A 72,089-nucleotide genomic window follows, 5' to 3' on the forward strand; every position below is an offset into this window, starting at 1 on the left:
TCACCTAGTAAACCGATTTTGATGATTGTTTTTTTAATGGATAAGGGATGACTCAACTTAGGTCCCATTACTTTGTTTGACCATATTTCTTCTTTAGAAAAAAAGTTATGGGCAAAAAACCGTAAATTTAATGCAATTTCCCTATTAAATGATTAAAATGATATGAAACCCATTGTTATAAAAGTTTGATGCCATATAACAATAACATTAATAGTAATTCTAATGATAATTTTGAATAAAGGTTTCTCTGAAGCAAGCATCAAATTTCATCAGTGTCATTGCTCCATAGTCATGGTAAAGTTAACCTGGAAACGAGGTGATGCAGTGTTCAGGATCTGCTTAGCCTTCACAATACTAACAGGTTATGTTTGCCTCAACTATACAGGATTGTATCACAAGCAACTGGTATGCTGTGAAATGCAAATAGTTCGGGATATTTAAATGTTTATAATTAAATTAACACACAAATGAATTCCAGAGAGGAACAAAGATAAATTTTTAGTGCCAATCACTTAAAGTTTAAAGCGTGTTTATATATTTTTTTTTAGTATGGAGCATTTTTTTGAAAAAAATAAGGTAAAGTTTCGTGATGGTAACTTCTTACTTTTACTGAAATATCTACATTTACACCAAAAAGAATGAAATAAAAAAATTTTGAAAAAAAAAAAAAGAATTGACTTCAAAATTGCTCTAAAAAGGGAAAAATAATTTTATTCTTTAAACACCATCGATAATACTTTTAAACATTATTTTTGAAGTTGGCGCAAAAACAAAAAGTAAAATCTATTATAACCATGCTTCATTCATATTTTTTTTTCAGAAAATCATCCCAAGTTAGGAACGAAACATTTATGTTGTTACTCAAATATGCTGTCATCAATGCATAATGTATGTGGTAGTGAAGAAACTAGGCCTGGTTAAATTTATAGTTGTAGTTGAGTTATGACTGTGAATGATCTTATCTATCGTTTTTGTTCAAAAATTATGTTTAAAAGTATTATCGATGTTGTTTAAAGAATAAAATTATTTTTACCTTTTTAGAGCAATTTTGAAGTCGGTTCTATTTTTCGTTCAAAATTTTTTTATTTATAATCTTTTTATAAATTAACTTGGGGGGTCATCCACCAAATGAGTATCACTCGAAGGAACAAGACGGGACCACCACCCTCAAAAAGAGTTTTTTTTTCTCTCTCTCAAGTTACAGCTTTAAAAAATTGAAAGCACATGATTTGATCAAAATTTATTTGTTTAACATTAAAGAGGAGCAAAAACTAATCCTTTTCATTTTTTTCAAAATTTGGATTTTTAAGTAATCTCACATTTAAAATCTTAACATGCAAAATTTTCACAAAAAGGAATTATATTTTAATCTCTGTTAATAGGTTTTTCTCCCTTTCCTTGAGTGGAGGAGGGGGATTGGAAAAAATACATTAAATAAAAAAAGTCACAGTCTGACATTTTAAAATCAAGGAGTCTTAGTCGCGCATTTCCCTTCCGACACCGCAGCCCCGCATAAAATAAAGGTAATAGTTTTCTAGTAAGCAGTTTTGTTTTTATTTTTTCTTCCCTCTCCCTTCTTTTTATCTTCTGTTTCCCCTTTTCTTTTTTTCTCCTCTTTTTTTCTTCTTTTCCCCTTTTCTTTTTTTGGGAGGGGCCCAGCGACGTAATGCCTGCCTTGGTTCTCTGCGGCCCTGGTTACGATTAAAACAATATAAAAATCACACTTCCCTTCCCATAAAGAGTTTCAGAAAAAAGTTCATTAAATTTAGAAACTATTAAAATCCCATTCCAACCCTAAGACAAAAAAAAAACTTGACAAAAATATGTATAACAAAATAAAAATGCTTTAAAGAGCACCCTTCCCCTAGGGTCCAAACAAACTTATACCAAATTTTACAGCTTAATGGCCTTTTTGTACATAGCAAAACGGCCGTTTTGTAAGTTAAAAAAAGTAGTTTTCAAACTTGTGGCCTCTTATATTTTGCTCTTTAGCTCTTGACTTGAATTAAGTTGAGCCAAGGACTTTCACTAAATTAGAAATGCTGATATCTGTTGTTTTAATTAATTCAGAAAATTGGATTAAGTTCAGTCTAATTCAGAAGAACAAGCACTTTCAAATGACATAGGATGTTAAGGGGTATAAGAAAATTTTCATCCCTTCAAAAGGCAATTTACGTGAAATTTTTGCTTAAAAAATTAATTGCTCAAAAACTAATTCAAAATCTAAAAAAAACTAGTATGTTGTGGCCATCACGAAACTTTCTTCTATATATATATATATATTTTTTTTTCTGATCCCTCCCCATGCTTGACGAGGAAGCAATATTCCCAACAAAAACAAAATTACACATGCAAAAACTTGACGACCATCCCAATGTCTGAATTATTGCAAAAGCAAAGCAAAGAGCGAAAATTGAAAGTTATTTTAAAAGCCTTGCTTGAATTAATTACAAATACTTTATTTTTTAACAAACATAAGATGGCAACAGTTAAAAATTTTAAATCATTGAGATAATATTTCCGATCATTTCCATTCAATTAAAATCACGAGAAATACGCAGACGACAATCTATTACGATTTATCTTTCTTATTGTTGCATTAATAAAGCTATTTTTTTTCGCAAAAAAAAAAAAAAAAAAAAAAAAAATCAACACCTCTTGGAGCGATTGGCGTCAAAATTGAACCAATGCCTGTTTACGTATGGATTCACATATATTCCAAATTTCAACCAGAACGCAGCATTACTTCTTGAGATAGGGCACTCACAATGGAAAAAAAGAACGGGCGATTGCGCTACCCCCCCCTTTTTAGCTGTTGACACCAAAATAAAATCAGCTCTTATACCCACTAAGGACTACTTGCCGATAAGCCGATAAATTTTTCTTTCATTCTGTTCATTATTTCTTGAGATACAGCAGTCACAATCGACGACAAAAAACGTTCTATAGCTCAACCCCCGTTTGAGTTATTGACACCAAAATTGAATCAGCACCTGTTCCTGTTAATGACAACATATGGACCAAATTTTGTCTGATTCCGCCAGTTATTTCCTGAGGAATAGCAAGCACGCGTACCTCAAAAAACGTCCCATTGCTTCACCCCCCTTGGAGGAATTCGCGCCAAAAACCAATGGGCACAAGTTCACATAGGGGCACATATGTGTACCAAATTTCGTTCGATTTCATGCGGTAGTTTTTGCTGTAGAGCGGCCACAAAAAACTGGTCACACACAGACGTGACACACACACATACACACATACATACACACACACATACATACACACACAGACAGACAGACATTTTCCAAAAATAGTCGAAATGGACTCAGCACACCTCAAAACGTTCGAATCCGTCAAAATTCGAAATTCGAAAATTTGCACGAATCCAATACTTTCTTCTATGTATTAGATATAGAAGAAAGTAAAAAAGAAACCCCAAGGACTTGAAGTAATTTTGTGCACAATTTCAAGGCTGCAGGTACTACATCGTCTCCTGGACGCAGGCCTGCCACAAACAGAATATCCCAATTTCTTTGATGTCACCTTTTTTTTAATACATAGAGATTATTGTTAGAATTTAAGGGATTCAAGAGTAAGAGATTTAAGAACTGCTATTTTAACTGACGTGCAATCATTATCATTGCAAACAATAAATACTTTGAGTGCTTATTGAAATATTGGCTGTTTAGAACAGCTGACCATATGCCAAAATAAAATGAGAAAATTATTTGCAGCTTGTCTACAGTAGATGTAGCAAAACAGAATGAAGCAAGAGTTTAAAGCTACTACATGTAATGGAAAAGTTACAAATAACTTTTCATTTTATTTTGGCATAAATGCAGTATAGTCCTACTGTCCTATTCCTTCATACTTTCTCCCTATACTGTATGTTTTCCAAAACATCCATTTTTACTGTTTTTTTTTTTTTTTCATCTCTTTCTTGCTTATTTCTGCATTTTCTTGAGTGTGTAGTTTTGTTAGATAGCAATTACTGGTTATACATTCTATCTTATTCTCAACTGTCATGTTTTCCTCATACACATATTTTTTAAAAGTAGGTTCAATGAGGTTACAAGTTGACAATAACTTAGACAAATTTAGCAGAAAACATTTAATAATTACGCAATTTCTAAAGTTTTCATAAAGCCACATCAATTACATTGTTATGATTGTTTAATTAATTAATAATGTAAAAAAAAGCACAATTGAGCATGCTTAAACAATTTTAAAGTAAGTTTTTAAGAATACATTTATTTACAAAATTTAATGAATAATATTGCACATGATTTGAATACAGCTGAACATAAACAACACCTTATAGATTTCCGAACAGTGTTAAGGTACAAAACTAAGAAGTCAAGATTGAAACAAGGTCTGCAAGGGTCTACAATTTGTTAAGTTGTTAATGAAAGACTTTTGCCATAACCAAATATTAATGTAATTTTAAAAACAAGCATATTTAGTATGCATGAAATGAATTAGACAGTTAAATTAATCTAAAATTGTAAAATATATAAACCAGTTTCACATAATACTACACTGCTGGGGCATGCCCGGTATTTGAATATTACCATGTTCATCTAAAGGCACTCCTTGGTTCATATCAGAAACTAACTCCTTCGGAGGGTTACCACAACCCTGTATTTTTTGCATTAACTGGAGAACAGTCTCGAAAGATTTCTTCTTAGACTCTTCATTATCATCTTTATCCTCTTCGAATTCCTCACACACTTTTTTCATTAACTGAAACTGGTTAGTGTATGTTTCATATTCTTCCTCTTTCAAAGAAGGTTTATTATCTGTCAGCCATTGTGGATATTTGTCCACAATTTCTTTTAGAGATGGATAAAGTAACTCCTTTGACATTAGCTTCTGCATTACATTCTGCATGAGAGGCATGAATTCTGGTACTTCGTCTGTATCTGATGGATCATTAAGACCAAATCCACTGAAGAGATTAGCAAGTTCTTCTGGAGTTGGTTCTGGAATATTTTGAGCTCCTGCCGTAAGACCACGGATAGTTTCTGCAAAAGATTCGGCAAAGTTTTCGTCTGTGATGGGACCACCTTGATTCAGAGTTCCCATTAAATTTTTAAATTCATTAAGCTCTGATTCATTTTCTAAAAAGTTCTCCATAACTTCACTGAACTGTTGAAATTCTTCACTCCATGAAGCATTGTCAGCAACTGCAGATGATGCAGTACTTGTTGCTTTAGCTTCAATAGAACCACAAGATGAAGTCTCTTGGTTGCCAGACGAGGATTTTTTAGGAAGAGGTCTATCAAAGTCATTTATACAGCTGTCTAGTAAATCATCAAGATTTTCGTCAGCAGAAGCCTTTGCTTCCTTGTCTTTTTGCTCCATTACATCAAAAATCTGAAATACAATTAAATTTTACCATCACAGAATAAATATTTTAATTTCACGACTTGGAAGTATTACCTGCTTATATTAATTCTCACATAAATAATAGCCATTAAATAATTAATTAAGTAACCCGCGCGTTTAAACTTTAATGAAACTCGCACCACGTCATGATAATTTGATGTTTAACATGCTAGAAAAAGCTTTATTGTGACAAGGCTGAACTCGATCCAGTAACTTAACGGTTTTACTGGTAAGACTGTAATTTCAGGAGAATGAAGAAACGAAAACAATTAACACTATCAACTGGAGTTGAGGGTGAATCCATTGGTGTAAGGGTTAAAATTTCAACTATCAAAATATCATTAAACAGGCAATTGCTTTGCTCAAATGTAGAAGAGTAGAAGCAATTTTCACCTGTCATACATTGACAGGAGACTTTCTAGTATTAACATTTAATAGCGTTAAATTAAAAAAAAAAAAAAAAAAACATTTTTTCTACCCCTCCTTTCCAAAAGTAAAAATTTCATTGTTAGATCATTTTTGCACAAAAAATTATTTTATTTTTATCAGTTTTATTCCATCAGCAGTAAATTACAGTGGAAGTTTATCAGAATCTTTCAATCAGAAATAGCCAGATATGGGTGAAAATAAACCTGTTGATGCTACTGTACTACAATTTGTCATTTAATTCTCATATCCATTAAGTTATATTAAAACTTTTAAAAAATAAATAATATTAAATTTTTTCAAATATAACTATAGATTTTTACTTAAAACAATTTTAAAGCAAATATTGGCAAAATAAGAGTCAACAGGATTCTGTTTGATATCTGCAACTATAAGTACTATACCTTCACTCTACATTCACATCAATTATGTATCAATACATTTTGCACCAAATTCAATAATATATTCATTCTAAATCATGTTTAGTGAATATTGATGGAAATCAATTAAAATTGAAGGTAATGAATCAGGAATATTCTGGCATGGGAATGAATTGGGGGCAAAAGACGAGGATTACTGAAAATTTTGAACTCTTGCTTGATTGAGTATATAGAAATAGTAGGTATTTCTACATGTGGTTGTACAGTTGAACTTGCATGTAACGAGCCCTGATGAACTTTTATGACTTTTTCCATAAACATGTTTGACTGTATAATGTATAACCCTTATCATTGCAGCAAAAATGTTATTGTTGAAAAATGTTCTTCTGTTTCAAGTTTTTAGGAAATTAAGAAAAACATTCTAGCCTAGATTTGATTCCAGATAATTTCTTAAAGTCGACTTTTCAAAATCTTATAATTATTGAACTATTACCAGGTAAACAATGTTGTTCGCACAAAAATGCTCAGCGACACAGGGTGATTTTTGTTTATAATGAAAAAAAAAAGTTACATTTTGACTAAAATGCATTGCTAGTGTAAGTATAGAAATACAATCTACTCATGTGGGTCAATCCATTTTAAATAGTTCAAAAAGAATAAAAAATTTTTGTTCAACATTTTTGATTTTCCTAATTTTTTTTAACCATTTTATAAAAATTGGAGCCGAAATTGAACCACGCCTGTTTTATATACACGGGTCATAGCGCATTTTGACGGTCAAAAAGTAGGAAAAGTAGGATATTTTTGCAAAAAAGTAGGAAAAGTAGGACACTTTTACCAAAAAGTAGGAAAATGTAGAACCAGTATTTTAATGCAAAAATAGGAAATTTTCAAAACAATTAAAAAGTAATTGAACAACATTTTTCATGAAAAACTTCCTTTCATGTTTTTAACTTGTTAGTACATATCTTACATGCAAAATATATAAATAAAAAACAAACAAAATACAAACATAATTATACTTAACTGGAGTACGATATACACTTTTTTTAGGTCAACTCAACTTCTTATTCGAGTTGTTAAAAATTACATTTCTTTGAAGTTTTTTTTTTTTTTTTTTCAAAATATCATTCGTAAGCATGAAATCAAAAAATGTGTACAATACTGATGTAGAAGCAATATTAGATGGTTGACTGCAGAAACTTCAAACTATAAGTAAAACTTACAACTTTTTAGAGCTGTTGGTGCATAAAGCTTTGTTATTTTAATTTTACCATTTTTTAAAATTCTAATAAAACATCATTCATAAGCATTGAATCAAAAGACATGTACAATACGTATGTCGAAGCAATATTAGATTGTTGACCCCGGAAACTTGTAACGTTTCAGAACTGTTAGTACATAAGGCTTTGCTAAGCAACAAAATATTTTAGGTCAGAAATAACATGAAATTTCTAATTCAAAACTTTTTGACATAAAAAGAAAGTTTTTTTTTCTCTGATTTAACTGAACTTCATTCTTCCATACTGAAAATTATATCTATTTTACAAAACTGTTGAATTTTACGAAAATGTGATAGAAACAAAAAAAAAAAAGGTGGGGGAGGATTCAGTTTTTTTGACTATAGTTCAAACTGAAATTCAAATATAATAACTAACATTACATGCCATCAAAAAAAAAAAAAAAAAAAAGAAAGAATAACATACATAATCAAGTATAATTATCAAAAGTTTGTACTTATATAGATGGATTTTTTTTTACTATATACCTTTTAAAAACCAAAGTTTTTTCTTAACATAAACAGTAGAATTCAGAAGAAATTGCAAGCATGTATAACTTTGAAATAAAATCAATATTATATACAGTCGAGTCCCGACTTACGCGAGGGATGCGTTCCAAGACACCTCGCGTAAGTTGGAATTTCGCGTAGTGGAACAAGGTATGTTTAGTAATTTTTTATAAGCATACCCAATTGTTTCAGACGTTTGTACACACCCCTCATATTGTTTCAAACTATTTATTAACTATATATTGCAGTATCTTTTACAGAGAACCGACTTTTTCTGTATTTTAGAAAAAGCATTATTATTTGGCATAAGATTCTGTAATTTAGCACAAGATCAATGATTAATGGGGGAGAGAAACTTAAAATAAAGCAGTATGGTACTTACAGTATGTACACTATAGCATTATTACAGCCCTCAACAGTATAGATGTAGTAAATATATTTATAATTTAAAAGATGAAGAAGGTTTATGCAGCGCGATCAGAATGTTATCAGAATGTATTTTGTCAACGTTCATAGTAAAATGAAAAAAAAAAGGTTAATCGGAGCGGTTATTTGTATAAACTAAAGCAAAGCGTTGTTTAGACTAATACAGTGGGTGAACTTCCGCTTTCAGTGATGTTTATGGGGTGTAAGTCCATTCACAAAATCAATATTTAGCGCCAACGAGGCCCATTCTAACTCTCCGCCGCTCTTTTCCGAAAAATTTCATGTTGCATGCGGTAATTTGTGTCTGCACTAAAAAATTTATTACTCACGAAAAACTCGCGTTATAGCCATTTCGCGTAAGTCGGATCGCGTTGTAGTGGTATCCGACTGTATACCTAAACAATTTACAATTAACGAATTCTCATTTTCTGAATGAAACTTTTTGAAATAACATCAATTTCAAAGTTTTTTGAAGAAATTTCAAGTAAAATTCTAAAGGAAAATCATGCTAAAAAATAGGAGAAGAATTTTTTGCTGAAAAGTAGGAATTTTTGCTGAAAAATAGGACAATTCCTACTTAAGTAGGAAAAGTAGGAGGAAAACGGTTCATATTGGTTCATATGGTTTATATAGGTTCATATTGATACCACATTTCATCCAGAATATAGCATTATTTCTTGAGATATAGCACTCACAACAAAAAAGAAAGAATGTTCGATTGCATTCCTCTTTTTCAGCTGTTGCCCCTAAAATAAACAGCTCTTGTACCGTAAGGGCTTCTTGTCAATAAATTTTTGTTTGATTCTGTTCATCATTTCTTAAGATATGGCAGTCACAAGTGACAACAAAAAATGTTCGACAGCTCAGAGCCCGTTTGAGCTATTTACAAAAAAATTGAATCAGTACCTGTTATGAGCAACTTATGGACCAAATTTTATTTGATTCTGCCAGGTTCTTCTTGAGTAGGCATATATATAACTCAAGAAATGTTCTATTGCTCCACCTCCCTTGGAGCAATGGAACATTCCACTTTCACTTGGAGGAATTTGGGTCAAAAACTAGCGGGCACATATGTGTACCAAACTTTGTTCGATTAGCGGCCACAAAAACTGGTCACACACATACAGATACACATTTTTCAAAAATGGTCGAAATGGACTCAGCACACCTCAAAGAGGTTCAAATCTGTCAAAATTTTCACGAAACCAATACGTTCTTCTACATATATTAGATACAGAAAAAAATTAAAATTAAAGCCATTTGTTGCAATTATCCCCCAACTCCTTCTCCAAAAGAGATGGCCAGAGCAACGTATCACTTCTAAAAATCCTACAAAATGAATCCCCCTAAAACTTCAATACTGCAGTCTGGGGGTCAGAATCAGGGAGGACTAGTAGTTCTGCTACCCTAGGTGATATTGACAAAGACCCCTCCCCTTCCCATTGAATAATAATAATACATTTTTTTTAAAGTTAAGTGCTTAAAATTAAAGTTAGCTTCTAGTTGAATTCCAAACTGGGCTTTACATATCCAAGCACTGCTACACACTTTGTTATCTTTATTTTAACATTAAAATAATGTATCTTATGGCACTGAAACAGGCATTAATATTTTCAAAAGACTTTTCAATCATGCAAAAATTTAATTGAAATTCTTGTTGAATTCTGATCTATGTTTTGCATATCCAAGCACTGGTACACACTCTTAAATAATTGTTTTTAACATCAGGGACGTAACTAGAGGGAGGCAGACGGGGCTTGTGCCCCGGGCACCAGATTTCAGGGGCGCTAAACTGACTAAGTAAATGCTCAAATTTACTTTTGTAAAAGAAAAAAAAGGAAACATTTTTTAAAAGTTCAAAAAAGACCCCCTCAGTGCGGGCGCATGCAGAAAGCTTGCATGGTTTAATGTGGATAAACGATAAAATGTGGTAAAGATGACGGAAAGAGAGTGAGGCGGGCACAGTAAACAGCATGAATGTATTTTCTTAGAGTTATTAGTACTTATTATATTTTATCTAAATAACCTCCCTCTCGGAGGAGGAATATAGGAGCAAAGCCTATGGGGAGTACACACCAATACAAAACAGCGGAAATGCTCAAATGTCATTTTTCTACAATTAAACGTCATAAAAAGCTGCCAACATGATGTCTTCCTTTCATTTACAATGGCGAGAGCTTGTCTACCCCACATGTTACACTGCTCCCTTGCCCTAGTTTAGTTTACAATTTTCCCATTCTTGGAGAAAAATCTCGCACTATAACAATGGAGATTCAATTTAAAGTCTAGAGGCTGCCTATTTTTCTTTAGAAAATACTTAGGTTTTTTAGAGATAAATTGAGCTAAAATGAGAAATTTTAGACTTAGTTTCGATATATTTTTGCCACCCACACAATATTTTACATATAATCATCTACTTCAAATTCAATTAATGTGTCAGAAATAAACTATTTGTTCACCTCTGAAACTTCAATTTTGCTTTGGTACTTTTGATGAATATTTATATTTACAGCAGAATCTCGTTTATGTGGCTCCCGTTTATCCAGATCTCTGGCTTATCCAAATCAAATTTGTAGAGTGAAAAAATATATTCACTTGAATGATAATTCTAAATTGTGATAGTAAGAACGGAACTATAAATGTGCCAAATATTCGCTCTTTATTTTCATTAAATACACAACTGCTATATATAGGCGGTCGAGAAAATTATAGTTATCAAATAAAAAACGTGACACATTTGGAGTTTCATTCTGATACCACTGTAGCTGAACTAGAAATGATACACAGTATTTGCGAGTAACAATCCTATTTAATTTTGTTACAAAGCATCGTTTTTTTGCTGAATAAAAGATAAGTCTGCTTATTTGCGAATTAATTAGGTACTGCTTATTATCCGTATTATCCGGATTTTCGTTTATTCGAATTGCCTTTGGCCCAAGTTAGTCCGGATAAATAAGGTTATACTGTAAATAGAAATAACCCGGAAAGAAGCGCACTGAAAACATGTAATGTTTTATATGTTCAAGATTTGTGTTTTTTAAAAGAAGGTTAATAGAAAGAGTTTTGATGTCACCCACATTAGGTTTCTGTTTTTCTATTAAATGTTTTTCAAATGTATACTTATATACCATAGGTGGGGAACGTGCGTCCTTTAAAAAAATTAACTCTTGTAATAATTAATATTTAATTTAAAATGCGTTGCATATAAAATTATCAAGAAAATGTTTAAATAAGATAATCTATCCATTTCGATTGTAAGTTGTAAGTAAGTTCATTGTAAGTTGTCGGCTTAACGTCAATATACTAAGTATAGTAATATTCAATTAATTTCAAGTTAGAAACAAAAACTAATGACCCACTAAATTTTTCATCGGAGTTAAAATTATTTCACGTATTATTGCGACATGTTGCTCTTTTGTAGCTCAATACTGTTATTTTTCTTATGAATTTCTTCATAGTAGTATAATAAAAATACTTAAAAATCGAAAACATTTTTGTTTTATTTTTTTCATTTGAAGTGGTAATTTTAAATTCGTATCTCAATATATTAAAAAAAAAAGTAACTCCAAAGAAATTATGAAAGGATGCCTGTGGCGGGCCTGCATCCAGGAGACCCCATAGCACCTACAATCTTGAAATTTTGTACAAAATTACTTCGAGCCCCGAGGATTTGCGCCTGGGGTTTCTTATTTTAATTTTTTTTTCTTAGTGATTAATTTTCTTAGGCTAAAATTTAACATAAATTGCCTATTGAATGGATGAAATATTTCTCACATCCTTTAACATTTCATGTAGTTCAAAAAGATTTTTTTCTGCATCAAATAAGGCATGTAACAATTTTATCAATAAATTAGAACAGCAAATATAAGGGTTTCCATTTTAGTGAAAAGTCCTAGGCTCAGTCCGGAGGTCCTTTAGCACCTATAGCTTTGCAAGTTGATACAAGTTAGTTTGGAAGGCTTGAAAAAGGTGCTCTTTAAATTGATTTTTTTTTAATGCCTCGGTGAGGCATATTTCTATCAAATTTGTTTTATATTTTCGGGTAGGAGTGGGATTATGTTTTAAAAATGAGCTCTTCATTTAAATTCTATTTTCTATGGGAGGGAGAGGGAAATATTCACTTTCTTCGAAACAGAACTTGTAACGTGTTTCTCAATCTGATTCTTTCTGACAGACGATTTAAATCTTCGCGAATCAAATAAGGTGTCGAACCAATCTTTGGGGGTTGGTAAGCCGTCAACGAGCAGGGGACAAAGTCCCCTGGTAGAAAAAAATAATGCAACAAGTTGTTCATTACTCTTAAATGGAATTACAAAATTATGTTTCCTTGAAAACCTTCGTATGTAAAATAATAAATAAAATTTAAGGATTTTTACGCCCTATCGATATTTTAAAAAATGCAATTTTAAAACTGTGAAGTCGCAATTATAGGATTATCAATACATCCTTTATCACTGCATAATTCAAATTAATATTTTAAAATTATTATTTTTAATATTTTTTTTTTATGAGAGGGGGCGCTGAAACGCGGTCTTGCCCCTGTTCGAAAATGATCTAGTTACGTCCCTGTTTAACATTAAAACGGTGAATCTTAAGGCGCAAAAACAGATATTTGTATAAAAAAATGTTTGAATTTCGAAATTTGCTGTCCCTAAAATCTGTCGCCCTAGGCGGCCACCTACCCCAGGAGCTGGCCATAATGCACCCTACCCTCTTGTCAGCATAACCTGATAAGCATTCATGGATCATTGAACTTAATAGTTCATCTGACATGAAATTGACTTAAATAAATCTTACCAGTAAAAATGACATTTAAATCAACACATGCGGACACACGGAACAGAATGTATTATTTTCTACCCATTTTATTCACCATAACAATAAATTTATGTATGGATAATCAGTTGATTTTTCGTTTCCTCAAATTTCTTCCGGCTTCCCGGACTTTTTACAAAAAAGTGGACAAAATAGCGGCCCTGACCAGCAAAGAATAAAAGTGAGTCTTTATGCTATAAAAATTATTATAAACACCTTAGTTCTTGAATTGTGTGAAAAACTTACAAATGAAATGTCAGACACTTACTGTTCAAATATGCCCAGTATTCAAATTTACTCCCTCCTAGCTAAATGTTTACCATTTTCTTCAGCCTAGCCTTGTATTTTTCCCCCCTCAAATTTGATCGATAAATGATTATAATCACTGAACAAGCTTTTATAAAATTGAATTTCCTTCTACATAATAAAGATATATTAATTAGCATTCAAACAAGTCCATCATGGATTACTTTTAAGTTTCAAAACGGCTCCATTGAAACCATAAGTGTTCTCTCTCCTAATAAATTCTATGGTTATAAGGTCGTGATAAATCTAACTTAAATTCTAAAATTAAATACGTGTTAAAAATCATATTCTAAAATTAAATACGTGTTAAAAATCATACTTTTTTTGCAATTACGTCTAAGAACTAAAGAACCAAGAAATTGAAAAAAACTTAGTAGGCACTGCTGGGAAGTGTTAAAAACAGAAAGAATGAACATAATTAGTTCAAAAAATTTTAGTTGACATACTTATTAGGCAGAAGAGGAAAAATACCATAACTACTGTCATCAGATGTAAACAAAGCTTCTTAAATACTCAAAGTTTACTTTTGAAATTTACATCACACAATTTTACCTTGAAAAGAAGCCTAAACGAAAAACGAAGAATTGAAAATTACTTACTGAGACAACAATTAACAACACAGCTAAGAAATTAAGCACCTCTTTATGTATGCCTGAACTTCACGGTGAAGAGCAAAAGCAAAAACCAGCATCAGGTGAGTTTCTGTTGTAATCGTTGCCATTCCGCTTTAGAATAAATGCATAAACACTGGTTTGGGCACTTTGCAGCCGGTTACCCGGTTTTAAGCCCTAAACACAATACTTTGAGACTGGAAAATGACGTCCTCATGAGTCGCCCGATTATCAGCCATACTTCTGCGTTTCCTGCTTACTTGTTAAATTTTTCATTTCACCGCTTAACAAATCTCGAAGTTTTTAATGTTTAAAAACAGGTATCAAAGCAATATTTTTGCAGAATTGCAAAAGAATAAATAAATAAAATGAATTTGAATTCTGATGTTTTTAATTAAAATTATGTTTTTCGCAATCACGAGTTGCGAGAGGACCTTACTCAATGGCGTTATTGTTTCTAGAAACTGATCCTGTCCCCCCAAACCTGTCCTTTCTCCTGGGCGGTTACGTGTGTATAGTTGTGTGTGTGTGAAGACGCACATGTGTAGGCTTGTGTGTGCGTAGACTTGTGAATGGACGTAGGCGTGTTGTATGTGTGTCGGTGTGTGTGCATGAGCATGCGTGTGTGCAGAACATGGACGCCATCGACAATGAGAAGCGTATTTCGGGGGACATTGCTCAGATCCGGAGAAGCCGCGCTTGCAGAGGACGGTGGGCGGGAGTGCTGCAGAGGGAGGCGGGGGGGGGGGGCGGGTTAGGTCAGCGTAACGTTAAAGACAGTCAAATTAGAATAAAACAAGCAATCATGATTGCTCAATAAATTAAAAAAAATAAGAGTGATTAGTTTGGAAGATATTTTAATCGTGACGATTATTTTTGATGTTATTCTTTGCTTCGACTTTTAGTCCAAGTTATGTAGAAATTACTTTGGCTAAACTATATACGCCATTTGTAATTTTTTAAATAAACTCTTTTGCAATACAATCAGTAAAATTCGCAACTCCAAGAAACTATAGAGGGCACTGCAGCCACCGTCTAATGGTGGATGAAAAAGGTAAAACAAACGCCTGCCGTAGAGTAGAAAATGCAAATAAGCTTAGTAATTTTTGTTTGTATGCATGACTTTTTTTGTTTTATTCTTTTTCAATTAATTTTTGAAGTCTTGTGGATATTCTGGCCCACGTAGAAAGAATTGAGATTTCAAGAAGCATTTACTAAACGTTAGAAATTAATGCAAATTTTGTAGTCTGTAGGTGCAAGCAGTCATTTCCACGATGTTAAATTCGATATTTATCAATTCGTGATGGAACTACATTTTAATTGTGGCCAAACCAACACTATAAATATATCATGTAACAAAACCTTTGTTTCCCAGATTCATCAAAAGATGAAGATGATACTTGTTTGGCTTAGCGCTAATTGTTTTACATCTGTAGCTAAGTTAGTTCTCAAATTGCCGAATCGGTTAACTTTAATTTTTTCTGCTTCGTATTTTTCTAATTTCTGAATTATGATTAAATCTGTCATACATCATCAATAAAATTTTCACGGGTACATGGTGGTAGTTTTTTACCCTCGACACACAAAAGAAGGGGGTATAAGTTTGACGTGTCTGTGTATCCGTGTGTCTGTGTGTTTGTTGTGACGAATTGGAGGGTTCACCTGGGTAGCATGGGATCCGGCGGAGAACTGTTTGTCAAAGACTCAAACTTTACTGCAATTTTTTATTTACAAAAAATAAAATTGTACACCATTTCCGTCTGGAGTAACTTCTCGTGGTTAAAATAAATATTTACAGCAATAAAAAGTGATGTTCGTGGTAAACTTAATTTCTCATGAACTGTCCTCAGGACGAGGGCTATCTCCGATGCCGGTCACACATTATCAAAGTCCAGCTCGAGTGAGCTCTTCACCTTCGTGCGCGTCAGAGCGTCCGATCTCTCCGCCGAGATCTTTCGTCCAAGTCACCTCCTCATCAAGGGGTGTGTGTCTTGTCCAGTAATTAATTTTCATTGGACGAGTGATGGCGTGGCGATCGACTTTTTTCCAGTACGGACCTTTTTCCAATGAATTTGTTGTCTGAAATCAGCTTTAAACGTTAAAAAGGCGTATTTTCAGCCTTAGCTAATTGCCAAAATATTTATCTTTTGCTAGAAAATCGAGGTTGGTAAATAGATAAACAGGCTCGTTGAATTCTAGACGGAACTTCTTGTTATTCCAATGAGTTAAAAAATATTTTTTCTCTAAAATAGCTACTAAGGGAGATTTGCCCTACATCCAGGGCCGCGCCGCGCCGTTCCTATATGCAAGGTCGTGCTGCCACGACGACGCCAGAGTCAAAAAGGCGCTGAACTCTCCCAAGTAACATAAATCACGTTACATCACGTTGCTCTGAAGCGTTGACATCACGTTACTGGTAACGTTGATAGAGCGAAAATATGTCTCGTTGCAAAACGCAAAAGCAACGGTTTTAGTAACGATACATCAATGGTTTCAGTAACATTACATCAACGATTTTTGAAACGTTACATCAACTTTTATTTATCACGTTACATCACGTTGCTTTTAAACGTTGTATTAAGCTTTTTTTTTTTTTTTTTCAAAGCTTAAATGAAGTTTTTTTTTCTTGGTCAGAAGGGAGGTGGGTTCATTGAACCCCTAATTTTTGATACAGTAAGTATTCTGCATTTTTTGTTAATGCAATTACTGTTAATATACTTTTATAAAATCTTTACATTTTTTTTTTCAATTTATAAAATGCCTCATGCCGTTTAAGGCGTTCGAGTATTTTCACTGTTGCTTCATTTACAATATTTTGTAAAAGCATTCCTGTATTTAAAAATAAACAGAGCATAACATAGCATAGCAGAATTTACATCAAGTGGAGTTCTATTAATAGTCAAAATTAACGATATTACTTACAAATTAAATAAGAACTTCTTTCATAAGTAAATCGTTGAAAAAATAATCATTACTAAAGAACTCCACAAATATTTTCCGAAAGGTATGAAAGTTTTGAAAAAATCTTCTTACATCAGTGCTTCAATAAAAATTTGCAATATTATTACTAAAGATAATTTCAGTTACGTAACGAATTTTTTTCAAAAAATTGCTACAATTATTTCGTGAAAATCATTCTGCAAAAAGCCGATTAAATGAGTAAAAAATGGTATCATTTATCGCTTTTATAGCTTATTATTGGAACATATCCCCAAGCTTCAGCATCTTTTTAAGAAATCAATGAATACATACTCAAATAAAAACATCTATCATTATTCTTTCAAACAATATAATAAATAAAAGTACAGTGGGAAAAATACTCTAACTCCGACCAACGGCGGTTCATTAACTTCATAAAAATATATAACAACACTTTTTTTTAATTAAATAAGTATATCAACAATAATACACTAACAATAATGCAAAGTACTTACCGCTAAAAGTGATGAGAGATCGCGATTACGAAGCTGCAAAACAATGGCGGCATAGCAAGCCAGAAGTTGTTTATTGAAAATGGCCACTAGGATTCGGAGGTTGCCGAAGACGAGGCAAGGTGCAATGAAAAGTAATGATAAGTAACGTTTCTTTTGCAATTGTTTGTCAACGTTACAAATTTAAGAAATTTGTAACGTGATGTAACGTTTTAAAATTACGCTTTTTGTAACGAATCGATAAAGCAACGTGATATCCCAGTAAGCAAAATATCTTGCCTCAGTATTGCATAAAGGTTGACATGCAAGAAAAATCATCTTGCATTAATGCTGCCTCAATATTGTTATGTTACTCCCTTTATGCTGTCAGCAGGCTGCCACAATATTGACTGACAAGGTGTATGCAGCATAATATCAGGAAAATATCAAGGTAGGCTGCTTTTGTAACATTGCATACGTATTGATATAACAGGATAATATCAAGATGTTGTCATGACAGCATGAAATCAAGGTCTAGGCAAGATGATCTTGCTTTTGTAATCTTGCATACGTATTGATATGACAGGATAATATCAAGATGTTGTCATGACAGCATGAAATCAAGGTCTAGGCAAGATGATCTTGCTTTTGTAATATTGCATACGTATTGATATGACAGGAAAATGTCAGGATACATTGACATGACAGTATGAAATCAACACGTTTGCAAGGTGTTTTATCCATTTATTTATTTATTATTTTCACTTTAAACTCGAGAAATTTCATTCTTTAATTATTTCTGTTATTCTTCAAGATAGTTTTTTTGCCTGAGAATATTTTCTTAAAGCTGACATCTGATCGGAAATTCATATAAAGGTATTAATAGTACTCGCAATTTAATTTCAAAAATAAAAGTTTCTTCGTTTTGCATAATACTTGACTCATTTTTTAAATTCATGCTTCTAATTGTATTATAAAGACATACAATGCCTAGTTAGGAATAATTGCGGAAATTTTTATAGCATATTTAAGAGTAAAGATAGCAAAATAATAATTAAATAAATAAATACAATAAATTACATTTTCAAATGGATGTCAGCATTTAAAATATCCCATGGACAAAACATATGAATTTATCTTAAAGAATAACGTAAATAACCATTGAATAAAATCAGTCTTACGTGAGATTGAAGTGATAATACGAAATTCTGGGCTTCATGTCCTTTGTTTCAAAGTCTAGGGATGGAAAAAGTTATTTTTGGCCATTTCTAACATTGATCGCACATCGTCTGCGATATGACTTGTTTAGTACTATATTAATAAACAAATGCAGTTATCAGTCATTTATAAGTTTTTCCTAAAACAATACTATTACACACTAATAACTAAGCAACCAACTTAACGAAGCCTAAAAGAAGGCAACGCCACGTGCAACTCCTCTAACCGACTGAATCAAAGGTCAAAGCAGAAAGATGTGCCAGAAATGCGAGGGACGTTGGGTAGAAAGAACTGTGCGCATGCGCAAGTATCAACGAAGGTCCACCTGTTCTATTGTGTACTAATTACCTTGACGGCGGCAGCATGAAATCAATATCATCTTGACGGCGTCAACATGTATGCAATGTTGTTATTGTAAGGTAATATCAATATTGATATTTTAAGATGAATGCAATGTTGCATACGTGTTGTTATTGTAATATTGCTTTTTAATCTTTATGCAAGCTTTATGCAGTATGAAACACGTCAATATTGACGCCGTCAGTATAATATCAAGATCTGTCAAGGTTGGTGCAAGAAATTTTGCTAGTAGGGATCACGCTGCGTGGGAAACGGTAACGATGTTTCAACTAATTGCAACGTGATGTAACGATGACATAACGTTTCAGTGTTACTTGGGTCTACGAAATTGAAAATGCTCCAAGTGGGAGAAAAAATCTCCAAACAAAAAATTGAACTCATGTTATATCTAATGGTGGCGATGAAATTATACTGCTCATTGAAACAAACAATCCGTCTCGCTATCTATCTAAAAGGAAAAATTATTGCCTTGTGTCTAAACATACTGTTCCAAAAGCGTTAAAAATTATTACAGTGAAAGCATGTGATGCTACTTAATGCAAGCATGAGCATTTTTCTTCCTAATGTGGAACCGTGAATGGTATTTCCATAGTACTAGTTGAGCATACGAGGCGAATTTCTTTTACCTGCTGTTCCCCATTTTGGTTTTTGCGGTGAATATGTTGTTTCAGAATTTGTGCAATATGTATTTTTGTGATTTTAAACTATTGTTCGTGGTAATTCAACTGCTTCACAGGGTGGTCCACCTGGGGAATAAGGGGAGGGGGGGGGGATCATGGCGCAGACTGCGCTATTGAAATTTTTATGGGGAAATGTTTTGAGGGGTACTTTTTACTTTTTTTAGGGCGGGCTCTTGCTCTTGGGGGAGGGGGCACTCCTGTGCTTCATGTTATCACACATAAGAAAATGCGGTAAGAATATTTGTATATTATTTACTTGTGAGCAGGGTTGTCAGACGTCCCAGATTTCAAGGGACAGTCCCGTATTTTGAAAAAGTGTCCCGCGTCCCGGGGAACTTATATACGAGACGGCTAAATCCCGTATTCTAGCCGATAACAATATTTTACAGAACGAGACATTATTTTAAGGGGAAAAAATAAAATAAACAAAAAATGAAATAATGAGCAATAAGAAAATCATGTGGCAGCAAACAAAAAAATTGTTTTCGTTTTGATTTGGTTTGTATGTTTTTGATTCTAGCTAAGATTTCGTTTTTTGGAACTCAATTTTAAAATTTTTCCCGCAGAGGACCATTCAGCCATCTTCCCACATTATTAAAATCATCTAAAATTTTGTTTTTAGGACTTCAACTTGGAAACATCTACGGAAGAGAGTTACCGAATCCCATCCCTTCTCTTTATGTCATTAAAGATGGATTCCAAGAATTCTCCTGACTTACGCTCTCCCCCAAATTCATTAAAGATCATCAACATTTTCGGTTTTAAAACTTAAATTTCAAAGGGGGCGGGGCGGGGCGAGAATCCTTGAACTCATCCTTACCTTTAACATCATCAAAGATGACCTACAAATGCGTTTGTAGACTTCAGTTTTTAAAACTTTCCGGTCCAGTTCTAAATCCCATTACTTCTCGTAAAATCACCTTACGTGACCAAAAATTGAATTTTTAAAGCTTCAATTTCGGAAAAAATTTCCTGGCGAGCAGCCTGAACTCTTTCGAACATCGTCGGATAAAATAAAAAAAGAATCCCTTGCCTCATTTTTTTAAACGTGGGAGGTGGGGGGTACGATTTCGATTAAGTTCAGAAATGTGAGGTATGTCGTAACCACGACGTTTGACCTTGGGTCATGTCTAGTGCCGGATGAATTTCGGCACTAGACATGACCATAGTTACTCGATTCCCCCCCCCTTTCTTTAATTATTTGTGTATTAAATTTAAAAAAAGACCCGTTTTAATTCTGTACTTCAGAATTATTAGTTTCAGATTTTATAGGGAAATATCCTCTACATTATTATACTTCTGTTTGGAAATAAAATCTCTGTTGTCATATTTTGATGGGCATTAAAGTTTGGTTAATTATCCATCAATTAAACATTAGAGATAAATGTTTATGAGATGTTTAACTTTGATATTTAAAATATATCCTTTTTCAAAAACGCATTAGCAGAAGAGCTATTGAACTCAAAATAACTTCGAGAAATAGAGGAAAACGTACACAGTATTTCAAAACTCTATATTTATGCATTGTTTTTTTAATAAATTTAATGCCGAAAGTATTTTTATTATTTTTCCCATATTATATTTGTCGACAAAACCTCACTTCAGGTGTTAACTATTTTTTTCCAGAACGCGACTGCATAAAGCCGCTCAAAAGACATTTATTTGCACGACGACGCCGATGAGGCTTGGCGCGGGCTTGCCTACATCATTTCCGAGAAACTTTGCCCGGGTCAAACCTCCCCATCCCCAGTTAGCTTCATCTGATGGTGTAACATTTTAATGAATTGTACACATTATTTATTTAGGTTTGAATATCAATGTTTTAAATTCAAATGAAAGAAATATTGCTTTTAACTTTCAAAAAAACCTCTTAATATCATGAGTATTCATTCGAAATACTTCCCGTTTATGCATTAATCTGATCAGGGCCCCCAGATGGCCGGGGCTACAGGGGTTATGGCCCCTGGTTTCGTAGGTCAGGGAGTCTGAACGTCTCAGAAAAAAAGAAGAAAAAAAAAGGGGGAAAAAAAGGGAAACGAAGGAGACAAAAGGAAAAGAAAAGAGAAAAAAGAAAATAAGGAAAAAGAGAGACGTTGTTTTTCTGTTAACATCAACACAGCAGCATTAGTAGTTATTCATTATATCACTTGCTTAAAAATAATAAATAACTCGTATTGATGTAACCAAAGCAGCGGATTTACCATATCGCAAATGTGACAATTACGAGGAGTCGCCACGACATTCGGGCACCGAAAGAAATATTTTTCAAACGTTTGTTTTAAAAGTGATAGACCGAGGCCTTCGAGATAGGAAGGCCATCCAACTAGCAAATGACGTCATCGTTCGTCGATCCACAATGATATTGGGAAGTGAGCACTTCAATTAGTATTTTGGTTTAATTAAACTATTTGGTTTACTTATTATTGTCTTCTATTATTTTAGTCGCATTAAAAGTTCTACTTTTTCATTTGAAAACATAAAAAGGAACCGATAATCATACACTAAAAAATACACTGAGCTTAATTCATAGTATTTTACATAAAAACATTTATAAGTCTTACAAAGTATTCAAATAACTAAACATGATTTTATTTTACAATCATGTTAAAACGAAGTGATAAATAAACACAGTTTTATTTTTCATTTGAATTTTTTTTTTAACCTAATTGCATTTTAACTACTTGTATATTGTATTGAAACATTAACTCTTAAGAAGTATTCAAATAAATAAATGAACTTTCATTTTACAATTACATCAAAACAAAAAATAATTTTACCATTGTATTTGAATAAGAATTAAATGAAATTAAAAAATAAAAATAAATAAACATTTTTACCTAAGTAAATGAGAAACATGACTGCAATATGTCTCAAAGACATAACATCAAATTAAAGTACATAATACCAGATTATTAATGTTAACCTAGCTGAGCAAATTTATGCTTTTAAAAAGACATGAATGCTTGGGTGCCATCCCCCAAAGTAAACACTGCCTTACCCCCTTCAATTATGAAAACTTCAAGAAAAATACCCCAAAACATCTCCCCCATCTCCCTTAAAATTTCAAGGGCACAGTTATTTAACTATAGCCGTTGAAAAGCTACCATTAATATGAGACTATGATTCCAATCCCCCGCCCCCCCTTCGGTGGGCACTCTCGAAAAATTACACAGGAATGCAACTTGAATGAATATGTATGTTGTACATCAAAAAAATTTATTCAATATCTAAGCAGACTTTTTTTTTTGGAATTTGGCTACTTTTCCATTTTTAGTTTTTTCTGCTGCTCATGATTCTTGTGTGTGTGGGGGGGGGGGGGGCTTCAATAGTTCATCATTTTAGGCTTTTGAAAAAATATTTTAAAAAGCATTAATTGATGACAAAGTAACCTTTTTCAAAAAACTTTTCATAGAATGACCATTTTAGCAACTTTCTTCAATACTTAAAACCTCATATATGTTAAATTTAGATCAACATTTTGCTGAGTATGCTCTTTTAGGAATTCAGTGTGACAGTTTTGTGACAGGGGGAAGGGAGGAGATAACAAGAAGTATGACATCACGCGTTGTTTATAACAATATGCTCATGTTGAACAGGAGGGGGGGGGGGGGGCATTTGTTCAAAATTTTGCAACATACTTTATGGAGAGCCCCTCCATTCAATTTATGTTACAGTTTCAGAGTTCCTGAAAGCTTATTAACAGAAAACCCAAGGAGTTCAAAAAATATTTAGTTCAAGACATTTTGCCCTTTTTAAACATAAACAAACAAGCATAGAGCATTTGGCAAAAACACGTTGCGTATCCACTGCTCAAAAATAATCTTTCGTAAGCTCAGAAATTATGAATACCTTTAACTCAACCACAATTTGTGCATAAATATCATAAAACTTAAAGACAACAGTGGAAAAAAAACATATTTTTTTTAAATTTACGCACAGAACCAGCTTGTTCGAATAACATTGCAGGGGCGTAGTTGGGGGGAAATGTTTGAGTATCGAACCCACGACCTCCGGCGTTCAAAGCTAATCTTCTACCTCAGAACTACGGAAGCCCATCAAGGAATGTTTTTTGATCAAAATAACACATGCTAGCGTATGAAACATACCAGTCCTTCCCCTTGGCTAAACTTTAAAACCAATGAGCCTATTTATGCCAGTTCTTAACAGGTGCCAGACCTCAATCTTACAGACTTCTTCCTATTCCAACGAGTCAAACTTGGTTTGAAGGGAAAGAGATTTTACGATAATCCTGACATCCAACACTCGTGACGAGGCTTTTAAACTTCATCCGAAAGAAGACTTATTTCAAAGTTTGCAGGACATGTAAGCAGATGTCAGCGGTCCGGAGCATAGTTATGGCAGGTGATTATTTCTAAGGATAGTAAGGTAACTTTCATTAATATTTCATCTAATGTTAATGTTACAGGACATTTCACTGAACTGTATTGTCAGAGATTGTATGTCAAAACCAAAGTTTCTGGGAGTTTGACCCCCCAAAATTTCCCTCGTAGTGCCTTTGGGAGTTTTGTTTCTTTCACAGACGCCATTTTCATTTTTCGATGATAGAGTCATCCACATCACTTTAGCTAATACTATTGTACCAAAAAGAAGAAGAAGGGGAAAAAAAACTAGATGAGATAAAGATAAAAGAAAAGAAAGTTATGTCTGAATATTAAACATTTTTTTTTAAATAAATTTTCTTTTCAGTACAAGACTTTATAAACACCCCGTACTTGTGCATTGTACTACCTGTTACTACAGAAACTTGTACGTAACTCTGAAAAGTTACATTTGAAATATGCTGCTTCCTAATCCAAAACAAGGTAGTTTATTAAAATGCAAAATATTAATGCAAATCATCAAGTGATTTTTGTCATATAAGCAAATTGAAGTTGATTAACGGGAAAGAACTTAATGCTTGCCAAAAGTGTTTCTTCTTCGATTTATAAAATGTTAAGAGGGAAGCAATGAGGTCGTTTCCGAAATTTTAAAAGTATTTTTTCAGAAAGAGCATGCTTAAAAACATATATGATTTGATCATTTTCTAAATAATTTGACAAAGTTTAATATTAAAAAAACAATAATAATAATCTACGCGCAGATTCAATTTCCTTTTTTACGCTTCTGCACATGAGATTACAAGGGATGAAATGCCATTCACTGATACCTTTAGCGCCGAGCGCAATACTTAATTCTCTTCTTTACTCATACGTACTGGAATCGATATGATTGATAGCAAGCGTAGAACGCATTATTTAATTTGCTTCTGAATTATCATAACCTGAAAGCGCGGTAGACAGCATGCGTCAACATTCAGCACGCCAGTAGAGCGCGCTCCAAAATTCATCACTTGTGACATCACAAAGACCACGCCTTATTTAAAAAATTGGCCATTTAAAAAAAAATCAAAAATTATGCATTGTGAAAATAAAAGATTTTCCTCGCTCCATTTTTTTTTTTTTGAGCGATCACGATTGCTTATTGCTTTCATTTCACCATCCTTGATGTTGTGGTTCCTTTTTCAGCTTGGACCAGGGACACCAGCACCACCGCCCGCCGGCCTCTGCAGGCGCGGCTCCGAGCACTGCTTCCTGAAATCCGTTTCTCCCGGTCGATGGCGTCCATGTCCTACACACACGCGCGCTCATACACACACGCTCATACACACAAGTCTTTACACACATACACACACGCCTACGTGCATACACACAGGTCTACGCAAGCGCGCCTACACATACACACACGCCTGCACACACACACACACACACACACACACACAACTATACACACGCAACCGTCCAGAAGGAGGGCTTGGGGGGACAGGAGCTGTTTCTAGAAACAATAGCCCCCAATGAGTAGGGCCCTGTCGCAACTCGTGATTGCGAAAAACATAATTTGAATTCAAAATTTCAGAATTCAAGTTATTATTATTATTTTTTTGCTCATTCTATCAACTTCAGTGACTAAAAGTAGTACTTTTGACTGATGGAAACAACCCTATTCAGTTTTTAGTTAAAAATAAGAGCTCAAATATTTTTTCCTCAGTTCTAGAAGTAGTTCTTTTTAAAATGAAATGTAATATTTGGTTTGACATCACACGTTAAATAAAAACAAACCGTGAGAAATATATTTATGTTTACAACATTGACACATTTTTCATTGCTATTTAAGTTCTGGAAAAAGAAAATAATTTCCCATCGTTTCGTTCAAGAAACTTGGAGAGAAAGCGTTTGTTAAGATCAAGAGGCACGCCATTTCTTAATAAAATTCGATACTGGAACTTTTATTTTCGTAAAAGTATTGTTGTAGTAGTTGGCATCGAAATGGCTTTTTGAAAGGCGTACACGAATATTGGAGTTTCGTGAAAAGTTGATGTAAGATAAGTCATTTTTGTGTTCGAATTTCTATCAGCTCTTTCGAACAAGTGGGAACAGAAATAAAAATGGTTTTTGGTTTAAAATTTAGATCTATAGGAGGAAAGTTGGTTCTTTAAATAATGCGTAGGAAATTATTAACAAGCAACATAAAAACTTCAAAGAAATTCAGGCAGTGAGGCAGTTTTTAACATAAAAAAAAACACCAGGTAGTAAAATAACAATAATAATAAAATAAGATAATATTTATAAACTTGAAAATTGCCCGTCAAGATATGACGGGTGAAAATTGCTCCTACATTTTAACGAAGCAATTGCCTGTCTGGTGATATTTTGATAGTTGAAATTTGAACCCTAACTCTAGTGGATTAACCCCAAACTCCTGTAGATAGCGTTCATTGTTGACCACGTTTTCGTTTCTTCATTATTCTGAAATGACAGTCTTACCAGTAAAACAGCGGATCCAGTTCAACCTTGTTACAATAAAGGCTTTCCCTGCATGTTAAACCAAGGCTTCACTTAATACGTGTTTCTAAGCCTTGGTTAAACATTACCAAAACATATTATCATGTCGTGGGGTGAGTTTGATTGTTGATGACGTCATGAGCGTTACACGATCATTAGCTATTATATTTATGAGAATAAAACTGAAATTTCGTGTTTGCAAAAAAATAACCCTTTCTGGATGAAATTGAATAAATAATTTAATAAAATAATAAATGCATTAAGGATGTTGTTTTAAAATTTTCTGCAATGATTAAAAACCATATATTAAAGAGGAATTTTCTCCCGGAAACGACCAAGTCAATTCTAGTTTTTATTACGTTGTAAAGTAACTGTACCAGTCATGAGCAGAGGTAATTTTCATTTAAATTCCTTCCTATAGGAAAACAAACCTTTCTCATGCACAAAAGTTTCACACCATTTGAAAGGTCTGACTTTTAAAACTAAGATTAATTTCGCTTGAAGCTGTTCAGAGAAATTCAGATATTCCTGGAAAATAGTAGGCAGATCTCACTTTAAAAATCGAAACTCTTTGAAAATTTGATTTTCAAACTTAAATTTCTAAGGTTGTATACTCTTAATTTTACAATAAAATACGACGTTTGGAGTTGTAATCGGAGTCGGTCATTTTCCCTCCGACTCCGTAGCCCTGTACTTGACCTACGTTTGTTTTGTTGATGTAAATTCATCACGAAAAAAAATATTAGCTGATGTAGCGTCTTTTTTTTTCTGGTGTTTCTGTGTACATTTAAAAGTCAAGAAAGCGTTTTAGGCATTTTATTTGCCTTAAAAATTCAAGTCGTCAGTAGGGATCACTCTACCTCTTTCTCAAGTTCTGAAGCGGTTTACTGAAACACCCTGTATATTACTGTATACATTTTTTTTTGGAGTTCAAGAAATTTATTCTGAAAATGTATCGGTACAGTAAGATGAAAGTAGGAAGACGCTTTCAATAAAAGTAAACAAATAAATACATTCATTAAAATAATTTTAATAATATTTTACTGCAAAAATAAAATGAATGTAGGCAATATGCTTAGCAAGAATGTACGCAATTATTTGATGCCAATTTTTGTGCTTAAAAGCATGGAAAATACTAATACTCGAGCACGTTGAAGAATGGTTAAATATTTGTTTCTTTAAGAGTGTTCGAAAAAATTAATAAAAATGTTGACATAATAATAAGGAATTCGATAAAGTAGGGTTGACCGGGGCACGTTTTACGCGGATATTTTTCAATGATCTAAATTTCATGTTTTAACTTAGGAAATTTTAGACATTGCGATTTTATGAAGCAACTAATGGAGTCAAAATCGGTATATTCAGTTAATGCTCAGTTTATGTTTTTAACTACAAAAAATAAATAAATAAATAATTAATAAAAAATAAAAAATAAATAAAAAAAAATAAAAATAATAAAAAAAAATAATAAAAAAATAAAATAAAATAAAAACCTTTCGAATTTTCAAAATTGATTTGAATTCTGAAATTTTGAATTCAAATTATGTTTTTTCGCAATCACGAGTTGCGACAGGATCCTACTCATTGGTTACTACCCCACTCGTTATGTGTGTATAGTTGTATATGTAAGCTTGTGTGCGTGCGTAGGCCTGTGTATATGCACGTTGGCGTGTGTGTATGAGCGTACGTGCGTGTGTCTAGGACATGGATGCCACCGACCAGGAGCAGCGGCTACCGGGGGACTGCTCAGGACCAGAGGAGTCGCGCCGGAGCTGGCCTGCAGAGGGTGGCGGGGTTGAAAAAGGAACCACAACATTAAGGACGGTCAAGTAAAAGCAATTAGCAATCGGGATTGCTCAAGAATAAATAAATAAATAAATAAATAAAATAAAATAAAATAAATAAAAATAATAATAATTTGAATCTTGACCTCTTGAATTCAAATTATGTTCTTCGCAATCACGAGTGTGTGTGTGTATGTAGGGCGTGTGTGTTTATGTCTGTGTGCAGGTATAAGTGTGTGGGGTAGTTGTGTGTATGAGTGTTTGGTTGTGTGTGTGGGGGGGGATGTGTATGTGTGTGTCGGCATATGTGTTTGTGTCTGTGTGCAGGCATGAGTGTGTGGGTATTTGTGTGTATGAGTGTTTGTGTGTGGGGGGGATGTGTTTGTGTCTGTCGGCATGTGTGTTTATGTCTGTGTGCAGGTATGAATGTGTGTATGAGTGTTTATGTGTGAGGGGGGTATGTGTGTTTGTGTGTAGGGGGTATGTGTATGTGTGTGTAGGCATGTGTGTTTATGTCTGTGTGCAGGTATGAGTGTGTGGGTAGTTCTGTGTATGAGTGTTTGTGTGTGTGTGGGGGAAATGTGTATGTGTGTGTCGGCATATGTGTTTGTGTCTGTGTGCAGGCATGAGTTTGTGGGTAGTTGTGTGCAGGTGTGTGTGCATGTGTAGGTGTCTGTATGTATGCGTGTGTGTGTATGTGTTTGAGTGTGTGTGTATATGTGTTTATATGTGTGTTTGTGTATGTGTATGTATTCGTATGTACGTGTGTGTATGTGTTTTTGTGTGTGTGTGTGCACGTGCGTGTATGTATGCGTGTAAGTGTAGGATATTGACGCAACCTGGAGACGGTTTTCGCTGGAGGAGCAGCATCGTGAGGCGGCCGGTCGACGGTGATGTTGCAGAGGGTGCTGGCCAGAAAATAAAATGATAGGACCTCAAAACAGTCAAATAAAAGCAATAAGCAATCGTGATTGCTCAAAAAAAAAAAAAAAAAAAAAAAAAAAAAAAAAAAAAAAAGAGTCCAAGTCGGTTGTTTAAACTTGTCCCGGACACGGGGCATGTTTACTCATATGTACTTTAACACCTAACGTGGATCTGTTAGTGTTTTGAACATATTGTCAAAGTAAGGTTTGTCATATTGTCAAAGTGTATCAAAGTTACCCTCGTTAAAGTAAAGCAAATTTATTCCAAACTGAATAGTGTATAAAGTAAAAGCTGATCGGGCATGAAGACTACATGAGCTATAAGATACGATTTTGTAACTCAATTAAAATTTTAATGATGGTTTTCAAAACTAAATGGTCTGAAAATACTAAACAGTTTTGAGAAAATTCGGAGTAAAAAAAAAAGCTCCAGAACACGTTTAGAAGTAAGACACTGGAAGAACGTTCGTAAAGGTGCTCAGACGTCAGAGCGTAAACTTGCCCCATCTCCAAGTTTGGATTTATTTTTTAAAGTGCAAAAATATTTAATAACATTTCAGCTCATACAAATACAATTCTCAAAAAAGGATAAAATTCTACTATTTTGTATATATTTGTTCTTTATTAACTAAGTATTATTTATTCACAATAGACTTTCTAACGTTCAACTCAAAATTTACTCGACTTGGTAGAAAATAGATTATTCTTTCTGCATGCTAGACCGAAGCTCGACTAATGCTCAAAAACTTGTGAGGATATTTTCTAGAGAGCAGCATCAATCTGTTATGAGTGTTGGCTCTCCAGTTATAATTCGTTTTGAAAAAAGGGCACTGCGTAAACGTGCCCCGGTCTACCCTACAATAAATTTTGTAAAGTAAAGTCTATGACCATTAAAATTATAAATGCGTGTCGTCTAAAACAATTATTTGAAATTCAAGCTGTAATGATGGACAAATTAATTGCTGTGTACTAAACTGAAAAATGTGCCTAAAATGCTGAATGAAAGTCAATATCGTCACTGTTCACTTTCACTGTGCAAGTGTTAACATAAATTCAACAAAAACACTGAAAATACGTCTAAATAACACAATGGGGTCGTTTCCAAAAATTTTCAAGTATTTTTTTATGAAAGAGCATACTTAAAAACATAGGATCTGACCATTTTTTAAAATAATTTGACTAAGTTTAATATTTTAAAAAAATTACATTAATCGGTGCGCTTTCATTGTTCAACGCTTCTGCCGATGACATCACAAATGATGAAATGCCATTCACTGTTGCCATTCAGAAGAGACAATATTTAATTCGCATCTTTACTCACGTGTACTGGCAACGATATGGTTGAATGCAAGCGTAGAGGCAATTTTTAATTCGCTGCTTGATTATCATAACGTGGAAACGCAGCGAAATATGCGCCAAAGGACATCATTTGTGACGTCATAAAGACCACGCCTTATTTGAAAAATTGGACATTTTAAAAGATTAATTTAAAAACAACTGTTGGGAAAATGAAAGTATTTTCTGGGTCCATGTTATTTTTTATTTTTTTTGCTTTTTCTATCAATTTCTGTGACTAAAAGTAGTACTTTTGACTGAAGGAAACTACCCCATTGTGAATAAATATTTAGCATAACTAAGATTTCAAAAATCCTGTGCATTAATTTCACTTACTTCTTTTATAATGTGTCTACGTTTTTTATTTTTACAATCATTTTCTTTAATTTCTCTTCATTTTCTTTAATTAATGTTGTCGTCATTTAATAAGAAGTAAGAAGGCAAGATTTTCATGTCAACGTTTAAGAAAACACTAAATAATTGTCCAAAGTAGAATCATACTTTTTTCAGACTTTCAGACTTTTCGATTAAAAACACGTTTAATTTCCTCCCTAGAGCTCGTTTGCGAAGACATTCCTTAGAAATTCAAGTCTCTTATCTGACGAAAAAATATTGAACTAATGAGAAAAAAAAAATGGCGCCGTGAGTCAAAAGAGAAACGGATTTAAATCGCCAAAAATATCTTAAAATTTGAAACGAAATCATAGGAAAAAGAAAAAAAAAAATCGTATTGAGCTCGATAAAGAAAACCATTTTTCCCATTTAAGTTTTAATGTACAACTGGGGACGAAGTGGTTCAAAAAGATTAAAAACCTTTTTACGCAGACATTTTTAAAAGGAAATATTAACGAGAAAATAGTTTTTTAAATAAAACAGATGTTGAATGAAAAACATTTTCAGCTCTCATTAAAATTGAAATCAACTGCAGTTACAGTTATACTTTTCAATTGGATTGTTTGTTGAAGCTTCCTTCAACAGCACAAATTCGATTAACGATTACCCGAAATAGCGCTTTTGAGGAATCGATTTCGTGAAAAATCTAATCAAAGTTTAATTTTTATCGGATGAATGCTGATTGTGAAATTTCGTGCTTCTCCGATAATTAGTTTTTGATGGGTGGTCCGGTTAGGTCATTTGTCACAACAATCATGTTCCTTGTAATACAGGCCGATACTCATTTTTAAACCTATAGAAAAAAAGATCAAGGGGAATGATTTTAAGCAGTAAGAGAATTTTACTGTAGCTACCCTTAAATCACGATTTGTTAACCCCGGATCCAAAAGCGTAATTCTAGTAATAACACAAGTGAAATTGATGAAGACCCAAGTTGAGCTGATTCTTGAAAAAATGCAGATGGTTCGGTAATAAATAGCGCAAAAGCAGAAATTTTGGTCAATTTTACATTTTAATTGATCTTCAATCTTTTTTTTTCATGCTAAACAAAAAAGAACGTAGTTAGTTACAATATTGGATAATATTTATCATTAAAATTGTTACAGAAATTGTTTTCATAATGCGGAATAACGTACCCTGCGCTCGGGGCACATTGGTTCGCTTCAGAGTTCTGTCAAAAAATTAATACAAAAAAGATAATGAATAGCACATTTTCAAAAAAATCTAGTATGATGAGAAATATTTAATGAAACTCATGGTAGAAAATCAAATTGCTTACTTAATTAATTCTTCTATGAGATAAACAAGAAGTTCTGTCCAAAACTAACTCACATCAACAATAATTATTTCACAGCTAAGACCATGGTGGCGGTGTCAGAGTCGGAGTCAATTTCATTTTGGGGTTAAAGAGTCAGAGTCGGGAGTCGAAGGTGTTTGATTCAAAGACTCGGAGTTGGAATCGGTCACTTTCTCTCAAAGTCCGCCACTCTGCCAATATTTGAGGAATCAGAGTCATTTCGGGATAAAGGAGTTCTAATTAATTATTTTATTCATTTTTGAATTTCTTGTTTGCTTTTAGCAATATTTTAAAAATGCAAGTTTTCTTTCAAGATTTTTTCTTTCCTCCTTTATTTTTACAGGAAAATAAGCTAAAAAAGGATTTTTTTTTTCCAATTTCAAAAAATATCACACAATAGCATAAAAACATGAGCTTCCTGGCTAAGTTAATAACAGAAAACTAAATCAAACATTTCCCCAAAACTGACTAAAATATATTGAAAGAATGTATTCTTTCTCAACCGAAAATGTTGAGGTCGCTAATTAAAATAAGATGAAAAAAATTATTTTTGAAATCATTTAAAAAGTTTTGCATCATCCATTATAGGTTAGCTTATTCTCATTAAAAGTTAAAGTAGAAGTTGCTTATTTCTCCCCTTTTATTTTAATGGAAATCATAAAATGACAGCGGATTATATATCTCCAAAGATTGATAGCTTATCTTTTGCTAAACTAATGATTAAAATTTAGGTTCTTTTTAAAATGCCAACTTGTCAATCAACCCCAAGCAGATACGGAAAATATTATCCCAAGTTTTATACACAGTTTAATCGCGAGGATATCAGCTTGCTCTTTGAAAGCAATTTGCACTACGTGAGAACCATCATCACGTCATAATTATTTAAGTTTTTTAAGTTAATTTTATAATTATTTGAAAAATTAAGATTAATAGGGCTGAAAAATTGTTTCCAGGATAAAATGTTAGGCTTAACGATTTAAAGGAAAAGTTTTAAAACCAAGAGCTGCGGAAAATGTGGTTCGGTTCGCAGTGTTTCTGAAACTAATAAGGAGAGGTTACGGTCTCGGAAATTCAGATCGGGATGAGATTTGGTAGATTAGTAGTATCCTTTAAGGGTACTCTCAGGGTAAAGTAATAAAGCGCACTATCCATAAAATTCCGAGAAAACAGCCTTTAAAGATTTGCGCGCAACTTATAAATTAGTAGAGATTGTTCGTAAACAAGCGCCTGGTGGTCATGTGGGCAGCGCTCTGGGGTTCCATGCGTCCGATCCGAGTTCAAATCTACTGCAAGTTTCTTTTTTGTTCATTTATAAAGTGACTGTTACAGCTTTGTGCAATTTGAATTGAAGATAATGCGAAATTTTTGAACACGTAAAGCACTTTAATAGAGAAAATGGAGATAAATTAAATCGATACAAGTTAAAATTTGAATTACAACGGCTACAAAATCGCTGTAGAGCTTAATTTATAGATGATTTTTAACAATATAGTTGTTATTTATATACATACACCAGAATTATATTTATCATAAAAACATGGAAAACAAAAACTGTTTTGACATCTCGCACAATTTATAAAGGAAGATTGCTTACAGGAACAACTTCTTTGTAAAAGAGTCGTTGGAACATTCTTCATTTACATTCAGGAAAATTTCTCTTTTGTCAGAAAGTTTAGAAGTATACCAGGCATCGAATCATTTTATCAAAAATTGGTGATGACAGTTGATGATGGACAATTGATTGTATTTTATGCAGTCTTCACGGGTATTCATTTCTCTATTATTTTCAACGAGATACGCGCAATTTTGTATACGTTTTATTAAATTCTTTACCTGTCTATAAAAATGGAAGCGAGAAATTGAACTTGATATGATTCTGATGCAATCAAATGATTTTCAGTAAGCAAGCTCTCGTAATAAACGACAGCATCTTTTAATCTCTGCTTCAACATTTCACTGTGCAATGAATTTTTATCCATTTTGTTAACAGATTTTATTCGTTTCAGGGTTACTTCAATAACCGACCATTTCGATTCACAATATTTAAAAAACTCAAATCCTTTTTCACGGTATAGAATTTTCCAGTCTAATATACAGCACAGACGATAAATAAATTTAATGATGAAAACAAACATGAACATTGCAGACGATAATTAGATGGAAAATAAAGAGTTGAATATTCAATGTAAAATACAGCAGACGACAAATTTACAAATAACAGAATCAAGGAGCAAAACCATTGCTCGATAAGTGTGGTTAGGGTTTTTAAAATTTGACTACCTGCTTATATGCAATAAAACAACATTCTTCTTACTCATCCACAAAGAAACTGATTATGCATTTATTGCAAAAATCATTTATTTCGTCAAAGTTTATAATATTTAAAAATGTGTAATCACTTGTTTGTGAGAATAGTAAATAGAAATTTAATGTAGTATCACACATTAAAAATACATCATATTTTTTAAATTAAGTATTACCTTCAATTCAAACTGCAAAAAGCGGTAATAGTCACTTCATAAAATGAACAAAAAAGAAACTTGCAGTGGATTTGAACTCGGATCGGCCGCATGGAACCCCAGAGCGCTGCCCACATGACCACCGGGCGCTTGTTTACGAACAATCTCTACTAGTTTATAAGTTGCGCGTAAATCTTTAAAGGCTGTTTTCTGGGAATTTTATGGATAGTGCGCTTTATTACTTTACCCTGAGAGTACCCTTAAAGGATACTACTAATCTACCAAATCTCATCTCGATCTGAATTTCCGAGACCGTAACCTCTCCTTGTAAGTTATAAATGATGAAATCAGTTGCTTCACTTTCAGTGATTTCCAGTTTGACAATATTTATGGGTAATTAATTTACTTGCGACTATGTTTCTACTTTCTCAGCAACAAGTTTTTTCTTTTAGAGCAATTACGAATTGCTTGTTTTCCTCACTTGACAAAAGTTGATGTTGCTCTGACTTTTCAGATTGCCATGACGACGAGAATAAATTTAACACTTTGTTTTAATATTTATGAAGAGGACAAATTTTCATCGTCATGGTTACAAATCGTTTGAGTTCATTCAAGGCTTATCTTAAGCAAATTTTACTTTTTAAAAGGGAGAGAGAGCGAAGGGTGGGTGTAAAATTTCGTTTTTTTGGGAAAAAAAAACTACATAGATGAACATAAAAAGCAAAATTCCATCTAAATACAAAATTTCCTGATTTATAATTCTCATCATTTAAGATTGGTAAGAGATAAAAATACGTAACGTTGACTGTAAATAATCTTTATGATAAATGTACTGGTGGATATTGGCCATAAAATCTTTATCTTTATTTCCACATCCTAATCACCATTTCCTTTTTTTATGGATATGCCTCGTATTACGTATTCTAGAAAATCACCAGTCATAACATCACGAGTGCACATTATTGGCCATTTACTTTACATACCATTTGTAGAAACAAGAAACCCAACGAGTAGGGTTCCATCGCAATTCATGAGGGAGAAAAATGTAATTTGATTCAAGACTTTAAAATTCAAATGAATGCTGGAAGTGTTTTTATTGTTATTATTTTATTTTACTTCGTTGCACAAGGTAAAGGTATTGCATTCGTGACATTTGAGTGAAAATTAAATAAAAAAAAATTGTTATTTCAAAAGTCAGCCTGAACTTCCATTTTTCTTACCTTATGATTTTTAACCACTTCTTTCCGCACGTCCGTATGTGAATCTATTAGAAACAATAAGACACCGAAAATTCAACTTCGGCAATCCCCGAGTTAAGATTCCTCGATTAAGATTAAGAGATTCCTCGCGCCGTCCGTATGTAGAAATGTGTGCATGTATGCATGTATCTAGGTACGCATGCATGTATGTACGCAGTGGCGAATCCAGGGGGCGGTTATGAGGCTGCAGCCGCCCCCAGACTAGAACTTTTTTTTTTCTATTAGAATTTTTTTTTTATTGTGTATGTATCTTAATGTAAAGTAATAAAATGTATAATTTCTTATATCTATCCTATCTTTATCATTTTATTCGTTTTCCCTCAGGTTTATACACGAATTTGGTATAGTAATGGAGATACTTGTTTTCCGAAATTTCCTTTCGAATTTCGGAATTTTTCCCCTGCCTTTTCAAAAAATTTATTTATTTACTCTATAAGAAGAAAGACAAAAAAATTTCAGATCTCTTTAAATAATGCGCTTAGTGTCAATTCTCAGAAATTTATCTTCTTTTTCCCTTGTTTTAGCTATTAGTCCACGATTTTTCTGGTTTTCTTTCTTACATTTAGTGTACTTGCATTTGCCATGGACAATATTTTTTATAATCAACAAAAATTGTAATTTTTGCCTTCAAATTGTTAAAAAATGTCTAAAAATTTTATTTATTTTTAATTTAATTTTATTTATTTTTATTTTTACTGACATTTAAATTTTAAAATTTTATCACTAAATACCAAATTTTAGATAATTTCAACTGACTCAGAAAATTTCATTAGCCATTGACACCTCCTGAAAAATAAATATATATATATTTTTTCAAACGACTTCGTTTACATCAATGAACTTTTGGTGATGTCAAGGAGACATACATTGTTAATGATCTCAGCCGCCCCCAGAACTAAATCCTGAATTCGCCACTGTATGTACGTATCTCCAATAAGTCAGAAACGGTTAGGAGTGTAGGTAAAAATTTCATATGTAGTATCTGTATAGGATCCAGTAGTGCGCCTTTCGTTTTAGTTGCAATCGAATGTTCGAAACGAACTCATTACACGTTTTCTTGCGGAAAATCAAGGTTAATTTGACTGCAAACTGAAAAAAAACGTCATAAATTGGAGATAACTTGGCGATATATTGCCAAATATCGCAAAGTTAGTGATAAATTTGCTAACAAAAATGAATTGGCAAATGTACTCTCAGTTTGGCGTTATTTAGCGAGATTCACGTGGGACCAATGTTAAAGATTTTGGATAGTTCTATGGCGAATTTCTTTAAAACTCTTCTTGCATCGGTTCGCAACGACATAGAGAATACTAGTTGCGTTGGCCGGCTTTGCCCAGTCTACCTTGAAAATAAAAATTGTGTCAAGTGACATATGTTCAACAATCAGACTTAAATAAATAAATAATAAAAAAAAAAACATCATGTAAAATTTCCCTCCTATAGAATGACGACAGATATTAAAATACTTTTAAGAAATTAAATCAAGAAAGATGGATTTAAAAAGCGTAAACATGGAAACACAAAATAAAATTAGTTTAAGGAATTAAAATGCGAAAGAAAATGGTTAACAATTTGAGTGGAAATGAGATTTCTGGAACTTGATAGTAAGACATCCATCTGAGTTTAAAAAAAAATATCATCGTTAAGAATATTTGAAGCATATGTTTTAAAACAATGATGAACTTTTGTTTATTAAAAAAATCCAAGATAAAATACGAGTAAGTCAATAAGTTTAATTTTTTTTTTTTTGCTTCAAAGCTAGGGAACATACATACATATACACTGCCGTGTGCAGGTAAACGGCAGTAACTGCAGATTTTTCGATTTCCTTTTTTTTGCATTTTTGATATCTATATTGATATAGTTTTATGGTACAAACATATTTATTTGGTTGCCGCAGAAAAAAAAAGCATTTTTTTTACCAGTGGTAATTAGCAGTTACTGCTTTTTTCGTAAAATTTTGCGGGAAGTTGGCAGTATGTACTTACTGATCTTTACCTGCCCACGGAAGAACGAACACTTTCTCCCGTGGGCAGGCAAATGGCAGTAACTGCAAATTTTTTGATTTTCATTTACTTACATCTTTGAAATTTTTTGCCCATAACCGTTCTGCCGTAGGAAAGTAAATGGCAGTAACTGCGAAATTTTCCATTTTCATCTTTTTTTTGTATTTCTGAAATCTACATTACTTTAGTTTTATACTGAAAACATGTTTATTTACTTGAACCTAAATAAGAGCATTTTTTTAATCAGTGGTGATTAGCAGTAATTGATATTATCGCAGCATTGTGCAGGTAATCAGTAGCATGTATTTACTGAACTATACCGGCCCATAACCATTGCTGGAAGAATGGAACATAAATGAATCGCTGCCAATACTGGCACCAAGACGGAAAAAACCGTTTTCACGATTTTTTTAAAACTCAACTAAGCGCAAGCAATTGCGCCCCGATTGGAGTTCATTGTGTGGCCTCTCAAAAAATTCCTTTATTCGGCAAATTTAGAGACATTATTGCATTTTTAAAAATGATTCCTAGTCTCTTCTCATCAGAAGTAGATATGCGTGCCAGGTCGTAAATTTATCAATCGGCAAAATTGGGAATTATCGCCTCTCAAAAATTTATCTTCGGGCGTCCTTCAGCGCAAGAGACAAACCATTACTTGAGTTAAATAACCATACTTTATTTCAAATAAAGTCAAAGAAAGCGTTTTGTAATTTCACAGGCCTCAGACATTTAAAAAAAAAATGTTCTTTGATTCGACGTATTCGTGTTCTAAAAACATTGAAACAAAATCAGTTTTTGCTAACATACAGTTATAAAAGCTAACATACGAGCAAACACAAGCAGTACTTGGCAGACGATAAATAAACGTGTAGCAACAGAACGATTTTGTTCCATTTGTTTTGTTTTGTCGCAGAAGATATTTTCCGCAATTTTTAGTGTTAAAAGCAGGGCTGTGGAGTCGGAGTCGGAGTAGGAGTCGAAGAGTCGGAGTCGTACTGATTTTGGAATAAAGGAGTCGGAGTCGGAGTCGTTAGAAAACATTCCGACTCCGACTCCGGGCTTCTTTTTTTCTTTCCTTTTCACTGACTCTCCTTGCATTTTTAAAAAATTGATTACCGATTGGTTCGATTACATGTATAAAAAGATACTAATGAGAAAATAACTGCCATTATGGCGATCAGCTAGCTTGAATGCTTACCGAACTTTCTGTAGCCGTCCCCTAGTTTGCTTGCTTTTTAACTTAACTAATAGCAACTGTCAGCAAACGGTTTTGTTGAATAACATTTTCAAGTAATCACTTTCAAATAAAAATAGAAATATAGTGTTTTGTTCTATCTCAGTTTAAAATAGTAAAAGAAACGTAACAATTTAGTAAGTCGACGCCCGTAGCTAAGGTTGAAACGTTTAAGTGTAATCGGCAAATTCAAAGAAGTTCTGGCTAGAAAGCACGAATCCAAAAGATTCGATGAAATAATCTAATGTTTTTTTTCTTTATTAAGACTATTTCTGTAAGCTTGGTTCTCACTAAAAAGTATGGAATAAAAAATTTTGAAAAAAAATAGAACCGACTTCAAAATTGCTCTAAAAAGTGAAAAATAATTTTATTCTTTAAACACCATCGATAATGCTTTTAAACATAATTTTTGAAGTTGGCGCAAAAACAAAACGTAAAATCCAGTGTAACCATGCTTCGTTCATATTTTTTTTCAGAAAAGCATCCAAAATTACGAACGAAACATTTATATCGGTATTCAAATATGCTGTCATCAATGCATAATGTATGTGATAATGAAAAAACTGGTCCTGGTTAAATTTACAGTTGTATTTGAGTTATGGCTGTGAATGATTTTATCTATCGTTTTTGCGCCAACTTCAAAAATTATGTTTAAAAGCATTATCAATGGTGTTTAAAGAATAAAATTATTTTTCACTTTTTAGAGCAATTTTGAAGTCGGTTCTATTTTTTTTCAAAATTTTTTTATTTCATTCTTTTTAGTGTAAATGTAGGTATTTCAGAAATAATAAGAAGTTACCATCACGAAACTTCACATTTTTTTTTCTTAAAAATGCTCCATACTAAAAAAAAAACTATTGACACGCGTTAAACTTTAAGCGATTGGCACTAAAAACTTATCTTTGTTCCTCTCTGGAAATCATGCGTAGTTAATTTAATTATAACCATTTAAGTATTACGTTTTTCCTAACTAATTTGCATTCCACAGCATCTAAGTTGCTCATGATGCAATCCTGTATTTTCTTACTTAGCCCCCATCATCTTTTATCGGCATAGATGATAACGATAAAAATGCTACAGAGTAGTTGAGTCAAACCTAATGGTAGCATTGTGAATGCTAAGCAGATCCTAATCACTGCATCACCTCGCTTCCAGGTTAGGTTTACTCCTACTATGGAGCAATAGCACTGAAGAAAGGAAGATTTTGATAATTCACATAGGGTTACTATAAATCAGCAGGGTTACTAAAATAAAATTATTTACGCCAAAAATGAGACGACAGCGCCAGATTCCCCATTATCGAAATATCCCTTGAAGAAATTTAATGCTTGCTTCAGAGAAGCCTTCATTCAAAATTATCATTACAATTACTATTAATGTTACTGTTATATGGCACCAAACTTTTATAACAGTGAGTTTCCTATTGTCGCGTAGATGAAGATAGCGAAGACAATGTGAAAGCCAAATGAAGCGAATACTCTTTAGTCTCAACTCGAGATCTTTATTCAGAACCACGAATGAACGTTACATCTCCTTATATACAACTTGAGAAAGTGCTGGAACTTTCCAGACTTGGAAAGATACAGAAATTAATAGAAGATTCGAGAAAATACGGGGGAAACAGTAGAAACGAAATTTTAGTAAAATTCACTTTGTCCTAGTCGGGATTTGAACCCGGGTCGCTCGTGTGGGAGGCGAGAATTCTACCACTGAACCACCGTTATCCACGGATGAAAAGCGCGAACTTCGCTACAAAATCATTTAATAGGGAAATTGCATAAAATTTACTGTTTTTTCCCCATAACTTTTTTTTCTAATGAACAAATATGGTCAAACAAAGTAATGGGACCTAAGTTGAGCCATCCTCTATCCATTAAAAAAAGAATCATCAAAATCGCTTCACTAGGTGAGACGCTATGAGTGGACAAACAAAAAAAAAACATACATACGGTATGAATTGATAACCGCCTCCTTTTTGAAGTCGGTTAAAAATAAGTGTAAATGATTTCTTGATTACAACACTCAAGAATTGCAGTTAATCTTAAAATCTTCATATTTAGGTTAATTCTAAAGCAGCCAATAAAATTTAAATTAAAAATGGAGCGAAGAAGAAATATAGGTATAGTAAAAGCTATTCTTACAAATTTGTATACCGCCGCGTTTTGTGTTAAACTAGCTCCTAACGTATATGTGCCCTATATTTTTGTTGAAATTTTATTGATGAAGTATAATTTAAAATATATTCGCGAAAATTTTCAGAATTAAAGTATTTATATTTTTTATAAACTCTGAAATTAACTTTGGGTGTCATCTACCAGATGGATATCACCCGGGGCAAACCACTCCCTCTCAAGAACTTGTGTTTAGAAAAAAAGTTTTTTTCTCTCTCAAGCTACAGCTTTCAAAAATTGAAAGCACACGATTTGATCAATATATATTTGTTAAACATTAAAGGGGGGCAAATTACAGATAATCATTTTCAAAATTTTTAAAAGGGGTTTTTTAGTCATCTCACTTTTAACTCGTAACTATTGGAAAGTTTGATTTTTAAATTGAATTTATAACGTTGTATGACGTCTTGGGTTTACAATAAAAAACAAAATGCGAAATTTTCATAAAAAGGAATTAATATTTCAATCTCTGTTAAGAGGTTTTCCCCCTTCCCTTGAATGGAGAGAGGGAGTTGAAAAAATGCAATTAAAAAAATTTAAAAAAATCCGGAGTCGGAGTTGGAGTTGGAGTCGGAGTCGGGCGTTTCAAAATCCAGGAGTCGGAGTCGGGGTCGGAGTCGGCCATTTTCCTTCCGACTCCGCAGCCCTGGTTAAAAGGCTGCAATTTTAGTTGTTCGATGAGAGCCATTGTTAACATACGAAGCATTTCTTTTGTTTAAATTTTCATAGACATTTATTGGAACATTAAGCGATTTTTCATTTAAAAAAAAAGAAAAGAGAGAGAGAAAAGAAAATCTACTGAAGTTTTTTAATATTCAACGTTTTATTTAAGTCAAAAAATATAAACTAGAAATCTGAGTTTGTTTAGCAAGGACTGTTTATAAATCAGCAAGTATATCTGGTATTTGGGTAGGTACGTATATGATGTTGCATTAATTTTCTATCAAATAAAATGTAGGTCATTTTGTTTGATACATATTTAAGTTGTATCTTTTTTAATAATAAACCAACATATATACATAAAGGCATTTATTTTCCTTTTTGTATGTAAGAAAATAAAATTTTCTTTTTTTTTCAAGTTACATTTAATTCATTTATTTTAAATTTATGTCAAGTGTATACATGGTATTTATTTATGTTTAAAAAATATATATATTATTCACTTCGCAATAAATATGTTTCGTAATAACGTATCTACTCCGTATTATGTCGAATCTGTAATTATTGGTCATTCAATAGCATATTGTGCAGTTACTGCTAACTACCAGTCAAAAGTGGATGAAAATTAATAGTGCGAAGAGCAGGTAAACGGCAGTATCTGCATTAATCAAAATTTTGATTAACAAATCAAAATGAAACAGATTACCCAAAAAATATTTCGATATAAACATATAGAATCACCTAAAATCAAACTTTAATATTTTATTAATGTTTGTGTGAAATCAAAAACGTGTTTCTTCAAATATCTCAAAAACTCATTTTTGTAGATACTGCCGTTTACCTGCACACGGCAGTACACATGTTCTTTGTTTTATTTATATAGATACCCAATATTTGAAAAATGATTGAAGGAGCCCAAAACGCTGTTCTTTCTCATACGTTTTGTATATGTTTCTCATATGTTTTGTATTCTCATATGTTTGATATTAAGACCCAAATTTTTGTTATAGTGCAAAATTTGATTTTTACTACAATAGAATCGACTACAACTAGCTCATTACTGATCTTTACTGGTAAAAATAGCAGTTTATTAAATTGACTCTCTTAATTAGATTGTTAAAATTCTTTTCATTAAATTGCTTGTGAGGTTATATTTTTTGTGTTCATCCTGTAAAGATTCGCAATTAATTTTGCGTTGCAAAATTCAAGGATCCCTGGTAAAAGCATGAAGTAAATTAATTCTATTTCACAAAGCTCATCTAAAACGGCCTCATTTTTTTTAATTTTAAATTGAATGCTTTTCCCTGGAAATATATACCGAAAGGAAAAATAAAAACAATGAAAACACACTGTTTCTCACTTCCTTTCTAATTTACAGTTAACCCAATTAGAACGATTCACTGCTATTTGCATTACTTTCCATAAAAATCAGAACCTCTAATCAATTTTTATCTCGTGTGTGTGGCGTAACTATCCTTCAAACATTTGCACCCATTGAGCCATAATTCATTTTGCCGCTTGATTGGGAACTAATACTACTTAGAAGTAGAAGTTCATTTGTTGCATAAAAGTAAATGGGCGAAAATTGGTTTCCGTTCGTTCAACTTCCGTTCCGCTTATTTCATCCGAGCCGATAGATGGCGCTAGTGAGATCGCTATTGATTTGCTTCAAGACGTGTGCTTGTCGGGAAAATCACTTTTCAAGGTAAGAGTTGCACATTGGCGATTTAGCACCAGAGTTCATTTCATATTTGTTAAAGCTAAAAGGGTTCCCAATAGATTTTTAGTTCCCTCCTAGGAAGAAAAGGGATATGAAGTCTAAAAAAAAACAAGAAATCCCGTTCTGAGCTAAACGGGGGTGTGAACACTGAGGGAAGCTTCTTTCTAGGATTTTCAGATCTTTCTTTATAAATGATTACAGGTTACATTTGGAGGACTCAGCCGGTAAAACGTGACCTGGGGCTCACAGATTAAGTTTTGTTTTCTTACGCCTTTAAGCTGAGTTTGTATGTCATGGTTTTCCACCTACATCAACCTTATGGGGAAGGAGATCCATTTACTCTTTTGTCTCTGAGGCAAATAGAAACAGGATTCTATTTGTTGAGAAATAATCATAAAGTCAACCTTTGTGAGCCCTAACTCTCACAGGACACACAAATTTACCTCTCAACTCATCCAAAAAGAAACGAATTTAAATTTAAAACACCAACATTTTGGTTTTATTCACCTCAACTGGCAACCATTTCTTTTGAGTTATAAAAATATGGAATATTTAAAAGTGTACGATAGGAACTCATTCAGTGTCCACTTAAGCTTTTGTTTTTCAGATTGATCTGTACTGACAGCCTCATGTATTGAAAAAAAAAAAAAAAATTCCTCGTCTATCTGCTTTCTCTTTATTCTTTCTATGCTTCTATGCATTTCTAACCAACTTTTTTGATCCCACTCACAGTTTGTGTACATTCTAAACTAACAGGGAAGCACTGAGGGTTCACTTTTAATGTCTTTCCCATACGAATCGAAACATAATTTATGCTCTAATTATCAATGCTAAAATGAAGAAGCTTAACCCGTTGCCATTTGACAACATACGCAATTCTGTACCTCAGAGCCAGACTAAAGCAACGTGAGGCACATATTCACTACGTTACAGGAGAGTGGAAAAGCGGTCGCTTGGTGGATACAAATGATTGGAATCGCGCTCTTTTAACGTTAGTAAATTATTACAGAGGATTTTCTTTCTTTTTTTAGGATTACGTTCATATGGCTGGATATGCGGAATAAAATTCTACATACAATGCACTAATAAAAGGAAAATCACGATTTTTAGACTTAAGTTAGTCTGGCTCTGAGGTACGGAACTTAGTCTTCAAAATTACTATGTAGTTGCCAATACCCAAGAAAATACTCGCTGAAGATGCGAATTAATTAATTTCAGACTTGTAAATGCACCAACCCCATGAAAAACAAAAATAGATGTCTTATTTCGGAACTCACAAATGTAGGACATTTTTTTTTTTTAGTTTATCGCTCTTGTGAACTACTTCTTTTAGTTCTATGACGAATAAATTTTACAACTACTTAAATTGCAAGACTTTTTAACACGTTTCATCAATGTTTTGGGATATTTGATGGGAAATGTTTTTTTTTTTTTGTTTTTTTTTTTCCTATTGAAGACCGCGGATGCTGCCAAGTAATTGCTTAACTACAAACCATTCTAAATTAAACTATGATTTTTTAATGTATTTTTCTCATGGTTTGGACAGAAGTTTAAAGCCAAAGAACACATTTAAAAGAATTTAGAAAAAAAAAATCATCCATTAAAGGGTTAAACATGCAAACACAAATAGTACTTGATCCAGAATTATGGCTTGTTTGTAGCAAATAAAGTGCTTGATATACTTTGCGGAAGTAAAGGAATTGGCGTACTCATACAGTTCAAAGTGTTAAGTGAATCTTTCCGTCTAAAAACATCTTCGATTTTATGCAATAGTTTTTGCTGTAGAGCGGCCACAAAAAACTGGTCACACACATGTGTGACACACACAAAAACACAAACAGACAGACATTTTCAAAAAAGGGTCGAAATGGACTCAGCACACCTCAAAATGTTCGAATCCGTCAAAATTTGAAATTCGAAAATTTGCACGAATCCAATACTTTCTTCTATACACACTCCTGTTTGTGAAAATTGCAACACCATGAAGGAAGCATCATAGTTGACTGAAATTTATACACAGTTGAGTGGCAATGGTACAAATAAATGATTACATTTTCAAATCAAAGAAACAATAAAAAGAGATAGAAATTAGTACTGTGTGTGGCCACCACGCGCCGCAATAAGAGCTGTTACACGTTTCGGCATGGAGTGAAACAAAGTTTGAATATCTGCCTGCGGAAGAGTATTCCATATTGTTTGTATGTGCAATCGAAGTTCGTCTGTCAAAGCAACATGACGAGGATCACGAGCGAGACGCCGCCTAAAGAAATCTCACTCATGTTCAATCGGTGACATATCCGGGGGAATATGCAGGCCAAGGAAGAAGCTGTACCTGCTGCGAATCAAGGTAGGATTTTTCAGTCCTGGCGACATGTGGACGGGCATTATCCTGCTGGAATACAGCCCCTGGCAATCGTTGCAGGAAAGGAATAGCTTGGGGCTGTAAAACTTCGTTTATGAATCGGGTACTGTTCAAATTGCCCACAATTCGTAGCAATTGTGATCGTCCAAGATATGCTATAGCACCCCAGAAAATAACTCCGGGTGTTCGTCTACTGTGGCGTTTGGTAATGCACTTTGGAATGTGCCGTTCACCGGCACAGCACCTGGCATTTAATAACAAATATTGGCTATAGGGCGGTAACTTACTGAAAAATTTATCAATTTTGGCAATATATTTCATTCATATGGATATGTTCATAGCCTTTGAAAAAAAAAAAAAAACTTCTGAGCTTTTTACTTAGTTTTTCAATTGAATATTTCTTTAATGCTTTTCTATGATCCCTTGCCTCTTGTCTTTTATTTTTATTTATTTTTTGTTTATATTTTCATGCCATCTTTTTCTTCTTTTTTTTTTTTTTTTAATGGCGTTTTTGAGCGTATTTTTGTAAAATAGTTGTTGACAGGTTCATCTCGTGCAAAATTATCGCTACAACCAACTTCATCTACTTAGCTACTCACTGCTCCCTCTTACTGACATAACTTTGTTTCAGATCAATCCATTAAAAACATTTGTTATAGACATTACAATGAAATAAATAATATGGCGAGGCATAATGTGATAATATCCGGTTATGCCTTGTGGTCATGTGCTGTCTTTGATACTTTTCCGAATGTTTTGGGATTAACCTCTTGTAAAAATTTATTACAGAACTGGTACACAAACGTTATTTAAGACAGCGTAGAAGAGATCATGGTAAGCAATAGCTCTTACATGTAACTAAAACTATCGTATAGTTTCATAACTGAGATCAAAGCTTAGCAATGCAAGATCACCAAACTAGAGAGACTTGACCCAATTTTGGTTTTTTATTTTCCATTTTTCTGTAGAATAGTTAGAACGAAAAAAAAATAGTTTATCGTTTTGCACATTATTATCGCTAAAAATTATAGCATAAGTAAAAATGGTACAAAAAATTATGTGTTCCTCCAGTTTGCATACGAGTCAAGTGTCCATAGATCTAGAGAGACATGACTCACATTCATGAATGTATGAAGACTCATAGATATTGAAATAAAAAACGCACATTTTACGGTGTTTTTTCTTCAATTAGTAATAGTTGAAGTGAATGAACAAATGTTCACTCTTTAGGTGAAGTGTTACACAAGTTTTTTTTTTTTTTTTTAAATTATCTTACTCCACATCAGCAGAAAAGTAGAAATCAAATTCAAAATTTTATCAGTTTAGACATAAATTTTTTTTAGCAATTTTAATAAGTAACAAATCATTGCGCTTAAAGATTATCCGTATTTTAGTTATTTGTCAAAAAAAAAATTTATTAGACCAAAATATCATACTTGTTCATTAAGTAAAAAATAAATAACAAAAAATAGGCCTTCATATTTACAGTGTTGGAGTTATTGCTTAAATAAAATAAATCATCAGCTCTAAATCAAAATATTGTAGCCATTCATGAACAAAATTTCATTGAAAAAAGGCCCCTGTCGTCACTTGAAGATATTACATCACACTCGTTTTTTAATATTTTCGTCAATTAAATCCCAATCTGATTCAAATTTTCATATACTGCACATAAAAAAAACCGCACAAAAACAAGTTTGAGTGTCTTTTACTTCAGCTAGACTCTACAAACTTGCTTCTTTGGTTTCCGCTAAAAATAAAGCATGAAAAAAAAAGTATAATTCCAACATTTTACTAGTAATCTGTACGGAATGAAAAAAAAAACACGTTTCTTCAAATATCTCCAAAACTCATTTTTGTATATACTCCCGTTTACCTACCCATGGCAAAATGAGTTTTCTATTTCGCGTTATTATTAGGAAATTCTTTACCTTTATACAAAAGTGTGCTAAGACCTCACTTAAAGTATGCCGTGCAGTATCGAAAAGGGTTCAAAGGAGGGCTACCAGTTTAGTAAATGAACTTACATAATTTAGATTATGATTCCAGGTTTTGAATATCTTATAAGTTAAGTCTTTAGCGAAGAAGAGTAATAGAAGACATGATCCAAATTATTTAAGTTAATAAAAATTGGAGGTTGTCGATTGGCTAAATTTCTGTGCAAATGGAAAATCCTCTAATTATTGTTTTGAGCTTTTCAAATCCCAAGACAAATTTGAAAATAAGAAAAGTTACTACTTTAACGGGGTTGTAAGCAATTGGAACAGTTTACCAAAAGCGGCTGTTTCAAAGGGGGTGAACAATTTTAAAAGGGCTCTTGATTTTGATTGAGGATTGATGATTTCATTAAGATCAGTCTAGTTAGGCCCAGAGACTGTTGTTTGCCGTCGCTTTTGTATTTGGTTTTTATCCATTGAGATTTACATTTATCACTCTTAACATTATAATGAATTTTAATGAATTAAGAAATTATTTCGCTGTGTTTTAACAGTTTGAACAATTTTCATTTGGAAACTGCTTTAGCTTGTATTTCGAAAATAAATAAATAAAAAATTAAATAAATGAATAAACAAATAACTGGAGGATGTCGATTGGGTTAAAATTCTGTGCAAATGGAAAAACCTCTAATTATTGTTTTTAGCTTTTCAAATCCCCAAGACAATTTTGAAAGTAAGAAAAGTTACTACTTCAACGGGGTTGTAAGTATTTGGAACAGTTTACCTAAAGGACTATTTCAAAAAGGTGAACAATTTTAAAAGGGCTCTTGATTTTCATTAAGGATTAATGATTTGATTAAGACCAGTCTAGTTAGGCTCAGAGGCTGTTGTTGGCCGTCGCTTTTGTATTTGGTATCCATTGAGATTTACATTTATCACTCTTAACATTATAATGAATTTTAATGAATTAAGAAATTATTTCGCTACCTATGTTGTAACAATTTGAACAATTTTCATTTGGGAAACTGCTTTAGCTTGTATTTTGAAAAAATAAATAAATAAAAATAAAAAGCCACTTTTACGCAGTTGCAGCTAGAACCTGTTATCTCAGCAGAAAGATCAAATCTTTTTTGTGGCCTCATATCGTCTGGCATTTGTGACGAATGAGTGGCATCAGAGAAGCTCTCTAGAGATCATTAGTTTACCCTTCATTCATCAGAGCTACCGGCCATTTATGCTATGTTCAGCAACAGATACATCAATAGAAATGGTTTTATTTTGGCAATATATTTATTGGAGTTGTAAAAGAAAGACTCATTGTGTGTATGAGGTATCTGATGAAATATTTTTCAACGAATATTTTCACTTCCTTCATCTTTCCAAGGAAAGAAAGCATGACAAACTTTTCAACATTAAACTACAATGGAAACTCTTTTCAAATCGGATGATTTTTGCTGTTATTCAATTGTGTTTCGAATATATTTCGGAATTATATATATCATTATTATTGAAAACGTTAGACATACACTGGGTTATTTATTGTTTGCATTCGCGTTTGAATCTCTGTAAATGCACATGCAAAAGTACTGCTTCATAGTGTATTTTGTTTATAAAATTTAAGCTGTTTTAAGTTTATGAAATCAAGAAAAATACATATGGTCTCTTAAGTTGACATTTAAAGGACTATGGGACGTATGAGCCGTTTATTTCGAAAGTTGGGCAATTACATTTTTGCTATCGTGAGATATTTTAGGTAAGGCGCCTTAATAATCAATTGCATTAATGAAGAGCTTATACAGTAAAATCCCGAATGTCCGCGGAATAGGGTGGCATAGTAACCGCGGATAAACGAAATCAGCGGATAACCCGAATAATAGGTAAAAAAAGATACTAGTGTACAAAATAGTTAAAATATATGAATAACACTCACGTATGCATTTAAATAATACCTAAAAACATTGTTAATTTGCATCTACCAACATTGAATGCAATATATATATATATATATATATATATATATATAAACTAAAAGTGAACAATGAAGCAATCATTAGTTTAAGAAACGATTAATAACCTTTAAGAAAGAGACCCGCGAATATCCGAATTGCGGATAATCCGATTGCCGATAATCGAGAGTTTACTGTACTTCCATCACCCAAATATAAAGATTCGGAATTTTCTTTTTCTTTTAGCTCTAAATTGTTCAGATAAAAATTAACTTTCATGTGTGATTACTGTCTGACTTTCACGAGAAAAGCTCCCGCCGTCAAGTCTGAGCCCGTCTACTGCCATAGAAACGGAATTCGTTCATTTTCTGCAAGGGTTAGCAGGAAGGCTTTTTGGCGCCATTTCGCCACTCGTCTGCTCGCCTTTGTGCAGTCGTGCGGGTTTTTCCAACATTAAGCTTCCCTTGGAAAAATGAGACGCGCCTCGTTGCTATAGCAGTAGACAGGCGCAGAGATTTCGGCGGTGGCTTTTCTCGTGATGGTCGCACAGTACAGTTATATTTATTTTCGCGAAGCATCACATGTAAAGTTTAAACGTTTCATAAATGTTTCAAAACGGTTATCACAACGTTAAAAACCGTTTTACAACGTTAATAAAATGAAGCTTGATACCCGAGTTTTCTTTTTTTTTTTTTTTTTTTTTCAATGAACTTCTCCACTTTCTCAAAATAAACCACCCTGAAGTTTAAAATCTATTTTTGAAATTATTGAATGTGAAAAAGTTACAAATTTGTTCTTTCCGGCTTATTATAATGAGACATCAGAATCTTCCATTTTGCAAAAACAGTAAAATGAGTTATTGCTTAAAAACTATACTGCTTTTTTGAAAACATTGCAAACTATAACCTAAAGTTTTGAACCCTCAAAGGGTTAATAAGAGAGGGGGAGGGGGGAGAAAAGTACGTTTAAAGTAAAATACTGCCATGGGCAGCAACTGAACATTTTTCATTTCTTATTTTTTTGTGTTTTTGTCATCTATTGAAATTTGGATTTACTGTACAAGCTTACTTATTTGGGTTCCGCTGAAAAAAGCGAGAAAAAATCGTCTAATTTCAACATTTCTCCATTGTTAGTACTGAATTCAAAACGAGTTTCTTCAAATACTTTGAAAAAATATTTTTTGAAGATGCGGCCGTTTACCTGCCGAAGACAGAATAGTAATTATTACAGTAATTTAAAAGAAAATAAAAAGAAAAGTTAAAAATAGTATCTACGCACTATTTATTTCAAACGACAATGCTTTTAATGAAAAAGTTATTCTAATGTTCAAAAGTTTCAAACGCTCGTAATGTAGAGCAAACTTTTTACAAAAGCTTATAATTATTTCAGATATTTCAAAGAAAGCATTTTCTTTTCAAGCGAAAAGTAAACTTAACAAACAACAGGAAACTGCAAATAACAGATTGTGATATATGTTATTAACCTTTAACATCTTGACACTAGTTATAATCCTTTTCTCGTTGCGAAAGATGAAAAGGATTTTTATGGCTTTGAAATATCTCACTGATTTTTAAATTTTATTTACGCACTTCTGAAGTTTTATGAAACCCGTTTGTGAACTGGTATATTCTTTGATCTTTTGCTTTCAACATGGGAATTCTTTAAAAAATTCTGCAATAAAATAAGTATCAAATGTGAAAATTTTTTAGTTAGTTCAATTGAAATTCAGTAATGCTTGGTACTTTAAAACACATGAGTATTTTTCAACTACAATGCAAGTTTTTAAAAAATACCTAGTTTTTTTCACCAAAAAATTAGGTTTTTTAATTGTTAGTAAAAGTTTCCGTTTATTAAGGTCAACTAGCATATAAAGAGAGCATAGGCAAAACTGAATCACATTCAAACACATAAAAAATGGGGGGGGGGGAAAGCTTAATGGTAAAGGAGTTCAGATTAAGACTAAAATGTCTTACAATGTTTTATAGTGCTTATATAGGTACTTTAAAAGAAAGTAACAAAACATTCAAATGTAATATTTTAAATTTTTAAATCGAGCTGCTCCCCCCTCTTTTCCCACGATGTTAAGTTTTCGTTCAAAATACAAAGACTGACAATTCGCTTGATTAGTTTTTAAGCCGTGTGTCTGATTTTCAATGCGTGAAATACGCTTGTAAATAGACCGGGATCTGAAGGGGGTTGAGCATACATGGAAAGGCTGAAGCAATATTATTTCTGATTATTGTTACAGGCACGATGGTGATTATGAAATCACATGTCGTCGCCCCCCTGGGTGGTCGACAACCCCGGGATAGGGGGGAAAGCAGTGGGGGAGCCGTTTCCTAAAACACGCATAACTCGCGAACTATTTGAGATAAAACACTGAAAAAAGTGGATATCGACGCAACAAAACAAGGGCTTCATAAAAGCTAAATATAATTATGGATCTATCTTTGTTGGTTTCTAAGTAAAATTCCATTTTTCGCAAACAAGCAAAATTTTTGAATAAAATGCGCAAAACAAACTTTTTTTGACCAAAATAAATTTCAAATCAAAATTGTTTGATTTTTTTTTTCAAATGAAGTCCAAAATATCATTATTCAGCTTGTTAAAATAATTTAAGTACTGTTAACGCGTTGAAAACAAAATGACAGTAGCAAGTTCGAACACGATTTGCATTATAGTTCAGGATCTGAAGGGATATTTTGATTATGCATGGAAGACCTGAAGCAAAATTATTTCTGATTAATGTCACAGGCACTATAGTGATTATGAAACCACATATCTTCGCCCCCCTGGATGGTCGAGATCCCCGGGGGAGGGGGAAAAGCAGTGGGGGAGCCGTTTGCTAAAACACTCATAACTCGCGAACTATTTGAAATGAAACACTGAAAAAAGTGGCAATCGACGCAACAAAACAAGGGCTTCATAAAAGCTAAATATGACTATGATCATATCTTTGTTAATTTCTGAGTAAAATTATTATTAACAAGCAAAAAATTTGAAAAAAATACGCATTTTTTTTCAAATTCTCAAAATTATTTAACTGTTTAAGGAACCAATAAAATCTGAAATATCATTATACAGTTTGTTTAAAATTACTCAAATATTATCAAAGCGTTGAAAAGTGAAATAAAAGCAAGCTCAAAAAGCATTTGAGGTAATTCACAAAAGGAAAAAAAAAAAAAAACAAGTTTGCGCTATGTACCTTGAAGACTCGACATAAACCAAAGTAAATTTTGTGGCTCTCCTGTTTTGGCGGTTTTATTTCGTAATATTATCAAAACAATGTCCCAGTTAAGTAATTACTTAACCTTTAACGCATTATAGCTGCTTAGTATGGGTCACAATGGGACTTTTTTAAAAATTAAAACATGCAAGTTTGCAAGTACGAAGTAATTACGGAAAGGATAAATGATCATGATAACCCTTTTGCAGATTTTACACCTGAGTTATGAAATATAGTGAGCGAGGCTATTGCCACATAAGCAGCATCAAAATTTTAGTGGAACGTTAAAGAAAATCTGAATAGTCTCTTATCTAGAGAAGTCCTGCAATGGCAATGTCTTCAATAGCGACTGCAAAACAGCAAAAGAAAACCAAAAAACATTTAACCTGGGAAACGTTAACTCAAAAGTGATGTTAGTACATCTAAAAATCATTCCCATACAATAAGCCCAATGCTAGGTTAGGTTCATCAGAATGGTTCACTTAAGCAAAGCGCGAGGTCCGATTTCGTGAATGTAATTGAAAATGATACTTCTTGCAGCAAAACTCTGGAAGAAGCACCCTATTTTAAGAACAAAGTTCAAGTTATCGAAGGAATGAATTACTCTGGTCCATATTGTCCCAAACACTACTTTCAAATGTAGCAAAGATTTTGCAGGTCTCCAAATAAAAAATAATAAAATTTTCTCTCCAATAGTCAAACTACACGAGTGGACCTTAAACACGATCGGTACATCTCACTGTCGTTTTCATAACTTGAAAAGCAGAAGTTCCGGAAAGTACATTACAATAATTTCTTGTCATTTCCATCAGAAATAAATATAATATCAGCTTTTTATCATGCTCCTGCAATTCTTTCCAGCATGTGCTAAGAAGTATTGCTCAACTGTACTATTGAATCAATTCCCCTGTACCTTAGCCGTGCCTTTAGATGTAACCAAGTTTGGGTTTCACTTGAATGAAAATAAAACAATAAAGCCCCACACCTTATGATTGCAGCCAGTGTTACCAGAGAGTTTAATCCACCCTGCGCAGGCAAGAACTGTAAATAATCTTGTAATTGTTTTATTAATAATTCATCTTGCTGTAAATACTATGCTTTTAAGACTAAAGCAAAAACCCGTAAACTACAAAATACTCGGAAGAGAACGATTCAATAGAACAATTACAAGTCAACAAAAAAGAGTATGATCCAGCTTTCAGAATTTCTGATGTATTAATGCTTTATGTATGCATATTGATATTCTACAACTATTTTTTAATACGCATTATTTTACTAATTTTATTTAATTAGTTTTTTTAGAACTCTAGTGTATAATTTTATATTTATATTCGTTTTCATAAAAGCTCAAGCTTCTCATTTTTTATATTTATTTAGTACATATTATTTCTTGTATCATTTTTCTTTGTTGAGTAAATTATAAAAAGCAATATCCGCAAAACAATACCCGCAATATTCTTTTGTGCAAATTGAAAACACAAATTAATAGAAATAAATTAAAATTATATTTGAATTGAAACTACTCTGGGCCTGGTTCCCTAGTTCCTCTCAAATTTAAAGCAATATATAACAAAATTAAATCCATAGTTAAATACTTTGCAATTAGAATAAGTTTGTAAACTGAAGAATAAATAGTTCGTCATAAGGATAAAAAGGCTATTTTTTTTCTCCTTAGCATACTGCCGTTTTATTCAATGCGCTAACTTAGGCAAGTGCTTGCATTTTCTATTTCGCTTTTTAACGCTCACGTTGGTAATAATTAAGTAGTCTTAAACAAAATGAATAATGAAATTTCAGGTTTTATTAATTCCCTAAACGGTTAAATAATTTAAAAAAAAAACTTATCTTTGAAAAAAAAAGCTTTTCGTATTTTATTCAAAATTTTTGCATGGCTGCTAAAAATGGAATTTTAATTAAAAACCAACAAAGATAAGACCATAAACATATTTAGGGTTTTCAAGCCCTTGTTCTGTTGCATCTTTTGCCACTTTTTTCAGTATTTTATTTCAAATAGTTCGCGAGTTATGAGTGTTTCAGCAAACGGCTCCCCCCCACTGCTTTCCCCCCTCCCCCGGGGTTGTCGACCACCCAGGGGGGGGGGGGCGAAGACATGTGGTTTCATATTCACTATAGTGCCTGTGACATTAATCAGAAATAATTTTGCGTCAGGTCTTCCATGCATGCTCAAAATACCCCTTCAGATCCTGAACTATAATGCAAATCGTGTTCGAGTTTGCTACTGTCATTTTGTTTTTCAACGAGTTAACAGAACTTAAATGATTTTAACAAACTGAATAATGATATTTTGGACATTATTCGAAAAAAAAATCAAACAATTTTGATTTGGAATTTATTTTGGTCAAAAAAAGTTTGTTTTGCGCATTTTATTCAAAAATTTTGCTTGTTTGCGAAAAATGGAATTTTACTCAGAAACCAACAAAGATAGGTGCATAATTATATGTAGCTTTTATGAAGCCCTTGTTTTGTTGCGTCGATTGCCACTTTTTTCAATGTTTTATCTCAAATAGTTCGCGAGTTATGAGTGTTTTAGGAAACGGCTCCCCCACTGCTTTCCCCCCTCCCCCGGGGTTGTCGACCACCCAGGGGGGCGACGACATGTGGTTTCATAATCACCATCGTGCCTGTAACAATAACCAGAAATAATATTGCGTCAGCCTTTCCATGTATGCTCAACCCCCTTCAGATCCTGGACTATAAAGGAGTTAAATGAATACCTCTATTCCATTCTAATTTTTGTATTGATGAGGAATCTTCAACGCAGCCTTGAAACATATGTTGCTGTACTTCCGTCACAATTCATGTTTCATTTACGTTGCTTATTTAGTTTTATTATCAACTAGTGGTACCCCGCACGGCTTTGCCCGTAATAGAAAATTAAAAGGTCATTTGGTTCACCTGTATATTTACAAATAATGGATGTTGAAATTCTTGCAAATTTGCTATGTTCATTTGGTCGCCCATGTTACGCTTCCACGTTATGATAATTTGGTAATTTACTCGTCCACGTTATGATAATTTGCTGGATAGAATGTTCTTAAATTTGAAATAGAAAAAGAACCAAACCGAATTTTCAAAAAGTCGCTTTTACGCGCACATTCCCATGCTACGAATTAATTTTGTACCAAATTTCATGAAAATCGGCTGAACGATCTAGGCGCTATGCGCGTCACAGATAGAGAGATAGATAGATAGATAGATAGATAGATAGAGAGAGAGAGAGAGAGAGAGAGAGAGAGAGAGAGAGAGAGAGAGAGAGAGAGAGAGAGAGAGATCCAGGCAGAGAGACTTTCAGCTTTATTATTAGTAAAGAAGCGTTTGTTCGAAAAAAAAAATCTTTCTTTTTTTCTTTTATCATCAGCATTTATGTGATCTGAGTTAATCAAAACGTCCTCACTAATTTTGGACTTGATAAACAAATCTATGTGAAACATTCCTCTTAGAGACCAATTTTTATTATTATTCATAATTAACTTGTTTACTTAAAGTTAGTAAGGAACTAGTTGAAAGAAAAATTATCCAAAAGACTCTGTGAAGAAATCTGAGTAGAATCAACTATGTAAATAACTCACAAGTTTTCACTAAAATGTGCAAAAAGCGATTTCGGCCTGCAATATAGCCCTCTCATCAGCGTTAAAAGTGCCTAATACACACGAAAAGTCGTGTGAACAATACATTGCACTCCACTTCACTTCATTCTCCGGGGGCCCACTGTATCTATCACTAAGTGATTTAACCAGTTTAGGACCCCCGGAGCTTTATTTTAAACATTCAACATATACATTTCAAAATACAACATACAACAATGCACACACATACAAATAAACAAGATCACAGACAATTACAGTACATATTGACAAACAGACATAGAAGCACAAAACAATTCGAAAAAACCATGCTATAAAACATGATGCTGAGAGGATAGTAGAGTAGTCGATGGGTACATAGCAGGCGAGTTCGCCGTTACAAAAGTACATTTGATTATTACGTCGTGAGTAGTGTTGTATAGTAATACATAATGCACTAAAACTGTGAATGCGTAAGTATATACAAGTTATAAAAGTAATACAGTATAAGACCAATAAATGCCACCGCCGTCCACCACCAAGCAGCATTCAAATGTGATAAGGAGTGATTTCGGATGTGGAATGCTGGTGAAGTTGTCATTTCAGCGCCGTGGCAATCGTGTGTAAAAAGTAAAATACCCGGAACTGGGCGATCGTGACAGATAATGATATAAATAGTTGGAATTGTACCGAGCTAGCGAAATCTCCGTTACAGGCGTACATTTGTTTATGTTGTGGTGGTTAGTGAGAAGAGAAAGGCATATGTATAAGAATTGAAAGGGATACACAGTGGATGTACGTAACACAGGTGGGTTAGCTAAGGAACTTTTCACACTGCACTGCATCTGGAACATAGTTTGGGGAATTGTTGGATAGGGTATCCCTTGCCTACCACTATGCGTGGTTTACCCGCTTGGATGTGGTTTACCCGACTGAGGAGAACTATATTTTTTTGATCCAGACCAGAAGCCGAACAGCCCCTGGCAAACAGAAGTATTGATTTGAAAAGGGAGTTTGCAGGACGTTTTGACCACGACATATTTAACGTGCAACAGTCAACAATAGAGAACTCGAAGGTAGCATCGAACCCGGAAGCCTCGAGTCATGAACCGATCAGCCACCACTGTCCCCAGTCATGTGAACAAATACTACTGTTGAAAAATAGTTATAAACTAATTTCTGAAATATAATATTGATAATTGATCAAATAAACTGACTTCAGTCATTCACAATTAGAAGAAGTCAATTTGTATTACCATTTTCAATAAATTTCTTGACTTAAATTTAATATAAACCAGGTTAAGACAATTTTTTAGACTGATATCTGAATTGAAAGTGAGAATTGAGTCAAGTAAACTGCTTTAATTGAAGAACTACTTTAATATAGGTCAACTCTTATTGTTTTTCAATCACTTTCTTTCGTTAAATTTGATTAAAAAAACGTAGTGATTAAAAACTTTAAGATTAATTTCTGGATTACAAGAATGACAATTTGAACAAATAAGCTGGTTTAAGTGAAGCATATCTGTAAGAAACCAGTTCGTTTAATCGTTTTCAATCAGCTCATTTACTTAAAGTAAAGAAACTAGAATTGGAAAGTTGAATTTAAACTTTCTATTATTCGTTCACGCTCTCCCTATATATATATATATATATATATATATATATATATATATATATATATATATATATATATATATATATATATATATATATATATATATATATATATATATATATACGTATATTTATATTTATTTATTTATATATATCCTGTTCAAATCTTACAACTCAATTTTCGTCCTCTTCCTGTGATCGATTTCTTTGGAAATTTGGTAAATGACCTCAGACCCGATGACAATGCGATATTCTTAAAACAAATTGGTTAATTAACCATCAATTACACTGTGTCACAAAATTTTACTTTTTTTTCTATAACATTAAGACAAACACCTGATGTAGGTCAAGTTCAGCTTTCTAAACATGAATATATAAACTAAATTCTTGTAATACATACCAATTTAATGCTACTATAACAAATTTAATTTCCATAAATGGCTAAAAACTGAAATTTTTCAATCTTTACTAATAATAATGCAGAAAGTCTCTCTGTCCGGAGGATGTCTGGATGTCTGTAGGATGTCTGGATGTCTGTGACGCGCATAGCGCCTAAACCGTTCGGCCGATTTTCATGAAATTTGGCACAAAGTTAGTATGTAGCATGGGGGTGTGCACCTCGAAGCGATTTTTCGAAAATTCGATTTTGTTCTTTTTCTATTCCAATTTTAAGAAAAAAAACTATCATAAATTACGAAATTATCATAACGTGGAACCGTAACATGGGCACAAGCCAATTGGCGAGATACGAAATTATCATAACGTGGAACTGTAACGTCGGTACAAACCAATTGGCGAGAAAATTCACCATACATTATTTGTAAATATACAAGCGAACCAAAAGACCTTTAATTTTTCTATTACGGGCGAAGCCGTGCGGGTGCCACTAGTTACTAATAATAAAGCTGAAAGTCTCTCTGTCCGGAGGATGTCTGTAGGATGTCTGGATCTCTGTGACGCGCATAGCGCCTAGACTGTTAGGCCGATTTTCATGAAATTTGGCACAAAGTTAGTTTGTAGCATGGGGGGTGTGCACCTCGAAGCGATTTTTCGAAAATTCGATGTGGTTCTTTTTCTATTCCAATCTTAAGAACAAAAATATCATAAGATGGACGAGTAAATTACGAAATTATCATAACGAGGAACCATAACATGGGCACAAGCCAATTGGCGAGAAAATTCACCATACATTATTTGTAAATATACAGGCGAACCAAAAGACCTTTTAATTTTTCCATTACGGGCAAAGCCGTGCGGGTACCACTATATAACATAAAGAAGTTTATCTACCTAAATTTTGAATCTTAATGCAAATATAGTAATAATGTACTCTTATTCATACATTGTGAGGAGAAACAGCACAGGTTTTATCACTGAGTAGAAAAATAAGCCACGTGCTATAAAAGAAAATGATGAAAATTAAACTTTTGCTCTTGTGAATAGCACTGTGGGCTTCAATTAGAAGCCCACAGTAATCTTCCAACATTTTTATATTCCATTTTTCTTGGTAGCGTTATTCTATACATTTAACATCTTGATGAAAGCGTTCACCTTGCTCATCACTCACCATTGCAAGATTAGAAGGGAAAGAATCGAAGTGAGAATGCAAGAAATGTAAATGACATTCAGCGCTCCATCGCTTTATATTTTTGCTACAAGTTTTTCACTAAAAATTTGGCATTTTTAGTTTTATGACTGACAAAATACCTTCAAGTTACCTCCTTTAGAGATAAACAAGCTGCTAGCTCTTTTTGGGTGAGATTTTCATCAAGATCATTGGTAAAAATACTTTTCAAATGCAAAAATCCTTTGCCATTTTTATCCACAGGCTTGAAAAAAAAATGTTCGTCAAATCGACTTTTATATGTAAGAGTGGAAAAATCATTTTCTTGCGGAATAAGAGATTAATTAAAATAATAAGTGTTGCCCCTTCGAAAACTTACAGCAATTCTAATTCAAATAAAATATTCTATTAAACAATAACTGTTTCAGATGATATTTTTCTCAGTATGTACTAATAGGCAGTTTTATGCTTCGAATTATTGAAATATATACGTAATTCTTTTTATTACATTATAAGCGAGGGTGCATGAAAATGTTATAGATGGTATAAATAAGAAACGTGACGTGTTATACACCCATATCATTTGGCAATTTTGATTACAATTAAATAAGTAAAGCAATACACGCTATAGTATTCATGTTAAAAAATCATTTCACACTGTGTTATTAGTTTTTTTCCAATTTTAATCAACATTATTGTTTAAATCTCTCAATATGAGGACGAAAATATGCTCGCACAAATTAGAATTAAATATCCATAGAAACCCTTCAATTTTCCGCATCAGATAAAATTTGTTTCAGTGTTCCAAGGTAATTAGAACGTGAATTATAATTGTTTTGAACAAAGTTCAAGCTGAAATGTAGGTGAGCCTTCAATTGAAAGTTCATTTTTAATCACTGTCATTGTTAATGCTTTTGTTAAAATGCATCTCAAAACTTTAAAGCAATATAAATATTAAGGTGGCTCACAGTCCTACAGTAAAAAAATAGTTACAGATTTTATCGGGCACAGCATGAAAAAGATACCAAATGAGGCAGTGAGAAGCAAAGGAATGTAAGTGGACGTGCTTCGAGTAAAACGTGTTTAAAGTTCAGATCTTAGGTTTCATTGAAACTTTTTTCGAACTTATGTTGTATAATAGTACCCACCAGAGTTACTAGAACCATTTGCCGTAAAATAGAGGGGAGATTCCGATAATCTTCGAATTTTAAATTTTGAAAAGTGATGTTAATTTAGCATGAAATGACTCATTATTTTTTTTTGAAAAATTAATTACTTGTTTTTGAATTAAAATAATGAAAATGGGTTTAGATAAACTGTTTTAAAGCATCATTCTAATAAGATAATTACTGATATTTCTTTAATGAATTTCTTAGCTTAAATTTAATAAAGAGGCCAACGATGGAACATGGTTTTGAACTAACTCAAAATTTAAAGAAATAACGTTGGCCTAAATCCATCTAAAGCTTCTAATAACTAGTGGTATGAGAAAATAATATTTGTTTCAAGAAATGGAGTACTCGCGCTTAATGAGTTGCTGCTTCTCACTAAGTAATTGATTTCTGGCATGTTGTCTGAGTGACAAACGACCTCCTCAGTTCCAAAGCACAAAATAATCTCCATCAATTTAATCAGCTTAAGTTTGTAATCATCAATCCTTTTTCATTCATTTAGATTCGGATTATCAGACGTATAGGAATGAGTTTCATACATTCATTTATGTGAATGTTTCCCACTTGATTTTTTTTATTAATTTATCTTCAGAAAAATGATGACTGATAATGAGTAAAAAATAATTATTAAACCATATTGAATTGAACGTAAGCACTAGTTTAAATCATTTTGTGCTTTTTTTAAAAAAAAGTAATTTGATTTTAAACATTAAATAAATAATCATATTTTGTTTCAAAAAGCAATTTTCTACAAAACTTGTATTTTAATTCGTTCATCTCTCATAGCTGGCGTCATTTTATGTTTACTAAAAAAGCTCTTGTTTTTATAACACTTGTAAGGGAATGTGAAATAGTTAATAATGCTATGAAATAGTTAAGATAATGATGTAGTTAAGATAATAAGAATGGGAAATAGTTAAGATAACTTTCCCTTTTCAAAATGAACAAATTGGAAGTTAGTTTTCAATATTACAATACATAGAGAAGGAGCAATGTATTTTATAGTAAAACGTACACTGAAACATTATTTGTAATTTTCGGCAGTAAATTTATAATTTCAGTGGGCAAAATGAAAAATGGAATATTTTAAAAATGAAATATTAATTATTAAAAATATGGTTAACCAAATGGATGAGTAATATAATAAATGAGTAGATAATGAAACAATAAACAGATAAATAAATGGATAAATTAATTAATCTTGGCGAAAAAATAACTGAGTGAATAAAATAGTAAATTAATGAGAAAATAAGTGAATGAATAAGTGAATTATTTAATGAAGGAATGTAAATAAATAAACCAATAAATGAATACGTAAGTGATTCAATAAATAAGTGAATACGTAAACGAAATGAAATACGTATTTCAACTTACTTCGCATGCACTTGACTAATTGTACAAAACATTTTAAATTTTAAGCTATTTAAAAAAAAAAAACTTTTATAATCCAAATTCTTGAAGTATCGTAACATATGAATGATTTCAAAGTTAAAAGTTTCGCCAATTCCATTGTAGTGTTCAATTGTATTGTTCATTTCATTGTATTTTCATTGTATAAGATGAAAGGATTAATTTCAGCGGAAAATTAAATAACTTCAACATACAATTTTCATTTGATTTTTGAAAGATTTAAAAAAAAAAAAAATCTGTAAAGGTACACTATAAAAGTGAAAACTTTTGTATTACAGAGAAGCACTAAATTGGGGAAAAGGTTGTATTGCCTGTCAATTTGACGAACTCTATAAATCAGTGACTCATCTTAGAACTCTTCCAGAGGACAGCCAGACCTATCCTCCATTTTGGTTTCAAGAGCGCTTTGGATCCAGTCTTGTTTCAAGTACTTGTTATTGTTGTTGTCTTGTGCCAGCTAGCTGCTGAAAATGGGGGGGGGGGGGGAGCACTGCTTCACAATTTCCAACTGTACCGTAATTTGGTGGGAAATCCGACTTCCACAATACACACCCATAAGGACCCGTTTATAGGGTAGGCACAGCACAACAAAACATTCACACAAAGAAAAGACAAAGACAGGAGAGAGAGAGAGTATACATCCATGCCCCTAGCCGGAATTCGAACCCGGACCTCCCCATCGCAACCAGACTTCTTCGACCACTAGAAACATCAACATTGCTATGTCGTGGAAATAACTGATGAAAAATTGAGTAAAACGCACTTTCAAAAGATCTAGCAAGGCAACTAATTTCTGAAAATAAATAATAGCTCCTCGAGAAATATTTACCTGTAAGAAGCCAATTTTAATACCTTATTTAATATTTTAAATGTGGAAGAATGAAATCTCCTCTTTTTTTTAAACTGAAACAGTCAAACATCATTCAAACTACATGTTTAAAGTTCAGACACCAGTTTTCTTCAACGCTGCTTTTATACACATGCTAATTTTGCTGCATAGTGCAGTCTACAGTGCTGGCCAAATTATTAGACTAAAGAGTTTTTACTTTGTTTTTTGTATACTATTTGTACAAAAATACTATTTGTTTTACTGTTAAAGTACAGTACATACTGTACACTGATTATTACGTTCTTTTAGCATGATTTAATGTTTGCAGGTTGCAGCACCGTCTGCTTTGTTTATGTTCTTTGTTCATCTACCTTCCAGGAACATAACCTCAATCAGCTTAAACAGTTCACTAGTTCTTTTTATTACTGTGTTCTGTTATATTTAAAGTTAGTTTTAGGTAATTAGTGAGTATGTGCATGTGAGCATATATAATAGTGAGTATAAACAATTTTTTACCTCCTTTTTTAAAAAGTTAAGAAATGGTGTAAACCTTGTGAAAAGTATGCCAAAAAGACTTAAAATGCTCATCGAGGACAAGAGAATGCATAATAAATATTAGATAATTATTTCACTGTTCGTTAATGTGTTTATAGTTATGTAATCAATAAAAAATTTGCTTTTAAAACAGTCTTAGTCTAATAATTTGCCTAGCACTGTACTGGCAATTACAATGACTGAATAGTCAGAGCGGAGAGCGTTAAGCTTCGAACCTATCGAATCCCGGTCAAGACGTTTCATTCATATTCACAACAAAATTGTGCATTTTAATGAAGAAAAATAGGTTATAAACAACGAGAGCACTGAACAATACTCGAAATGAGTTGGTGATACACACGGGTTTGAACGGATGCTGTGTTGATAACCACCAGCTGTATTCAGTGATCGCCGGGCCGCCTGAACTCAGGGACAACTAGAGAGAAAGAAAGCAAGAGAGAAGAGCGCATGTGGCGACGTTTTCATCACACAAAAACAACTCCGTCACTTCCGTCACACAAAAACCTGACCAATCAGAATTTCAAAGCCCTCGCATACAAGGTTTTAACTCAAACAAACAAACAAAATAAATAAGTAAAAAAATAACAAAGAAGTAAATAAAAAAAGAAAAAAAAACATATTTGTTTTTAAAAATATTTATCAAATACTTGTGCACGAATAGTAATGTTGAATTCTTACATAGGTATATGACAAATGTAACTAAAAAGAAGGTTTTGTTAATATCTGTTATAATGAGATGGAAATTTAATTTCAATGCAAGATGAGTAGATTTTCTATGACTTTGAATTGCTTTTACTTAATTCATAGGGAAAACAAACAACACTATCAAAGCATATTTCAGTTTAATACAACGTAGTACAAAAGCTGACCGCATGAATTGAAAATGAAGGAAAAAAGAATGGATGCTACAAAAAAAAAAAAAGTTTTTTTTAACGAAGAATGGCAAATAACTCTTGTAATGATCTTTGTTAATAAAATTCAATTTCTTTAATTATTTATTTGAGAGATATTTTTAAAAACTAAACTCATTAAAGATTTAGTAAGAGTAGTAAAATTATTAGTCACTTCTAAACTTTCTGCAAGGTAAATTATAATTTTTATGTGATTTTTCTGGCTGATATTCTCGTTAAAATTACCTAGTTACTTTTAATTGGTTGAAAACGTTTCCTGAACGAGCTATAAAAATTCAATTTATTGACTTTTTCAGAACTGTTTTCCGCACTAACACTGCCTTCGGCAGAGGAGAATAGTTTAATTAAATATCTTTTGCATTACTTTTAATCTATAAATTTATTACTATCCCAAACACTAAAAAAAAACCTAAAGGTTATGAAAATAAATTTTCTTAATCAATAAATCATACTGTTTGTAAAACTGAGGATGACAAAAAACGTAAGAAGCATGTTTTCCCCTTTCTTAAAATTTAATAAAAAAAACTGGAACTTTGAATAATGTATCATAAAAAGGGTAATTAATTAAATATTTTTATTAGCAGCTGCAAAGACACGTGAAGTGAACAAAAACTGCGATTATAAGCTAAATTCAAAAAGCGTTGCTATAAATTAACATTTTATATTACCGCTGGACAGAAAATATTCAAGACAATGCTATCTTAAAACTTTAGCTCAGGGAAACATATCAATGCAAACTTTTTTGAAAGTATTAAATGACGTGATTAGAAGGAGAGTGATGTAAGTAATTCGAATAGCTTCCACTAAAGGAAAGTTTTGTAAAGTCATCTGTAAAAACATCAGGACTATGGAAACTTAAATTGTAAGATACATGGGACTAAATTTTGCTTTAGAATTTAAGTGGTACAAAACAAATGGGTTAATACAGTCTATAACAAAAAAATTGACGCAGCAAGAAGCAATCATCCGATTGCTTTGAAATTTTTGTATGTGAGTGACCAGATATGCAAATGATTGAAATTTGGTGTCCAATGAATGAATAGTTTGATCTCCAGCGCATTGAAACTGCGCATCCAGCAGATGTATATAAAGAGCAGTTCTTCAACAGTTGTTAAAGCTTTCGGTTTGATTGCGATTCAGATTACATTTCAACAACTTAAAAATGCTTGGCCGCATGGTTCGTGCTCATTACGAGCAACTGTCAGAGTTTAAAAGAGGTCGTATCATTGGATTGAAAGATGCCGGTTGGTCAAATCGGAGAACCGCTCGTCATTAGAGTCGAAGCGATGCGGCGATTCGAAGATGCTGGCAAGAATGGGTGGAAAATGGCATAGTTCAGCGTCAGGATGGTAGCGGTCGAGCTAGGGTCACAACAGATCGTGATGACAGTGATTGTCCGATCAGCTGTCACTGCGCTTTCTTCATCTCTATGAACCGTCAGACGTTCAATCTAAACACCAGACCATTTACAGACGGTTGGGACAACGAAATCTACGCTCGCGCCGACCGTTACGAGACCTGCTACTGACGCCTACACACTGTCGAGCAAGATTACAGTGGTGCATTACTAGATGAGTTGGAATGGTGCCGATTGGGGACGTATAGTCTTTAGCGACGAATCCCGCTTTCAACTGTGTCATGACGATCATCGAAGACGTGTTTGGAGAAACTCAGGACTGAGAGGGGGGGGGGGGGGGTCCTGGTTTTACCTTTGCACGCCACACTGGCCCTCAATAAGGCAATATGGTCTGGGGTGCCATTTCCTTTGAAAACTGGACCCCTTTGGTCGTAGTTAGAGGTACACTTACTGCACAGTGGTACGTCGACGACGTCCTAAGACCTGTTTTGCAGTACCCTTGGCTGGTTTCCAGCAGGACAATGCCAGATAACACACGGCACGTGTTGCTGTGAACTGTCTGCATGCTTTTCAAACTCTTTCGTGACCTGCCAGATCGCCAGATCTCCCTCCCATCTAGCACGTTTGGGATATGATGGGAAGGCGATTGCATCTGGCAAGGAATGCTGATAACCTCGTCCGACAATTGGAGCGAATTTGGCCGGAAATACCGCAGGACACCCTCTGGGAGCTTTATCGGTGTTTGCCACGCCTTGCTTCAGCTTGTATTCAGGTTAGAGGTGGGTCAATACCTTATTGAACTTGTTACTGTAAATGTGACATAAATTATTCAATTGTTCTGAGAATTTAATCATTTACTATTTTGTGCATTGTCTTCCTAGCCACTAATTTTTGTCTCAATCGGATCATTCCTTCTTGGTGCCTCGATTTGTTTTGTTATAGAGTGTAATATTACTAAAAGTTTAAACTTGCACACTCATTCCTCCCCCACATATACACAGATAATGACAATTTTCTAAATTGGTCAAAATGAACTCCGCATACCTCAAAACATGCAAATTCGCCAATATTCGAAGTTTTTTACGAGTCCAATATTTTTTCCTATTCATTAGATATAGAGGAAAGTAAAAATGGGGGATTGGAATAATTGGTCTGCATGGCCTGATTTGGCACACCGTCCTTACTTGAAAAAAAAAAGGCAAGTACTTGTTACTGGTGTGAACGTACGGTCACGCCTGCAAGATATGCAAATCATTATTTTCTAAATACAAGAAATCTTTTTAGAAAATTGATACTTCATATAATGACACATAACGGTTCCTCATATTCGAATATATCACAATTAAAAGCCAAAGTTTAAAAATGAAGTGTAAATAAATACCTAAAAATCTGAGCAAGTAGATTGAGCAAACAGTAATAATAATAAGAAAAAGATAGTAATAATAAAACAACAGTAATAACAATAATAATGATGATAGTGATGAAAACAACAACAACAATAATGATGATGATGATAACAACAACAGTGATATCAATAATAATGATGATGCTGATTACAACAACAACAATAAGAATGATGATGATGGTGATGATAATAACAGCTACAATAATAATAACAACAATAATGGTGACGGTGATGGTAACAACAATGATAATAACAATAAAAATAACTATAATGATGTAATAAATGAAAAAAAAACACTTATTTCAAACTAGGGGATTTTCTAAAAATGTAAAATTATCTCATTTGTACAAATGATTTGAACAAATAATATAATAAAATTTAGCTGCCCGCAAAGTGTTTCTTACTAATTTCCCTCTGAACGTTTGGTCCTCATCCGGGAAGAAAACCCCTGTGTTGGGCAATAAAAAATATTGAATCGCATTGAGTTTTCACTGAACGTTTATGCTTACTGCTCTAAATGAAAGCCAAGAAAGAAATATGTTGTTAAAGGGTTTTCGTTCCTATCAGCGGATAGCTCAAAATAAGCAGCAAACAACCAAGAATAATCTATTTCAGAACAATATTTTTTGAATTGGAACATTGAATTTGGCAGGCGGTAAGGAAAAAAGAGTAGAATCGGACACAATGGATCAGGTGCATCAGAAAGCAATCCTTCTAGATGTTCTTTTTTAATTTCTTCGGCAAAATAGTAAGGCTTTATAGATTTTTTCTTTATTTATTTTCTTTCTGCGTATGACATGGCATTACGGGAAATTTTCCTTGGTAAACCATGGAGAAAAAAAACGTCTTTAATAAGCTATTCTTGAGGGTTATCCGAAAAGAACATTTCCTAATTGGTTCGACTAAATAATAGAAATTTTTTTTAAAACGTTTAGCAGAAAATTATTGAACCTGGACAAAGATATTCTTCCAGCGTTTCCGTTTGATATTAGTTTGGCATAGAAATTCTCGACGTGTGATCGCTTATCTGTACAATAACATGCATTTCTAAAAATCCCTTTTTTCTCCTTTTTCCCAAAACTCACGAAAAAAAAGCGTAAACAATACATCCAGCATACAAACTCTTGCATTCATTCATTTCTCGGCATTAATTTGAATTTTGACATCTTGAACTCAAATTACGTTTTTCGTAATTCCGAATTGCTATAGGAACCTATTCGTTGGGTTTTTTGCTTCTACAAATGCCTCCTATCGCAATCATCATTGCAAAAAACATTTAAAGGAAAAAAAAAACGTAAACAAAACATACAGTACACAACCTCTTGCATCCTTTCAATCCCTGGCATTAATTTGAATTTTGACAGCTTGAATTCAAATTATGTTTTTCGCAATTCCGAATTGCGATAGGAACCTACTCGTTGGGTTTCTTGCTTCTACAAATGGCTCCTATCACAACCATCATTGCGAAAAACATTATTTGAATTTAAAAGGTAAAAATTCCAGCGGCCGGATGGTAGATGTAGTGTTCTGCATGCTGGATGTTGTGTGCTGTACGCTGTTTCTGTCTAAAGAGGACTGTGTAGAGACTGTAGTAGTAAGAGGGTAGGGTATAAATCAACTTTTCAAATATTTTAAAAATCTCTCAACTAATTTTAAATCTATATTTAAAAATATTTTATGCCATTTTAATCTTTGCGTCCAAAAAATAAATATTAATTATGCTATTTGAAAAAAGAAAAAAATGTATAGAAAAAGCTAAAAGTGAATAAAACAACATTATAAATGTACAAATTAACAAAATTCGTTGATAAACGTTTTACAAGAGTAGAGCAGGAGTAGATGGACTAGTGAACGACCCAACTGCCACCACCTTCTCACCCAGTGAACGAACATCTCGTACTTAAAAAAAAAGTTTTTAAAAGATTTTCTCAGTTGAGTGAAAAAAATTTCTTAGTTGGGTGACTAGAAAATGCTATGTTTATCTAAGTTGCTTGGGGCGTTTATTTACTGGGTTGGGGCACGTTTTTTGCATTTCACCCCCACCCCCGTAAAAAAGAAAAATCAGTGCAGAAACGTAAATGTTCTGGATTTTTTAAAAAATAATCACATATAGACGGTTAGAACTATAGTGATGTGAGTCGAATTTATTAAATTGAGTTGAGCATGGGATTGGGCTTCTCTTTAGTTCCTATATTAAGTGTACCAACTGCGAAAACAAATACAATCGAACCGCGGTTTAACGAACCTCTATTTAACTAATTCGCGATTTAGCAAATTTTTCTTTTTCCCCGACTAAAATGAAGGAAAAACCTCCGATTTACTGAATTTTAAACCCCGAAATAACGAATTATTTTAACAGCCAAAATATTTTTTTATTATTAATTTGAGTTAGGAAATATTGGATTGTTTTCCAAATGATATTATCCATACTGTCCGAAGCAGAAAAAGACTTTTCTTGGAATCAGCAATTTTTAACGGGCTAGGCTAGGGGGCAACCAATGATCAGCGATTCTGATGCAGAAAGCGAAATGAAACTCCCATTAAAACTGTTACTTTTTCAAATGATTTACATGTCCTAGAAACTGTAAAAACATGTCTCATGCAGCAGGCTGTAAACGACACAGTATCTTCTTCTCTCCATAAAGTCGAAATTGATTTATTTCGAGTCAAGTATCAAGGAAATTATCAAACATTTATTACACAGTACTTTAAACTCTCAAATTAACTAGTGTGTATTAAATCGTGAAATGCTGAATAAAATGTATGCACTTTCTAAGTATGGATATTATTGCATATTAGGGCTTTTAGATAAGGTAAGTGCCACTTTTTTAAATTTTTTTCACATCCCGATATTACGAATAACCCCGATTTAACGTATAACAGTTTTGGTTCCGATGACTTCGTTAAATCGGGGTCCGACTGTACTAAAATATATTGCTCACTAGGAGCGCAAGAAAATCGCCCACTAACTGAAAATGTTGTTCGCCCACTAACTGAAAATGTTGTTCGCCCACTAACTGAAAATGCTGTTCGCCCACTAACTGAAAATGCTGTTCGCCCACTAACTGAAAATGTTCTTCGTCCACTAACTGAAAATGTTCTTCGTCCACTAACTGAAAATGTTGTTCACCACTCACTGAAACTGCCAAAGAATGTAGGTACAAAAACTTTCAAATAATTATTTGAAAATGTGTTAGGCTGACATACGCCACTTTTACGCTATGTTTTAGTTGAAATGTTTTTACTGTCGCGGGTCGAATGCTAGTTTTTAACGTGTTTTGAATTTTTCAAAGTGAAATTGTGTATACGTGTTCATTTCCTGGTCGTTATACCCTAAAGATGGGTAAAATATTACTATGATAGCTTTCTGAAAGTTAAAAATGGCTGCCATATGCAAGTAAATAATAAACTACTACGCAGCAGTGATATTTTTCTAATGGTCTTGATCCCTATTACGGTGTAGACATTTGACCTTGAGTGAACCGTCTTCGATTGCTTTTCCACTGATCTATGTTTCATTTCGGTAATTTCTCCCATCCATTTTGCTACTTCCACATTCGAAAACAGTCATCACTCATATGGTGGCTGACATTTATGTCAGCTTTTGATTTCCAAAATGCTTCCAAAAATGCCTCTTAACCCTCACGAGATCTGGCTTGCCTTCCCGAGGGAGGATCAGAGGGGATTGAGTTTTTCTTTTAGTAGAAATACGTACTTTAAGCTATATTTTGCTTTCTTCATTCGCTAATAGATTGATCAGATGACAAAAAACAGGTTTGCAATCGATTACAGAATTGTTGAAAGTGTTAATGTAAGCTAGCGTAGAATATTTCTTTTTTGGGAAAAAAGTTTTATTCAAAACTTACTCAAGTTTAAGATTCCTATGGGGTTACCCAATATTTTATTGCGTGTATTCATTATTCCAAAGACCAGTGATGTGCGTCAAATCTTTACTAATAATAAAGCTGAAAGTCTGTCTGGATGTCTGGATCTCTGTCCGGATCTCTGTGACGCAAATAGAGCCTAGATCGTTCGGCCAATTTTCATGAAATTTGGTTAAAAATTAGTTTGTAGCATGGGGGTGTGCACCTCGAAGCGATTTTTCGAAAATTTGATTTTGTTCTTTTTATATTCCAATTTTAAGAAAATTTTACCGAGCAATTATGACAACGTGAACGAATAAATTACGAAATTATCATAGCAGGGAACCGTAACAAGGGCAAGCAAATGACACTGCGCTTTACCTTCCCATGGAAAAATACACATCTTGTGTATATGTCCGAATGTAGGGTAGCCGGGGCACGTTTACGCATTGCCCTTTTTTC

At 33.1% G+C, this 72,089-nt stretch overlaps 1 protein-coding gene across 1 annotated transcript; it reads right to left on the bottom strand.

The window, feature by feature from the left end:
* Positions 1-4,110: 4,110 nt before the first annotated feature.
* LOC129222387 (peroxisomal biogenesis factor 19-like) lies at positions 4,111-14,235 on the bottom strand. Its single transcript, XM_054856889.1, has 2 exons — positions 14,130-14,235; positions 4,111-5,376 (listed from the first exon to the last, which is right to left on the bottom strand). The coding sequence occupies exon 2, from the start codon at positions 5,362-5,364 to the stop codon at positions 4,525-4,527; it is 840 nt and encodes a 279-aa protein (XP_054712864.1). The 5' UTR covers positions 5,365-5,376; positions 14,130-14,235; the 3' UTR covers positions 4,111-4,524.
* Positions 14,236-72,089: the final 57,854 nt, after the last annotated feature.

This window comes from Uloborus diversus, chromosome 5, assembly GCF_026930045.1.
Source record: "Uloborus diversus isolate 005 chromosome 5, Udiv.v.3.1, whole genome shotgun sequence".
Lineage (NCBI taxonomy): Eukaryota > Metazoa > Arthropoda > Arachnida > Araneae > Uloboridae > Uloborus > Uloborus diversus.

Excerpts from the sequence above, each read along its gene's own strand:
- LOC129222387 (XM_054856889.1), bottom strand. The coding sequence starts at position 5,364 with ATGGAGCAAAAAGACAAGGAAGCAAAGGCTTCTGCTGACGAAAATCTT.